Source organism: Talpa europaea (assembly GCF_964194135.1).
Source record: "Talpa europaea genome assembly, chromosome: 16".
NCBI lineage: Eukaryota > Metazoa > Chordata > Mammalia > Eulipotyphla > Talpidae > Talpa > Talpa europaea.
In genome coordinates this window covers 41,490,496-41,559,839 of record NC_140084.1, presented here as the reverse complement: position 1 = coordinate 41,559,839, position 69,344 = coordinate 41,490,496, and the positions used below count along the sequence as shown (strand labels likewise).

At 56.7% G+C, this 69,344-nt stretch overlaps 3 protein-coding genes across 4 annotated transcripts; 1 reads left to right on the top strand and 2 right to left on the bottom strand.

The window, feature by feature from the left end:
- Positions 1-25,673: 25,673 nt before the first annotated feature.
- Positions 25,674-27,581, top strand: SYCN (syncollin; the record flags this gene model as incomplete). The annotated part of the gene is made up of 2 exons (XM_084256911.1): positions 25,674-26,068; positions 27,524-27,581. 2 exons carry the CDS (start codon positions 25,674-25,676, stop codon positions 27,579-27,581), a joined length of 453 nt encoding a protein of 150 aa, XP_084113037.1.
- Positions 27,582-28,253: 672 nt separating this feature from the next.
- NCCRP1 (NCCRP1, F-box associated domain containing) lies at positions 28,254-30,774 on the bottom strand (the record flags this gene model as incomplete). The annotated part of the gene is made up of 6 exons (XM_084256910.1): positions 28,254-28,394; positions 28,521-28,659; positions 29,173-29,268; positions 29,828-29,879; positions 29,959-30,021; positions 30,477-30,774. 6 exons carry the CDS (start codon positions 30,772-30,774, stop codon positions 28,254-28,256), a joined length of 789 nt encoding a protein of 262 aa, XP_084113036.1.
- A 14,016-nt stretch (positions 30,775-44,790) lies between these two features.
- PAK4 (p21 (RAC1) activated kinase 4) lies at positions 44,791-53,262 on the bottom strand (the record flags this gene model as incomplete). Of its 2 annotated transcripts, XM_084257674.1 has the most annotated exons (8): positions 44,791-44,946; positions 45,413-45,547; positions 46,091-46,216; positions 47,766-47,892; positions 48,125-48,258; positions 49,393-49,830; positions 50,040-50,495; positions 53,044-53,262. In XM_084257674.1, the coding sequence occupies 8 exons, from the start codon at positions 53,245-53,247 to the stop codon at positions 44,791-44,793; spliced, it is 1,776 nt and encodes a 591-aa protein (XP_084113800.1). The 2 variants fall into 2 exon arrangements, with proteins under 2 accessions (XP_084113800.1, XP_084113801.1); XM_084257675.1 differs by lacking the exon at positions 50,040-50,495 and having other exon boundaries at positions 53,044-53,247.
- Positions 53,263-69,344: the final 16,082 nt, after the last annotated feature.

Below are 69,344 nucleotides of genomic sequence, written 5' to 3'. Positions count from 1 at the left end.
TTATCTCAATACCTGTGATCATAAAGAAGATCCCGACTTGCCTTTGTTCCTTTCTCAGTGATCAGTTGACTCTCTTTGTGTGGTTCCATTGCCCTGCTTCTTTTATTTGTCTGTCTCTTTACCAGTACCACACTGCTTTGATTACCGTAGCTCTATAGTTTAGTTTCAAAGTCAGATAGTGTTGACTTTGTTCTACTTTAGTATTGCGTTAACTACTCATATTCTTTTGAATCTCTGTATAAACTTCCAACTTGTCAGTATCCACAAAAAAATAACTTGCTGGAATTTTAACTGGCTTGCATTGGGTCTATGCATTAAGTTAGGAATAACTGGTGTCTTGATAACATTGAGTCTTCTTATCCGTGTCCCTGGAATATCTCCATTTTTAGATCTTTGATTTCTCTCATCAAAGTCACATCATTTTCCTCATATAAATCTTGTTTCTATTTTGTTAGATTTGTACCTAGGTATTTCTCTTGGGAAGGGGACTCTAATAAAAATGGTATTTTAAAATTAATTTCAAATTGCTTGCTGCTGCTGTACAAGAATGCAAATGACTGTTGTATACTAACCAGGTATCCTGCAATCTATCTTGCTGCAATCACTTATGTGTTCACAAATGTGTTCTTGAATGCATAACATAGAATACATAGTCCCATGAAGAAAACTGATTGTATTGAAACACAGTTACTGAAACATAAAAATAGTTTCACACAAAGTAATATATATGTCTCTTTATTAATGCTTTAAGTTATAAGATATAGCATTTGGTTTATTTTTTTAAAGATTAATTTATTTATGCATATAAGAACTAGGGTGCAAGCCAGAGGTGTGGGGGGTGAGAGGAATCACCAGAGACAGAGTGGGGAGCAGAACAGGTGGATCTACTGAAATACACTGCTGAGGGGAGCAGTGAGCAAGGCTGGAGAGGTCTGCTGCACCATGTGGGTTGCTCCCTGGCCAGGGGGTTTGAATTTGTGCTGCAGTGGCTGGCAATAGCTTGATAGCACTGTCTTTAACCCCTGCGCCACCAGGGAGGCCCAGCAATCAGCTTAATAATTACTCTTCTTTGGAGGTAACAATGCTAATCAATGGTATTGCCAGATGCATACCACATCTGTAAATGCTATGAAAATCTGTGCCTTTTTTTAGTGACAGGTTCTGTAGACTGTCATGGCTGTTGCTGACATTCACAATGGAAGGAAATGTTAAATTTCAGTTAGAGGTGGATGAGGATAAAAATGTATCTTTTTCCCATGCAAGTCCACTTGCCCCTTTATCTTTTTTTTTTTTTTAAGATTTATTTATTTATTTATACAAGAACCAGGGTACAGATAAGATTCGCGGGAGGGTGAGAGGATTCACCAGAGACAGAGCGGGGAACAGAACAGGCAGACTGACGAAATAGCAGCGGGCGAGAAAGGAGAGGTCTGCTGTGCCATGTGGAACCCTCTCCGGCCAGCCGGGAATTGAACCCGCGCTGCAGAGGCTGTGAACAGCTTCACAGTGCGGCGCTCAACTGCCTGCGCCACCAGGGAGGCCCCTGCCCCTGAATCTTATTGTGACACTAGCTGATGAACCCCCGATTAAGGTCGACCTGCAACAGTTACATGAATTGTATTGACACGGGAAAATATGTAGAATGAGCAATACACATGGTGGAGTGCATTCGCATTTAGAAGTACTTACATCAACAGCAATTCAATGGAGAAAAATTGCCTTTTCAACAAACGGTGCAGGGGTAATTGGACATCCATCAACCTTCTTTTAAGTCTCACACCCAAAATAAAAAGTAATTCAAAATGAATCACAGATTCAAATGATGAGTAGAAAACCATAAACCTTTTAGAAAAAAATATGAGGGGCCTCCCTGGTGGCACAGGGATTAAGTCTTAGCACTATCAAGCTGTAGCCTGCCACTGTGGCATGAGTTTGATCCCTGGCTAGGGAGCTACCCACATGGTGCAGCAGACCTCTCCTATCTCATGTACTGCTCCCCTCAGCAGTGTACTTCGGTCAGTCTGCCTGTTCTGCTCCCCACTCTGTCTCTGGTGAATCCTCTCACCCCGCCCCCACCTCTGGCCTATACCCCAGCTCTTGTATGCATAAATGAATAAAATACATGTGAGAACATTTTCAGGACCTAGGGGTAGGGAGAGTTCTTAGGCTTGACACCAGTGTTCAGTTCATAAAAGGAAAGGTTGATCAGCTGGACTTAATAAAAAAACATATGCTCTGTGAAGGCCCACACATTCAAATGGAAAGATGAACTAAAGAATGTGCGAGATTATTTGCAAACCACCTATCTGATAAAGTATTAGTATCTTGAAAAAAAGAGCTCTCAAAACTCAACAGTAAAATATGAAACAATCCAATTGGAAAACGGATAAAAGACACGAAGAGACATTTCAGAAGAGAGACGCATAGATGGGAAGTAAGCACATGAAAATATGTTCAACACCGTAAACCATGATAGGCAGGTTGGTTTACAACCACAATGAGCTATCACTCCACGATGATCAGAAGGGCTAAAATTTGAAAAATTAATTTTTTAATTCAATGGGGGTAAAATGCAGAGAAATTTTGGATATGGCTGACATGAACGGTATGGATGTCGAAAGGTACAGAGACTCTGGGAAATAGTTTTCAGTTTCTTAAAAAATTGAACGCACAACTATGCTAGTCCCTAGTCATTGCACTCCTAGGTATTTATTCCACAGAAATGAAGACTTCCATTCGCACAAAGATTTATTTTTATTTATTTATGCATTCAAGAGCTGGAGTATAGGCCAGAGGTGTGGGAGGTGAGAGGATTCACCAGAGACAGAGTAGGGAGCAGAACAGGCAGACTGACTGAAATACACTGCTGCAGGAAGCAGCGGGTGAGACAGGAGAAGTCTGCTGTGCCATGTGGGTAGCTCCCTGGCCAGGGATGGAACTCCTGCTGCAGTAGCTGCGGACAGCTTCACAGTGCTGAGACTTAACTCACTGCGCCACCAGGGAGGCACCCAAAAAAGAATAAATTCTTGATACACCCAATCATCTGGGTAAATCACCAAAGAATTATGCTAAGTGGAAAAAGCCTAGTCCAAAGGTTATGTACCATGTGATCCCATTTATATAATACCTGAGATGATGAAAATATAGAAAGGGAAAGAGAGAGCAGATTAGTGGCTGGCAAGGGTTAAGGAGGGAGTGGGCTTGGCCATCGACAACGTCATGGGGAACTTTGTAGTTTGTAGTGATGGGGTTTTCTGTATCTTGACTGTATCCTGTTAATATCCGAACAAAATGATGTCAAATGAAAGTTTAGTCGACACAACTATGCACCTTGGGAGCTATAGATCTATCAACATATTTTATAAGGCAGACAAAAACACATCCCTAATTGATTTATAATGGGGTATCTCTGGCGAGAGCATGGGAAGCAAAAGAATAATCATTGCGAGAAGTAATTTTATCCCTAATATTTTCATTTCTTACAAGGAGAAGGAATTAGACCCAAGTGATTAAAAATTAAAACAACGAACTAATTAGATAAGGGGAAATACTAACAGTCTTTTTTTTTAATTGAAATCAGTGGTAAATTTATTTTTTTAATATTTTATTTTATATAATTCTTACATCATTTTTCATTTTTGCACAATGTATATATTATCCTTTTGGTTATATTCCCCATACAGTTGCACCTCCCCTTATTTTGACCCTAGTCCTTCCTCTCCCCTTCCCTCCCCCTCCCCCCCGTGGTGTGTCTCTGGTTTATAGTTGCTTGTTGATTTTGATTTTTACTTTGCATTAATTAGTCTTTTTCCTGGTCCCTTATTTAAGTTTTCTAGATTCCTGCTATGAGTGAGACCATCCGGTATTTTTCTTTTTCTTTCTGGCTTATTTCGCTGAGCATGATCCCTTCCAGCTCCATCCATGTTGCTGCAAATTGCATGTGTTTATCTTTTTTGAATGCTGAGTAATGTTCCATGGTGTATATGTCCCACATCTTCTTGATCCAGTCATCTATTTTTGGGCATTTGGGCTGTTTCCAAAGCTTAGCTATTGTAAATAGTGCTGCTATAAACATAGGGGTGCAGGTGCTCTTTGGAATTGATGTTTCTGTGTCCTTTGGGTAAATACCTAGGAGTGGCATTGCTGGATCATATGGAAGCTCTATCTTTAGTAGGTCCAGAAATCTCCACACAGCTCTCCACAGTGGTTGGACCAGTTTGCACTCCCACCAGCAGTGCAGGAGAGTTCCTCTTTCTCCACACCCTCGCCAACATTTGTTGTTGCTGAAATACTAACAGTCTTATAACTGGTATGGTAAAATACATATATATATATTATATATACACACACACACATATATAGATTTAATAATAGACGAAGGTAGTCAGAGAGCTTGACAAAGACCCAGATGATGAAACACAGAAGGAAGAAGGGGGGAGGGGAGAAAATCAAGCCGAGAAGGAAAGCTAATGACAGTCAGATAAATATGAACAGACTGACATGTGATAACAAGAAAGTGCTGAGAGAGAGGGTCGGAACAGGCTTTATGAACCCACAGGGCACGCACTTGTGTGGCACCTCTGCCAGTTTTATTGCAAGAAAAGGAGAAAAAAAAAAAGTGTGTTTCTCATTCATTCCTGGAGAGTAAAAGGAGGCAAACAGAAAGACAAACATGTGTCAACAGATGCAAGGCTTGGCTCGGAGCGAGGCCTGGAGCGGAGCCCTGACTGGCCGGTGCCAGGTAAAGTCCTCTGGCCGGGCCAGTGGTGACGTTTGGAAAGGAAGACCAAGGCAGGGTAGTCCCGCCACTCCCTATTTCTTACCAGGCACAAAATAAAAGCCACCATGGAGGGTGTTGGACCCCACTCCGGACACCACAGGGACAGTGGAAGCAGGTGTTGCCGCAGCACGGGACATCAGGGAACAGCACAGGTGAGGAGGACAGAGGGGTGAGGGGGAGCGGCTGGGGCCCAGGCTGGGGCCCCTGCGGGTGCTCAGCACTGTGAGCCACGCTCCCTGTGGAGTATAAACTGAGGCTGGGGTTGAAATGGGGTGTCTTCCCCTTGGCCCCCTTGAGATCCGTGCCTCCCGCAGGTGCAAAAATGGGGCACAGTGGTGGAGCAGTGCTGACCTTGGGTGTGTGCGTGTTGGTGATGGTGGGCCTGGAGGCAGACCCCAACTTGCAGGCGCCCAGGCACTGCCTCCTGTCCCACTACCGCTGGCTGGACCCCTCGGCAGTGGCAGCCGTCAAGGCGCTGAAGGACCACTATGTAAGTGGTGACCATGCCCTCGGCACCCACCCACCCCATCCGCCGCCCACGCCCTGCCCCTGGGCCCTCCTGGTGCAGACACTGGGCCGGGTCCTGAGCGACCCTTGCTTCCAGGCATCCGGCAGGCCCCCGCTCAGTCTCAGGGCTCATAACTGATTGGAGGAGAATTTCCTTCCCGGCAGCTACCTCCCAAGGCCGCCCACACCCGGCCTTTGTGCCATCTAAGGAAGCCAGTCTCGGGTTCCACTGCCTGCGGGCGTGGGGCATAGCAAGGAGGGCTAGGGGTGCATTGCATCCCCCTTTCGGGCGGCGCCCCGGGAGCCCCCTGGGGCAGTGCACCACAAGCACAACTGCCCCGGCTGGTTCTGCACGTCGTGCCCGTGCCCCAGCGCCCGGCCCAGCGCCCCAGCCTCACAGCCCTGTCCCGCAGGAGGCGGAGATGCTGAGCAACGCGCCCCGCAACTGCTCCTTGCGCTCCAGGAGGACTTCTCCCCCGCCCTCGGTGAGCCTGCGACCTGGCGGGGGGTGGGGGGTGAAGGGTGGGGGACAAGGGAAGCGGGGTGCCCTCTAACTCCCGCCGGTCCCTGCAGTCGTGTGCGCGGCTCCGCCTGGTGGCCCGGGGCATCGCCGACGCCCAGGCAGTGCTGAGCAGCTTGCGGAGCTCGAGCTGGGAGCCGTTCCCGGGCACCGGCCCCACGCTGCAGCTGCTGGCCGCGGTCCGGAGGGATGTGTCTGCCTGCGTGAGTGCCCGCTGCACCCCGCAGGGCCCCCGAATCCGCCGGCTGGGTCTGTGCCCTGGGGGTCCTGCCTGCCGGGGACTCGGCCTTCTGTGACCCCGGGGAAAGCAGATCCCATGGCAGCTGGCGTCCCTCGTGCCCACCACCTGGACTGTGGTCTGCGGCTGGGGGGACCAGCGCATGGGGGAGACCAGGTTCGTTCTTCCTCACTGACCTCGAGTTTCCCCACCAGCTCGAGCTGGGCCGTCCCGGCTCCTCCAGGAAGTTCCTGAGGACGTCGAGGAGGAAAAGGAGAAGGGGCAGAGCTGTGAGTGGCCGAGCGGGAAAGCCCTTCACAGCAGGGGGCGCTGAGTGGGAGGGACAGGTCCGCGGAGCTCAGCCTGACTCACCCTGCGCCCCATCCTTTTCGGTTTCCAGGAGTCACGGGGATGTCAGGAAGCCACAGTCATCTTCAGCCTCCTGCGCCTGCTCACGTGGGACCTGAAGCTGGTGGCCCATTCCGGGCCCTGCCTCTGACACCCCTCCCGGCCAACTCCCTCAGCAAACCCCCCCGCACTGAAGCCCTGCAGGCAGGAGGGAGAGGCCGGCCCTCAGCTGCCTCGTGCCCAGGCAGGTGTTTCCACCTCCTCTGAGGAGCCCACAGGACTGCAGCCCTGCGGCACTTCCATTGGCCCCTGGGGCGTGGAGGACTCCCTGCGGAAGGAGGTCTCTGTGGGGAGCACTGGCAGCAGGAGGCTCTCTGAAGCCCTCCCCTGACAGGTGCCCTGGGTTTGACCCTCCCCTGCCTCTTGGCTATTCCGTGAATCTGTGTGATTTGGGAGCTTCCCTCTGGGGCAGCCTCCTTCCATGGAAACAGTCAAATGTGACTTGACTTCTTTGGATTCTGTTACTTATATGGTATTATTGTTGTTATCATCATCGTCATCATCACCATTATTATTATTATTGTATTTGTGAAATTCCTGTGTATAATTGCATTTGTGTTCTGGTGTTAATTTATTTTATTATTAAATATTATTGCATTTTCTTGGGTTGTTTCCTGTGTGATGTTTTGGGGTAGCTCTCATCCAAAACTGCTGACAGGGACATCAGGGGGGCTGATGTCACTTCTGAACCTGCTGCCACTTCATGGAAGCCTCCATGCGCACTGACTTCGGAGCTTGGGGTCCTCTGCAGTGATAGCACCTGGCTCCCCCGGCCCAGGGATGGCAGGTGGGGTGTTCCTCCAGCCAGTCGAGGCCGGAGCGCTCCTCAACCTGGTGTCCAGGCAATGACCACACCACAGTCGCACCAGCACTGTCTCATTTCCACGCAGATCTGTGAGCCCCTCACCTGCCCGCCTCTCTCCACCATGACAGGCCTAGGAGGGGCGGAGCCACATGGGACCCCAAAGGTTTGGGCTCCAGAGCCCCTGCTCTTATTTTTTTAATTTTTTTTTTTTATGAATACAAGAACTGGGGTATAGGCCAGAGGTGGGAAGGGGTGAGAGGACTCACCAGAGACAGAGTGGGGAACAGAACAGGTGGATCCACTGATACACTGCTGAGGGGAGCAGCAGCCGAGAGAGGAGAGGTCTGTTGCGCCATGTGGGTAGCTCCCTGGCCAGGGATTGAATTCATGCTGCAGAGGCTGCGGACAGCCTCAGTGCTGAGACTCAACCCCTTGCACCACCAGAGCCCCTGCTCTTAACCACCCCACTAAACTGTAAGGAAACCCAACATGAGGCTTCGGAATTCCGAGGTGATTGTCAATGGCCCCAGGGCACCGCTGATGCCATGTGACCAGCCCCCAGGTCAGGCCCTGCGCGGGCACAGAGCGATCTGGGCTGCCGGGTGCCCGGGCATCTCAGGCCCCTGGCGCGGCAACGCTTCTGTGTGTGAGAGGCCGAGGGTGCTCGCAGCGCAGGACCTTTGTCTTCCCTCTCTGTGGAGAGTGATGGAGGAAGAAGGGGTTGGGTTGGGGTCGAGGGACAGCAAGGCCCCTGACATTCATCCCCTCTCTGGATGCAGACACACACTCAGGGGGGTCCCGGGCCCCTCCCACCCGCCTCCCGGACCAGCCCCTCAAGACACCGAGAGCCCCCTGGGGCCCGGGCAGCCTCTGGCCTCTCGGGTGCGCCCCACGCAGGTGTGAGTCCTCGCAGTTTCGCTTTCCCTTCCGCGGCTCGGGCCTCTCCCGGCCGGGGCGCCCCAGCAGGTGAGCACGTGTCTGTTTTCCCTTTTCCTACCTCAGCGCGGGCTGTCCCCGGGCCCGAGCTAAAAGCCGCGGCATGGAGCCCGGGCGGCCACCCTCGGGCCGCGGAGTCCAGCGCCCAGACGCGGGCAGAGCCGCCGCCTCGCCAGAGCCGGGACCCGAGCCCGAGGCAGGAGGCGCCCCCGGACCCCGCCGGCGGCCTCGAGGAGCCCCAGCACCCAACCGCTGCGCCCCGGAGCCCGGCCGCCAGCATGAAGCTCGGTGAGCCCCCCATGGTGTCCCCGACACCCCTCCGCCCCCCAGGCGCCCCCTCAGCCCTGACGCTGACCCCCTCGTGTCTCTCCTCCCGCCGCACAGACGTGGCCGTGGCCAGCTTGCTGCTGCTGCTGCTGCTGCTGCTGACGGGCCCCGAGCTGCCCGGGACGGCGGCGGGGCCCGTCCCCAAGGCCTCGGGGGCCGAGCCGGGGGCCAGGGGCTGCCACATGGCCCAGTTCAGGTCGCTGTCCCCAGGAGAGCTGCAGGCCTTCAGGAGGGCCAAGGATGCCCTGGTGAGCGTGCGCGGCCCCTGCTGCGGGCTCGGCACCCCTCCCTGGGGGGGTCCCCAGTGCTGGGCAGGGGGTGCGCCCTGCCCCCCCCACCCTGCCTCCTGGGCTGCCTCGGGTGCCGGCTGCAGGCAGGGCCCTGCCCCCTGGGGGGAGCCCCTCCCTCCTGCTGTGGGCGGCCCCTCCCAGCCCCAGGGGGCCCCCCAAACCCTCCTCCTGGGCTGACCTGGCCCTGGCTCTGCAGGAAGAGAGGCTGCTGCTGAGGGACTGCAGCTGCGGCTCCCGCCCCTTCCCCAGGACCAGGGACCTGAGGCAGCTGCAGGTGAGCTGGGAGAGCCGGGCGCCCCGCCCTCGCCTGGCCCCTACCCTGGCTCCTGGGTGCCCCGAACCCGCCTTCCCTCCGGGCCCTCTGCCTGCCCGCCCTGCACCCCCTGCTCCTCACCCGCCCATGGCCGAGCCCTCCCAGCTGTCCCCCGACTTCCCCCCCACTGCCCCGCGCCCTGTCCTGCAACCTGGGCCCTGCCCTCACCCCCCACCCGCCTGTGTCCCCGGTCAGGTGTGGGAGCGCCCCGTGGCCCTGGAGGCCGAGGTGGCCCTGACCCTGGAGGTCCTGGGCGGCCTGGCCGGCTCCTCCCCGGGGGCCGCCCTGGACCAGCCCCTGGGCACGCTGCGCCACGTCCACTCGGAGCTGCGGGCCTGCGTGAGTGCCGGGGCCGGGCCTGGCTCTGCCTGTGGGGCGGGGGACCCCGTCCTGGCGCGGCCCCGCCTCACGCCCCCTCCTGTGCCCGCAGCTCTCGGCTCAGCCCGCGGCGGGCGCCCGGCCCCGAGGCCGCCTCCACCACTGGCTGCAGCGGCTCCGGGAGGCCCGGAGGAAGGTGACGCGCCCGAGGGTGCTGCTGCCCGGGGCGGGGCCGGGGAGCCCAGGCGGGGCCCCCCTCACCAGCCCTGTCTCCTCAGGAGTCCGCGGGCTGCCTGGAAGCCTCCGTGACCTTCAACCTCTTCCGCCTGCTCAGCCGGGACCTGCCGTGCGTGGCCAGCGGGGACCTGTGCGTCTAGCTGAGACCCCGCCCGCCCCGGGCGCCCCTGGACGGCACTGACGCCCCGTTATCTTCTTATTTATTGCCTCGGATCACTATTTATGTATTTATGATCGCGCTCACCCTCAAAACAGAAAATGTTTATTTTTCTACTTTTTGTAAAAATGTGCCAATAAAGAGTGTGGACAAGATGCTCAGGTTGTTGGGGTCCTGTATGTTGTCTGTGTTCCTTTTCTTTCTCTCTCTTTTTTTTAAAGATTTATGTATGCATACAAGAACTGGGGTACAGGCCAGAGGTACAGGGGGTGAGAGGATTCACCAGAGAGAGTGGGGAGCAGAACAGACAGATGTACTGAAACACACTGCTGAGGGGAGCAGCGGGCGAGGCAGGAGAGGTCTGCTGCGCCATGTGGGTAGCTCCCTGGCTGGGGATCGAACTCGTGCTGCAGTGGCTGGCAGTAGCTTGATAGCACTGTCCTTAACACCTGTGCCACCGGAGAGGCCCAGTCTACTTCTTGAAACATTTTCTTTACTCACCCACCCACAGTGCGAACTGCCACCTCTTCCACGCCGTGACTGTTGTAAATATTGCTGCAATGAACGTGCGGCAGGAGATTCTTTCCCAGCGAGTGTTTTCATTCCTCAGGTACTCAGAAGTGCAATTGCTGGATCAGATGGCAGTTTTGTTTGAAATGATCAGGGAGTCTCTATGCTATTTTCCACAGTGGCTGCACCCTTTCCGTTTCTGGAAAGAAACCCCTAAATTGTATAGGCTCAAGCCCCATTAATCCCGGATCCCCCCTTGTAAGTGGGAACAACTGGAATCCATCATTCCGTGCTAAGCAGAGTTTGAATAAAGTCTGGGCAGTTGTTACAAAGAGAGGCTTAAAGTAACTGGATTAAGAGACTCTTCCGCTGCCTGAGGTGCTGGCCTGTCCGCCTCACACCAGCCTGGCAGGGGGCCCTTAAACTTTCATCCAGGACCCCTCTTTTTGCTCCACATGCCCAAGGGCAGGCATTTTTTTAAAAAAGATTTATTTATGCATACAAGAACTGGGGTACAGGCCAGAGGTGTGGGGTGTGAGAGGATTCACCAGAGATAGAGTGGGGAGCAGAACAGGCAGACTGACTGAAATACACTGCTGAGGGGAGCAGCAGGTGAGACAGGAGAGGTCTGCTGCACCATGTGGGTAATTCCCTGGCTGGGGATTGAACTAGCGCTACAGTGGCTGTGGACAGCTTCATACTGCTGAGACTTAACCCCTTGTGCCACCTGGGAGACCTCAAGAGCGGGCATTCTTAACAATTTTCATGGCACCTTGCAAAGCTTCTCTGAATAAAAGAAAATACCTAGAACAAAGGAATCCAATTTTTATTGTAATAGTTATCAAAATATTTTTAAAACTCTGATAGAGTAATTTATGGGCTTCTTCATTAATGCATTAAATAAAAAGTCAGTCGTGGCAGCTTTAATAGCTATGAAAACTTAAGAGTAGAGAGGAGCATAAATGATATTTCAAGATGTCTGTGAGAAAATAACATGATATGAAAATACTTGTGCTATATTTCAGGACAAAGTCACAAGGGTTGCTAATACTCCTGCGCTCTGCTGCCTGCGTTTGTAACACATGTGTGGTAGACGGCATAATGTCCCCCAAAGGTGTTCCTGTCCCCTTCCAGGAGACTTTGTGGGTGTGATTAAGTGAAGGATCTTGAGATAGGGAGATTTTTTTAAAAAAAGATTTATTTATTTATGCATCCAAGAACTGGGGTACAGGCCAGAGGTGTGTGGGGGAGTGAGAGGATTCACCAGAGACAGAGTGGGGAACAGAACAGGCAGATTCACCGAAGTACACGGCTGAGGGGAGCAGCGGGTGAGCCAGGAGAGGTCTGCTGCACCATGTGGGTCACCTCCCTGGCTGGGGATCGAACTTGTGCTGCAGAGGATAGCTTCACAGTGCTGTGCTTAGCCCCTTAGCCATCAGGGAGGCCCTGACACTGGGAGATTATCCTGAGTCTTCCAAACACATTCTGTGTAATGACGTCGGTCTTAAAAGGATGGTGGTCTGTGGGGGAGGTGGCAGCACCAGGAGCAGAAGCTGGAACAGCAGCTGAGGAATGCAGGTGGCCTCCAGAAGACAACACAATGTATTCTCTGAGTGTGAGTGCTCCAGAAGGAAGCAGACCTGCAGACACCTCGATTTTAGATTCCTGATCTCCAGAAGGTCAGAGTACAAATTTGTGGAACATTTTTATTTTGTAATTTAAAATTTGTAATTGTGAAAAATCAACATAAAGTGTACCACCTTAGCCACTTTTGCTGTACAGTTCCGGTATATTCACGTTGCTGTTTAAGTCACCTCCTCCAACATTTTCTCATCTTGCAAAACCGAAACTCAGTGCCCATTGCACAATTCCCCATCTCCTCTCTCCCCCCAGCCTCCAGCAACCACCGTTCACTTTCTGTGTCCAAGAATCTGCCTTCTCTAGCTCATCTGGTATTTGTCTATTTTGCAAGTGAATTATTGCCCTCCACATACTGTCCTAAGGCTCATTTATACTGCAGCATGGGTCAGAATTTCCTTTCTTTTTAAGGCTGCATAATATTCCACGGCATGGGCATACCACAGCTTAAGCATCCATCACAGGAAATGGAAAATGTGGGTTGTTTTAAGCTACTAAATTTGTGCTACTTTGTTCCAGTAGTCATAAGAAAATAATCTATTGGGGGGGGGAATGTCCAATTTCAGGTAAAGTTTAGTAAAAGTGAAGATGATTTTTTTTTTTTTTTTGGTCCTGACAAGTTCATTTCCTGCCCTGAAATCTTATGCTGGCACCCTCATCTGCACAGGGGAGCCTACAGCTCACACACCTAGGATCCTGTTTTTGGGGAAGGCAAGAGGCCAGTGTTATCCACCCAGTATTGAAGGCCTGGATCTCAGTGAGGCTGTTGTCATCTGACCACAGGTGCACAGAGGATGCAGGAAATGTAGCCCAAAGCAGTCTCCACCTTGGGTTCTGAGGAAGGAGGAGCAAAAATGATTTTGGTGGCTAAGGCAAGCCAGCCGCCAGATTCCCTCAGGGGACTCCTGAGGTGGGCGGGTGAGACCACAGAGAACTCAGCAAGTTTCCTGGAGAAGCTTAAGACCCCTGAGGCAGGTGGTGGGGGGGTTCAGTCGTGGGTGTCAGGCAATGCAGTCTGGCCTCGGCATGATTTTGCTGTGTAAACTTGGCAAGTGTCTTAACCTCTCTGAGCAATGGCTTCTTGGTTTTCAGGGTGAGAAAGAGCATGGTGACACACTGGCTCCCGTGTGGGGAGCCTCCAGGACAGGGAGGTGCTGGGGGGGCATCGTCCCTGTGCTCACTTTGCAGTGGCTGTTGCCACCCCTTGGAATGCTGTTCCCGGAGGTCCTCAGGGTTCCCTCTCTCCCTCCTTCAGATCTTCGATCAGATGTCAGCTTCTCTTCTGGCCTCAGAGCGTACAACCCCTCCTGCCCTCCCTCCAACTCTGTCTTCTCCAAAAATCTTAATTGCTGACGTCATATCTAATGACACACATTTAATGCTCCAGCGGGTGGACTGGCAGTGCCACAAGGGGCAGGGAGGTGGGTGGGCTCTTTTCCACAGCAGGACGGCAACTGCTCAGCAAATATTAATACATTCTCGAGCCAATGATTGACTGACTGAATAAATAAATACGGGAATTCATTGGTCACACTTAGTGGGTTCCTTTGAGAACCTCACCTGTCCCCAGAATCCTAAGCAGGCACGTGCCTTCTCGTCCCAAACTGGTGTGTGTTGGGGTGCAGGGGTCACCTGCTCTTTCTTTACATTCTGCTGTCTCAGCCTCACTGACCACCTCTCCCCAGCCCACAGCGGCCTCTCCCCGGCTGGTTCCCTCCCCTAAAGCAGTCTCTTCCTGGAAATGCTTCCTGGGTATCTCCTCACTACTTGGGTAGCCTGCAGAAAGGTGAGCCCCCATCTTCAAGTCCACCCCATCCTGGCACTTGTGACACTCCCCCTTGTGGGGCTGAAGCGGCTCCAGCCCTGAGAATTGCCCTAATTGGAGGGAGGCATCAGTTTCCCTCCTCCAGGCTCACCTGGCCCGGCCCGCACAGCTCCCCCGAGCTGGCACTTCCCCTTGCATTGCTGTCAGTCAGCCATGCCCGCCTGCCTTGCCCAGCCGCCTGCCTGTCCAGCGGCACGCGGAGCAGAGGCAAGAATATATCCAAGATGGAGCAGGAAATTCAGACATAGTCGCCAACAGAGCGGCGGACCCGGGCCGGGGGTGGGGGGTGGTGGAGACGGATACCAGAGGGTCAGACAGACAAGACTGAGCAAGAGCCTTCGCACCAGGCCCAGCAGGTGCCACATCCTCCTCTCAGTGAAAGAGGCTCCAGCCAGGAGCCTGAGGAGGGTGAAGGCCACCTATGTGCGCCCCCACAGTGGCTGCTGGAAGCCTCCGTGACCTTCAACCTCTTCTGCCTCCTCAGCCGGGACCTGACATGCGTGGCCAGCAGAGACCTGTGTGTCTGAGCTGAGACCGTCGCCCCTGTGCCGCCTCTGAGACATTATTTACGTCCCAACTGACTTTCCTGGATTATTGCATACCAATAAGCCCCCCAAAGATGCTTCATCTTGTGCTTTTTGTACAATGTGTGAAAATAAGCAACTGGGGACACTGACCCTGCTGGTGTGTGGCTGCCTAAGGGACTGGCCCCTGAGGGTGTGGATGTGCGAGGAGGGGAGAGACAGGTGGAGGGAGAGGCTAGGAGGGGAAGGGGGTGGTGTGATAGAAGGGGTGAGTAAGGGTGGAAGGGCCACTCGGTGCGCTTTCAGCTGCAAGTCCCAGAACTTTCATTGCAAGGCTTTGAACAGCACAGTCATCATGCCAAGTCACAAGATGTCCAGAGGGAGGCCAGGTCAGGTCAGCGGGAAGACGGCTTTATATGCATCTAGGGTCTGTGTCTGCAAGTATTTTTAAGAATATGTATCAGGGGCCTCCCTGGTGGCACAGGGGTTAAAGTCAGTGCTATCAAATTCTCGGGGCAGCCACTGCAGCAGGAGTTTGATCCCCGGCCAGGGAGCTACCCACATGGTGCAGCAGACCTCTCCCGTCTCGCCCGCAGTGTGTTTCAGTCAGTCTGCCTGTTCTGCTCCCCGCTCTGTCTCTGGTGAATCCTCTCACCACCCTCCCATACCTCTGGCCTGCACCCCAGCTCTTTTGTGCATAAATAAGTAAATCCTTAAAAAAAAGAATATGTCTCAGACTAGTGTCTGCGCTTTATCCACTTAACTTCCTGTTGTCTACACCTGGGATGACTATTGTCCAGACACGGAAGAGGGGGAGAAGAATTAGAACAGAGCACCAAAAAGGCTTGCCCAAGGAAGTAGAAGGAAAATCGGGCAAGCTGGGGCCAGTGAAGAAAGTTCTATGGAAGAGGAGAGACAGTTGTCTGGGTCAACTACTGCTGGTAGACCAGACAGCATCAGGCTGAGAGCTGACCAAGAGGATGTGCTGTCCGGAACTGTGGTAGCCACTTTGTGACCATAAGGAAGAAACTAGTGTGAGGATAGCAGGTCTGAAAGATGAGATGAACCTGGATCACTGATATCATTAGTGTGATTTTCTGAATCTGCCAATTCCTGATCAATCTTCCCTGATTGTAATATGAGATTAAAATTCCTGACTGTTTAAGCAAGTTGAGTTGGGGTTTTCCTAATGTTTAAGCAAAGAAAATGCCGATTAATGTATTTACATCTCATACACAATAAGAGGATACTATATGTGCTCAACTCTACACGAGGTGACAATATTTTACATCACACAAGTACTACAAGTACTGAGAAAGTTAGCAAGCATCCACCAAAGTCCCAGGGATGGAAAAGAAACCACTTTTCTAGCAGGTTCTCAGAACCATGGAGAGCAGCCCAGGGGCCCTGCCTGCTCAGCATTGTAATCTGGGTCTTATGGGGGTTCCATCTGGCAAGCCCTTTCTGTGAGTGGTGTGATGTGTGTCATTTTGGGACCATCACCTGAAGGACTCATGCATGCCTCACCTGCCCTTTCTTGTCATCAGAGACTGGCAAAAATCCAGCACTGGCTGCTTTGTCGACCTGGGTGAGGACAGTGACATGCAGAGCCCCAAACTGACCTGTGATGAGCGTGTGGAATGAGAAATAAACCTCTCTGGGTATAAACCCCTGAGATTTTGGATTATCTGTTACCACAGCAAAATACAGCCTGGCTTGATTGATAGGTTCCTTGTCACCACCCTTTTGAGAGTCTATGAAAGGTTCAAAAAGGGGTAGTAGCTGTGATAGGTATTATTTTTATTATTGCTACTGTTACTATTTTATGACTATAGTTGCTGGGCAAAGTCACTGGGGGCCTACCTGGTGGCGCAGGGGTTAAAGTCTCAGTGCTATCAAGCTATCGCCAACCATTATATCACAAGTTCGATCCCCAGCCAGGGAGCTACTCACATGGTGCAGCAGATATGTGCTCCTGCCTCACCCGCTGCTCCCCTCAGCAGTGTATTTCAGTCAGTCTGCCTGTTCTGCTCCCCACTCTGTCTCTGGTGAACCCTCTCACCCCCTGCACCTCTGGCCTACAGCCCAGCTCTTGAATGCATAAATAAACACATGTTTTAACAAAAAGTTATTAAAAACGGTCACTGGGTCAGAACCTCTCTTACTGCTTTGGGATGGGGCCATTGCTACAGCAGAAGAGGGGAAATAAACAATCCTAAACAACAGAGTAGAAGGAGAGGAAGAACTAGCCATGGAGAGGGAGGAGGAGAAGGCCAGCTACTGAAGGATGGAATGAGGTGGAGCTGCAGTCACTGGAGCTGGCAGGTGCAGCAGCCACTACTGAAGTCGGGGGCCCCAATACTACTTTGTGGGCAGAATAATGGTCCTCCACCCATGGCGGGGGGCAAAGCCTGCTGCCAGCTGGCCAAAGAGCTACCTGCCACAGCAGCTTCAGTGGCAGAAGAGAGAAAAAACCCACATGCATTGCTCCTCTTTAAAGGCTCACAGCTGAGTCCCACCCCCTCCCCGGTGGCCCCCTGGCTACCAGGGCAGAGTTCAGAGGCACAGCCCAGGCATATTCCCCTCTAGCGCAGGTGGTTCTGAAAGTCAGAGGGCAGTTAAAAATTGGCTTTTTGGGGTCTCCCTGGTGGTGCAGTGGTTGAGTGCTGGGCTGCAAAGCTGCCCGCAGCCTCTGCAGCACAGGTTCGATCCCCGGCTGCCTGCGAGGGTCCCACATGGCACGCAGACCTCTCCTGCCGCCCGCTGCTCCCCTCGGCAGTGTACTTCGGTCCTTCTGCCTGCTCTGCTCCCCACTCTGGCTCTGGTGAATTCTCTCACCCTCCTGCACTTCTGACTGTACCCAGTGCTTGTATAAATAAGTAAATAAATCTTAAAAAAAAAAAATTGGGCTTTTACCTCCCCAGTGGCGCAGCGGGTTGAGCGCCGCCCTGTGAAGCTGTCTACAGCCTCCGTAGCGCTGGTTCGATTCCCAGCTGGCCAGGCAGATTCCCACATGGCGCAGCAGACCTCTCCAAACTCGCCCGCTGCTCCCCTCAGCAGTGTATTTCAGTCGATCCACCTGTTCTGCTCCCCAATCTGTCTCTGGTGAATCCTCTCACCCTCCTGCGACTCTGGCCTGGACCCCAGCTCTTGTGTAAATAAAAATAAATCTTTAAAAAAAAATTGGCCTTTTATTGCTCTGGCCATCTGGAGGGCCTGGGGGTGCAAAGCCCAGTTGCCCCGGGCTGCTCCACACCCTGATTTTAGAGTATATCGACACTAGTCAATCTAATTCATCCCTTACCTTCTGGAAGTTCTTACCCCATCTTCTCCATAATCACCTTGGTTCCCTGGAAGCCTCCAGGCAATGCCTAGTCGCAGGGATCTGTTCCCATAGTTCCATCTCCTAGGGAATATTGGAGACATTAGGGTAAGTCATTATTTTCATTTCTTATTTTACTGTAACAAATTACTACAAGCCCTGATTGGTAAAATAACATGCCATAAAATTTACTACCTTACTTACTAAGTGTGCAGTTCAGTGCTGATGCATTCACTTTGTTGTGCAACCATCACTAACATCCACCCCATAACTCCTTTTTTTTAAGATTTATTTATTTATGCATATAAGAACTGGGGTACAGGCCAGAGATGCAGGGGGGTGAGAGGATTCACCAGAGACAGAGTGGGGAACAGAACAGGCAGACTGATGAAATATACTGCTGAGGGGAGCAGCAGGTGATACAGGAGAGGTCTGCTTGCCATGTGGGTAGCTCTCTGGCTGGTCGGGGATCGAACTCATGCTGCTGAGGCTGCAGATTACTTCACAGTGCGGTGCCTTAACCCCTTGCGCCACCAGGGAGGCCCACACCCTACAATTCTTTCCATCTTGTCCAGATGAAACTCTATACCCATTAAATAATAACTCTTGTTCTCCCCTCCCTATGCCCAGCCCCTGGCAACCACCATTCTACATTCTGTCTTTATAATTTTGATGACTGTGAACACCTCATACAAGTGAAACCAGATAGTATTTGTCTTTTTGTGATTGACTTCATTCACTTAGCATGCTGTCCTCTAGATTCATCTGTGTTGTAGCTTGTTGCAGAACTGCCTTCCTTTTAATGGCTGTATAATATTCCACTGCATGCATGAACCACATTCTACTTTTCTATTCATCTGCTGATAGACACTAGGTGGTTTCCATGTTTTAGCTATCATGAATAATGCTGCTATGGCTGTATAATATAGATGGTATCTGGACCCTCACACCATGGAGCCTGACGGCTTGGGAAGCCACCACTTCACATAAGAGAGAACACTCTTCATTTGTAGTAAAACCCAATACTACTGTGTGGGCAGAATACTGGTCCTCCAAAAATGTTCATGACTAGTTCCTCGTCCCTGTGAATGTGTTATGCAATAAGGTGAGGGGCGGGTAAGACTGCAGGTGGACTAAAAGCCCCCAATCAGCTAGTATTAAAATTTGGACATGATTCTGAGTATCTGGATGCTCCTTTAAAGTGGGTGAAGGGGCCTCCCTGGTAGCACAAGGGGTTAAGACATAACCTATGAAGCTATCCACAGCCACTGCAGCACGAGTTCGATCCCTGGCCAGGGAGCTACCCACATGGCGCAGCAGGCCTCTCCTGACTCACCCGCTGCTCCCCTTAGTAGTGTATTTCGGTCAGTCTGCCTGTTCCGTTCCCCGCTCTGTCTCTGGTGAATCCTCTCGCCCCCCACACCTCTGCCCTGTACCCCAGTTCTGGTATGTATAAATAAATAAATCTTTAAAAAAATATAAAATGGGTGAAGGGGTAGGAGTGGAGTCCTACCCAGAGTCAGAGGGGGTGATTTGAAGATGCTGTCGTGCTGATTTTGAAGAAGGAAAGGACCAGGAGCCAAGAAAGCAAATAGGGTCTTGAAACTAGACAGTGTAAGGACATAGCTTCTCCCCAGAGCCCCCAGAGAGAAGGCAACCTTGCCAACATCAAGTTTTAGCTCCATGAGACCCACTTCAGGCTTCTGACCTCAGATCTGTCAAATAATAAATCTGTGTTGTTGGTTGCTAGAAACTACTAAGTTTTTAATCATCTGTTATGACAGCAATAGAAAATGAATACCCAGTAGATCCAGGCTTCTCCTCAATCATTCTGTCTTTAAGGTCCCTGATTAATAACAATAATCAAAACCAATACCAACAGTAATAGTCCACAACGAGAGCAGTTTCCACATGTCGGACACAGTCTCGAGCACAAGACACTTATTACCTGATTAATATAGGTGTTAATTATGAAATAAGTAAGCCACACAAAGAAGGTGAAAAACAACTACAAACGTGGGAAAAGAAAAAAAAAAAAGGCTGAAAATTAGCAAGCCAAACATCTATGTCAAGTGTTAGGACAAAGACAGGACCATAAGCTCAAAGAAAGCAGAATGAAGGAATAAAAGCTAAAGGCACAATAGAAACGAATACTACTAATCATCACAAGTATAATAAGATCAAGTTAAAAAAAAGAAATATACAATAGAGAGGTTCTGAATGTCAGTAATTTGAAAAGATGAATAAAACGGTTGCAATTATTACTCAAAGCTAGCATAGCAAAGTATCAAACCATCCAAAGGAGGAAATCCTGCCATTTGTGACAGCAGGGATGGAACTTGGGGAGCACTGTGCTAAGTGGAATGAGCCAGACAGAGAAAGACAAATACTATATATTCTCACTTAGATGTGGAATCTGGGCCTCCCTGGTGGCTCAAGGGGTTAAGCATAGCACTGTGAAGCTATCTGCAGCCGATCCCCGGGCAGGGAGCTACCCACATGGCACCTCAGACCTCTCCTGTCTTGCCCGCTGCTCCCCTCAGCAGTGTATTTCGTCAGTCTGCCTGTTCTGTTCCCCACTCTGTCTCTGGTGAATCCTCTCACCTGCCACACCTCTGGCCTGTACCCCAGCTCTTGCATGCATAAATAAATAATCTTAAAAAAAAAAAGATGTGGAATCTGAAAACAACAACCCAACTCATAGAAACAGCAGACTGATGGGGGGAGGGATGAATAACTGGGTGAAGGGGGTGTCCAAAGGTAAAACTATCCAGCTATAAGAGAAGCCACTTACAGCATGGTGCCTCTGTACAGTTAATAACACCCAACTGTGTGTATATATATATATATATATATATATATATATATATATTTAAGATTTATCTATTTATGCATACAAGAACTGGGTGAGAGGATTCACCAGAGACAGAGTGGGGAGCAGAACAGGCAGAATGACTGAAACACACTGCTGAGGGGAGCAGCGGGCAATAGGAGAGGTCTGCTGCACCACGTGGATCGCCTCCCTGGCCCCAGATCGAACTCGTGCCGCAGTGGCTGTCGACAGCCTCATAGGTTGCGTCTTAACCCCTTGCACCACCAGGGAGGCCCATTACAAGAAAATTTCAATTTTCTTACAATTTCCCATTACAAGAAAAAAAGTAACCTGTGAGGTGACGGATGTTGATGAGACGTGTGGTAATCACTTGCCATACATGCAACTACCAAATTATGATGTGAGACTTAGCACCTGAAATGAAACAAGGCTGGAAAGCTGTATAAACGTAAGCAAAAGTTTGCATAAACTTTCTAAAACTTGAGGGAAAAAGGAAGAAAAAGTGAATTTAGCATTGACCAAACCAGGCATTAAAAGGAAACGTCCCCCAGACAAGCGTCCAAACCAGAAAGCAAAACTCGGTCTGCAGGTACCAGCCCCTCCTGACGAGGAAGGTGACGTTAGCAGCAGTTGCGTCACTTGCCAAAGTCCGCACGTCACCGGCGGGGGATTTGAACCCTCAACTCGAGCACCTGCTCAGTGACTGCGCTGTGGCGCCACCTTGTGAGCCCCTGCAGGCTCCGGGCACCTCAGCTGCCAACAAATCCTGGCCCCACGCCCGGCTCGGTTTCAGGTTTCCTCAGAGACCCTGCTTCCACCCTGGCCTCCCTCTGACATTTTGCTCGAGTTTCTCTTTCAGTCCCCCCATTCCCCTGCGCCTCCCTGGCCGGCTACCTCCAAAGTCCCGCCACCAGCTCCAGGTGGCAGCCAGTTTGGAGTTTCTCGCTTTCTGCCCATGGGAGGATTGGGTGGGTGGGGAAGGGCCTCCCGCTGGCCTCCAGCTGTGGGACTTCCCCCTGGAGCTCCAGGGAGGCGGAGGCTAAGTCTCCCCTGGAAATGCAGGCGAGGGATCTGCCGTTTAACGGGACCCTTCCTCCCCGCTGCTCCCTGCCCGAGGTAGGGGTGTTTGTGGCTGGTGAAGGCCCAGTAGCTGGAACCTAGAATCTTCCAGAGGAGGCACTTCACCTGGGGCAGGTGTGTCTGGGAACATGATCTTCAGTCCTGTCCTTGGCTCCATGCTGACTGACTTGTCTGTGTTGGAGAAGGTTCCAGTTCCTGCCAGGCATCTGGGTTTCACACATTGTCTTGGGAAGCTCCATTTGGCATCCCAGAGATGTTCCTTTTTATTGCACTTGCATTTTTTTAAAAGATTTATTTATTTATGCAGGCAAGAACTGGGGTATAAGCCAGAGGTGCGGGGGGTGAGAGGATTCACTAGAGACAGAGAGGGCAGCAGAACAGGCAGATCTACTGACATACACTGCTGAGGGGAGCAGCAGGCAAGGCAGGAGAGGTCTGCTGCACCATGTGGGTAGCTCCCTAGCTGGTGGCAGGGATTGAACTTGTGCTGCAGTAGCTGGCGCTAGCTTGATTGCACTGTCTTTAACCCCTGTGCCACTAGGGAGGCCACAGATTTTTTTTTTTTTAATTAGAAGTTATAGGAAATACACTTGACAGCCACTGAGCAAACTGGAATATCAATACAGAAAATTCTAGATGTAAAGAAACACCAGCGACACAGGCAGTCTTAAAGACCAAAGTCCTTAGTGGTGGTTCCCAAATCTCAGGGGGCACCAGAATCACAGGCTGGTGTTCAACGTTCTGGTGGGTTCTACCCTTAATGGAACTGCGGGGGCTGGGGTGGAGCCGAGAAGGTACATTTCTAATAAGCTCCCAGGGGGTGTTGATGCTGTTGTTCTGGGGACCATCCTTTGAGAACCACTGTTCCCAAGCCTCCTGGTTTGGGCTGTTTTGGAGGGTCAGGTTAGCTCTTAAGAATTATGGACGAGGGCCTCCCTGGTGGCCCAGGGAGTCTCAGTGCTATCAAGCTATCACCAGCCACTGTGACATGGGTTCGATCCCCAGCCAGGGAGCTACCCACATGGCGCAGCAGACCTCTCTGTCTCCCCGCTGCTCCCCTCAGCAGTGTATTTTAGTAGATCCTCCTGTTCTGCTCCCCACTGTCTCTGGTGAATCCTCTCACCCCCTCCCTGCACCTCTGGCCTACACCCCAGTTCTTGTATGCATAAATAAATAAAAATAAATCTCAAAAAAAAAGAATTATGCGCTAATGATCCCATTCCGTGACAGTATTCCACACGGTTAAGGAACTCTGCTGCAGGGTGCAGTTCGTGCTGATCTGAATTTTCCAGGTTTTATGCAACAGACAGCGTTTCGTTTAAATTATGTGCCGCCGGTAATGTCTTTATGTTCAGGGACCTACCCTGATTGAGAAAAACACCCCCTTTTTTCTTCTAGTGGCAATTCCATGAGTTGACCGACCTCTTTCTGGCCTAGTGAAAAAAATGTGGAATCAAGGTGGTGCGCTTTAAGGAGAGGACATTTTTCTTGTTATACAAATCAGAATCTATCAGCGTATATATTTAAAAAAATCCCTGCCCTTTCTTCCTCTTCCTTCCCAGCGTCCTTTGCACTGCCCCTGTTAGCACTCCTTCGGGTTCTGTTTGAATTATTGATTTGCTGTCTGCCTTTCTCCAGGGCTCACGCGTTCCTCAAGGGCAGGACATGGAAGAAAGGGCAGCTATTTGAAGGAAAAAATATGTGTAATAAGATGTTTATTTTTCTACTATTTGTTGAGTTTGTGTTAATAGCTGTTTCTGGATGAGGATGCCGGGGTGTGTGTGTGTGCGTGTGTGTGTGTGTGTGTGTGAGACAAACATGTCATATGGGGCCTAGGGTTTGCATGTGTGAAGTTTCGTGGGGTGTGATTGCAGTGGTTGAGGACTTGGGGCTGGTGGGTGCTGAGGTGTGTGTGATTGATTATCTTGGGGGGCATGTCTGAGGCTGCATGTCACACTGTCTCCACTCTGTACAGTTCTTTGGGGTTCGCCAGTGGGCATCAGTGCCCGGAGGTAACTGACTTGGAGGGGTGTCCGCAGCCCCTTCCCAGTGTGTACCTGGGATTGTGGACACTGTGCTGCCACCCTGGGCCCTGCTGGGTTCTCTCTGATGCCAGCAGTGCCCTGAGGTCCCATGGGCTCCCCTTCCTGTCCCTGGCTCTGCCTCCCCATTCCATGTCACTGTCTGTGTCTGCAGCTCATCACCCTCCTGGGGGGTGGGGCCCTAGGTGACTGCCCCTGATCAGCTGACCTGTCTTTGTCTGGGGGCCCTTGTAGAGCTGGAAGGGAGAGGCTGGTGTCCCTGAGGTCAAGGAGGCCCTCTGGGAAGTCAGCGGCTGGAGATTAGATATCACAGGGTCAAGAGAGGAAAGGAGAGAGATCTAGGTGTGCTCTGGAGCAGAGCCTGGCTTAGAATCCTTACAGGAGTCAGAACAGCACCTGTTTGTGCAGCACCTGCCGTGTGCTGGTTCTGAATGTCATGCTCTGTGTGTTTACATCGTGGGTACTCAGTAGTGTATATAAAGTACTTACATTTGTAAACTAGCAACCATGTGTAGATTGTATTATGAAAGCCATTGTATGATGTTAGTTACCCTTTATAGAATAAAGCCATTTTCTATTATCCTCTTGAAGGCTGGAGGAAACTGAAGCTCAGAAAGGTGAGTTCACTTGCCCATCGTCACTCAGCAAGCAAGTGAACCTCCTCTCAAGTGTTTCCAGCCTTGAGTCTTACCCACTGCCGGGTGCCTGGCCACAGAGAAGGGTGGCATCTGGGGGGAGAGCGGGGACCGGGAGGGAGTAGGGTTAGCTGAGTGCAGCCTTGTGAAGGGGCTTCCATAATGACAACGCTGCAAACGCTGGCATGCACTTAGCAAGGGGCCTCGCTCCGAGCTGCTACTGGATTATCTCATTTGCTTTTTATACCAGCATCCAGCGCTGAGTACCTCCGTTGTGGCCACGTGGCTGAGAGGTGAAATCCTTTACAAAAGCTCACGGAGGAGCTAGGATTTGGCCCCAGGCAGTCCGGCTCCTTCTGCTGTTTCTTGATCCAATATCCTTTGTAATCTTCACAACAATCCTGGAGTGTAGGAAGACTTGAACCCTTGTCAATCTGAGCAGCTCATCCACTCTTGGCCTCGATCTTGTCTGGCAGGAGGCCAGAAGCTCCCCGCGGGGTGCCCACCAGCCTGGGGCTGCACCCTCTGCCCTTCCTCTGGCTTGTTTAATTTCTCTTTGCTGATTAGTAAGTGCTGGTTGCATGTCACAGGAATTGTCTGTTGTTACCCAGATGAGTTTTGGAGTTGTTTTGGGTTGTTTCGTTTTGTTGTTGACGATACAAAAGTTTTAAGTCTCTTGCAGTTCAACAGGTCTTCTGTTTATTTCACGGACGGAAGATTTACAGCCCTGATTTAAGAAAAATCTCCTGGACCCTAGTGAGTGCGAAGTGGGGGCTGGAAACCTCCTTTCTCTTGGGCTCCCACTCTTAGGCTGCTCCTCTGAGAGGGGGAGGGTTGCCTGAACTCTTGTCCATTTGCAAGCACTCTTTATATATTACAGTTGTGAACTCTGTTCTCCCAAGTGTTGCAAAATCTACCTGTCCCCGCCCCCCCCCTCCTTTTGTACATCGCCTTGCACAGGTGTTATGCAAAGAAGTCTTGTATTTAACAGATTGGGGGGGCACAGCGTCCCTCCCCATTTCTGCCCCCCCCCCTTTCCTTATCTCCAGCTTCTTCATTCCCAAGGTCCTGCATCCGGCAGGCAAGGGAACCAGCCCAACCTCCCTCCCCCTTCGCGCCCCGCAGCCTCCCCTCATTTGCAAGGCGAGTGGTTCCCGTCCTAGTCAAATGCCTGCCTGCACCTGTTGCCCCCACGCGCGCTCCAGAACGCGCGGCACCTGGCGCCAGGCCCATCCCGCTGAGTTGCCCTGAAAGCTGACTCAGTTGCATGCAAACCCGGCCAGGGCGCTGGGCTCCCCAGCTCGGCCAGGAAGGTCTCCCCGCTCGCTCGTGGGGCGGGCGGCCCGCTCCCCCGCCCCCTCCCCGTCCGCCCGTCCTTATCTCGCAGCTTCTCGCTTCCCACGGACGGGCGCATAAAGGCGCGCGGGGGCAGGGCCCGGCAGTGCCGCCATGTCCCCGCTGTGCCCACTGCTGCTGGCCCTGGCCCTGGCCGCCGCGCCCGGCGTCCGAGGCGGCTGCCCCGCGGCCGCCGACCTCAAGCACGCGGACGGGACGCGGACGTGCGCGCTGCTCTTCGACAAGAGCGACCCCTACTACGAGAACTGCTGCGGGGGCGCGCAGCTGGCGGTGGAGCCCGGCGCCGACCTGCCCTTCCTGCCCTCCGACTGGGCCAACACGGCCTCCTCGCTCGTGGTGGGGCCGCGCTGCGAGCTCACCGTGTGGTCCCGGCGCGGCAAGGGCGGCAAGACGCGCAAGTTCTCGGCGGGCGCCTACCCGCGCCTGGAGGAGTACCGCCGCGGCGTCCTCGGGGACTGGGCCGACTCCATCTCCTCGCTCTACTGCAGGTGCCTGCGCGCCCCCGCCCCGCCCCGCCCCGCCCCGCCCCGGCCCCCGCCCCCGCCCCCGCCCCGGCGCACCCACCCTGGGCTCACGCTGGCCCAGACTCCCCAGCCCCCGACCCAAGCTGGGAGTTCTGGCCGTCCCCTTCCTCTCACCGGCACCCCCTCTCGCAAGCACCCCCGCCCCCAGGCTCCTTGGATCCCACAGACCCACCTCTGCCTTTGCCCAACCCCAACTCCAGCGCCTCCTCTGAGATGGCTCCTCTCCAGCCACCCTGAGCCCCCGGCTGCTTGCCCACCCACTGGTGCACTTCCCAGCCGGGCCAGACTAACTCTGGGTGGCCCAGCCTGCCTTGGAGATGGGGAGTCATCCACCCCCTCACCTTTGGGCCCCCAGAAGCAAAGCCAGCCCTATCCTACATCTGAAATCATCAGATTCCAGCACTTCAGGCCTCAAGATCCCAGACCCAGTTCTAGGAACCCCCTATCTAGCCCTCTGCGCCCCCCACCCCCACCCCCCAGTCCCTCTAGATCAATCTCCATCTCAGCCCCAGAAACCACCTTCAGAGCCCTTGTTAAAGTTCTGGAGCCCCCAGGCCCCAACCTTGGTGGGCCTGAGCCTACTCTGTGCACACATATCTACGCTCACACACCCCGGGATCCTAGATCTTGCCAAAGCACCCCTCAAAACCACCCCACTTACCCCATTTCTCCCAAGAGCTCTAAAAGCCCCAGCCCAAGCTCCCAGGCAGGATGCCTACCTAGCTCCTGACCTTGGAGCCCAGCCCCAGCCCCCCACCCCATCTCAGACTTCTAGAACCTCCCACACTCTGGATCTCTGAGCCCCTGGCACTCCCTGATACTTTTTATTTTGTTGCAGATGCTACTGATGCCTTAGAGCGCCCTCATCTGTCCCCCCCAGAGTGCTGAGCCCCTGGGGGCTGCTGGAGTCCCCGAGGCCCAGGAGCGCCTTTCTGTCTGTTTTCCCCACTGCCTCCCCTGCAATACAGCCTTTGTAAAGTTGTCCCTGTCTGCCATCTGCTTGTGATTGGGACCAAGTCCACACAGAACCGGGCCAGAAGGGATGAGGACACGGTGGCCGGTCCCGGGATTCTGCGTGGGGTTAGGTGTGCCCCAAGACACCCCCACAGTCACGTGGGACTTGCAGTGGTGTCCTGGGTGACTGTGAAGCACTGAAATGCTTCCCACCCCTTTTGGTAGCCCTTCCCTGCCTGCCCTCCAGCTGCTCTGGCCTGCCAGGGACAGACCACCTCTGCCTTCATGCAGGGGAGAGCAGGAGGCCTTCAAACACCAGACCAGATTAGGGCCTGAGCCTGCGGTGTGATCTGCCCAGAGCCCAGGGCTCACGGGCTGTTAAATACTTTCAATCTCCCCAATTGGCACGTTTCTGAAACTTTGAATTTGCAATCTGCCCACTGCCCCCCCCCCCCCCACTTCCAGGCTGATGTCTCCTGATGGACGCCTCGGGCTGGGGCCTCTGGAGGAGTTAGAGAAATGAGGAGACTAGCTCAGGAGGATGACAGCTTGGGGATAGAGGGGGGAGAGGAATTCAGGGCGATTCTGAGAGTTAAGAGACGTGGGAGAAGAGGTCAGCAGAGATGCCAAGAGGCCGTATATTAGGTTATGTGAAGAGATCAGCGGTCAAGGAAGTGCAAAGGCCCCGGGGTTGCGAGGCGCTGGAGGATCAAGGATTGGAAAATGTGCCCAATGGAAATGCACAGAGTGAAGTTCTAAAGACTGGAGACCAGGGAAATACTCAGCATCCTCGGGCACTTGTATTCAGTCAGTTCTTAAAGATTTATTGAACACCTACTTAGCACTGGCTTAGGAAGAAGAGGCTACTGCCCTCCCAGAGCTTGGAGATGGCAGGGCAAGTGGCAGAGTCATTCAGTGATATGTGAAGATGTCAAAGTCACCAAGGGCCAGGCAGGGTTATACGGGGCCTCAAAGGTGGTGAGGGATGTAGGAACAGCAGGAACGGGGAGGCACTGAGGAAGCACAGCAGAGGCAAAGGCTCAAGGAGGTGCTATGGGCTCAGGGGTGCTTAGGGAACAGGGAGGTGCTAAGGGTTCAGGGAGGTGCTAAAAGTCACGGAGTTCTCAGGAAAGGGGGGTGCTAAGGACTCAGGGGGCCGTCAAGGGGTGGGTAGAGGGGACGAGCGGCCAGCCAGTCACTCCCTGAGCTGCACAGACACCGAGGAGTTTGTCGCCCTTGTCCGCAGCAGCCCAGCAGGCTCCATCCGGTTCTTGGTCTTGTGCAGGAAGTGGACGAAGCGCACGCCGGAGCCATACTGGCGGAACACGTGGGACACCTAGGGCAGCACCCGGGGTTCGAAAGAAGCCCTTATCAGGGGTCCTGGGCCCCACTGGCCTCCAGCCTCCCGCTGTGAGCTCCTGGGACGTGGACACAAGTCTGGGCCCTGGGCTGGGAGTCTCACCTGGAGCCAGCAGCCCTGGGGGTCTCGCCCAGAGGTCCGAGGGGCCACGTGGTGCTGGGCGATGATGGAGCGGCGGTCAGCGGCCAGCAGCCACACGTGCAGCTCGTAGACGCAGACGTCCAGGTGGCTGTTCTCATACCTGGGTGGGTCCAGGCCTTCAGCTGCCAATATCCCGGGCCCGACCCCGGGCCCCCATCACCTGACTGGCATCTACTCTGTGCCCCTGGGCTGGGGAGTGCTGGCAACACAGCAGTGACTGGGACAGCCCCACGCCTGCCCTCCCGGGGTTCAGAAACCAGTGTGTATGGGGGAGACAGGTCACTGGGCTGTGGGAATGGTCAGGATGGGGAGGGGAGTCCGCAGCCTGGAGCGTATGGAATCTGACCTAGCAGGTAGTCAGGGAAGGCTTCCAGGTGGAGGCCGCGTGTAACTGGCTCTTAGAGGACAAGGAGGGAGTCCTCCCTACAGCACAGAGGGGCAAGCGCGCCTGAGGAAAAAGAATGGCTTAAGCCCGGCACACCTCAAAGCCGAAAGGCTCAGAGATTCAGAGAGAAGGGGCCAGAGCGAGTGGGGGGCCTGGTTCCCAGGGAGCAGGTGCCCCTGGGGAGGAGCTCAGTCTAAGACAAGCTTTGCACGCTGGGGAGGCACCTACCAGTCCATGACCGTGATGTCCGGCTGCTCATCGTCCAGCAGCTCCTCCCACAGGCCCTCGGCCAGGAGGTTGATGCACTGCTGCTTCACCGTCCAGCTGTGAGAGGGGCGTGGGGAGGCGGGTCTGGGGCCTGCTGGGATTGCAGGGCTTCTCCCAGGTCCTCCCGGCCGCGGGGAGCAGGGGATCTGGCTCACTGTCCCCTGGCAGCTCCATCAAGGGCTGCCGTGTAGGACTCAGCTGCCGCCCGCCCCTCTGAAGAGCTGCACTCTGAACCCCGTGTTGCAGGGGAAACCAGGTTCAAGAAGGAAAGCGACTTGCCTGACCAGGTCAAGCAGCTAAGAGGTGGCAGAGCCTCCATCCCAATGGGGCACGGGTGGCTCTGAGCCCGAGGGACACCGCCTCCCCGCCGAGCAGCAGCAGGGCTGTTAATGCTGGTGGCGGGGTGACCCCTCCGGAGGAAGAGTCGAGAAATGGGAACAGCAGCTGCTGTTGCCTGGACACCTACTATGTGCAAGCCAGGACCTACACTGTGAGTTTCCTGAACATTCTGGCTCACGACCAACCATTCACAGAGCAGAATACCGAGGCCCAGCGGGGCAAAGTCAGATTCCCAGGCCCCCCAGCGAGGCAAGCCACAGGGGTCCCCGCCACTCACCTGAGGTTCTGCTGGAGGTCCTCCGTGCCAATATACCAGCCCTGGAAATTGCCTGCGGGCGCGGGAGCAAGGGGTGAGGACAGGCCGGGTCTCCACCCCCCTCCCCTCGGGGGCCTGCGCCCAGGGCTTACCCAGGCTCTCCAGAGGCTGCTGGGTGGGGCCGGTAGGGGGCGCCGGCTCATAAATGTTGATGCCTGAAGTGATGGGGGGCGGAGGGGGGGGGTAGCATCAGCTCCACAGGTGGGTGCCCCCTGCACCTCCCCAGCCCCGCCCCAGGGCGCGCGCTGGAAAGGCAGGAGCCCGCGCTCTACCGACCGGGCCGGACCAGCCGGGCAGGGCTGCATGAGTCAGGCGGGGAGGGAGCCCGGGGGCGCAGAGGGACGGCGCGCACGGGGGGAGGCACCGCGGTGAGACAGGCCGGGAGAGGCGCCGGCAGAGACGAGACTACGTGGGCAGCAGGAGGGGCAGCAGGAGGGGCAGCCGGGCTGACAGGGGGAGACAGGGCCGCGGCGGAGACAGGGAGCGGCAGGGGTGAGGCGGGCTGGGGGGCGGGCTGGGGGGCGGGCAGCGAGAGCCACAGGGGGCGCGAGCCTGGGGAGGGGCCCGGAGCCGGCGTCTGGCGTCTGGGGCCGGCCGGGCCGGGCCGCACCTTCGGGGTTGGGCGAGCGCAGCAGGTTGCGGTACAGCGGCCGCCGCAGGTAGAGCAGCTTCCAGGTGAGGCGCGGGGGCAGCTCCAGGCCCTCGCTCGGCGGCCCCCACTCCTCCAGCAGCAGCTGCCGCGCGTAGGCCTCCGACGGCGGCTCGGGCTGGGGGAGCGCGGGGGGCTCCGGGGTCATGGGCGACGGCGGGGGCGGCGGCGTGGGCGGCCGGGGGGGCTCCTGGAGCCCCGCCAGCTCGCCGGCCTGCTCCCCGCCGCCGCGCGCCGGTCCCTCCTGCGCCGCCGCCATCCCTCGGGTCTGGGTGAGGATCCGGCTCCTCCGCGGGGCTCCGGGTTCACCGGGGCGGGGCGCGCGGCCCGGCCTTTAAGAGAGGGGTGTGCTGGGGGCAGGATCGGCTCCCAGGCCCGCCTCCCTCGAGCCCAGGAGGCCAGGTCCTCTCCTTCCCCCAGGAATCTGGGGCCCCCAGCTCCCGCCTCCCTCAGTCCCCTCCTCTCCCCAGAAGGCAGGAATCCAGGCCCCAGCCCCTCCTGGTTCCCAAGCCGCCTGCCCCAATTTCCCCAGGGCCACCTGAGGAACCGGCGCTGGCCCTGGAGCGGGTGTGACAGATGAGCTAATGCCAGGGCTCCCGCTGGTAATGAGGCCCGTCCACCTCATTAAGACTCGGCATGGCAGGATTAAAAGGTTAACTAATGAAGGCCTCTCCTGCCAGCCCCCCCACCTTCCCCCCAACTCTGGCCGTGACTGTGAGCAGTAGAGGGGAGAGGTCCCGCCTGGCCACTTCCTCCTCCTCCCCACATCAAGGAGACACACCCTCAGGACCCTGGCATTTCCTGTCCTGGAAACCAGGCTGCCAGGACAGACCCAAGCCAGAGATGGGGAGCCCCAGAGAAACACTGAGACAGCAGCAGGGAGGGGAGTGGCAACGCCCTCTTGCTTTCCAGGGGGCCCTGCACCCCTTCCTGGAGCTGGGGCCGGTGACACCGATGTCGGGACTCCTCCTAGGTCATAGGGAGTTAGGAGTGAGGGGTGAAGCAATGTGGAGGCAGGAACTAGGGGTGCAGAGGAAGTGGGGTGGCGGAGGAACCTGTAGGGTTAGATGCCCATGGCCACATCCCGCTGTGCCTCACACCGGCCAGGTGAGCACAGGTGACAGCGCCCCGGCAGCGCTTCCTGCCTGCGCGGTGTGGCTGAGGGCACCCACAGGTTCACTTGTCCCCTAATGACTGCATGGAGGCAGCTGCTATTACTGGCATTTTATAGGTAAAGAAGAAAATGACAGTACAAGGCCGTGGAGCGTGCGCCGGCCGGTGCACTCCGGGACCCATCTGGCCTCGCTCACCCACCCCGAGTGCTGCTGCCGTTACCCGGCTCCCAGGGGCCCAGCCACAGGCTTGCACGGTGCGTCCTGCCCCGGATTCCTGCAAGACACACACTCAGAGCCCGGCTCACACCTGGACGGGGTGCCCGTGCCGCGGAGGGCTGCCTGCGTGCCAGGCGTTGCTCTGCCCTCTTAAGTGGAGTCGCTCACTCCCTTCACAAAGCCTCTGCACGCTCCCTGGAGAGCAGACATTCCTGTTATACCCATTTAGCAGATAAGGAAACTGAGGCACAGAGCGGTCTAGTTACTCACCTGAGGTTGCACAGCTGGTAAGTTCGATGAGATGCACAGACAGGGGTGCAGATGCAGATGGCCCGGAGAGAAACACGGACGCACAGAAGTGGACAGAGGACGAGACTCTTTTTTGATCCGTGTTAGCTTGTTGAAACGCACGGTCACCCTAGGAAGTGGCACACAGAGCAGAAGCTGGCTCCCCGAGTCCCTGAGGCCCTGGAGGCTCCAAACTAGCGCTCACAGAGCCCAGGACACCCCCAGGGCTAGAGCCCTTCCCTGGCTACCCCAGCTCGCAGCCCCGGGCCGGGCCCATGAGGGGTCACCTGAGCCCCTAGCCCCACAGGAGAAGGAGGGGGAAGGGCAGAGCCAAAGGAGGGGACCCAGAGCAGCCCGGGCCAGAATCCAGGGCAGGGAGTGGCCTGAACCACGCTGTGGATGAGGAGCAGCGCCCCTACCTACCCCTGCCTGCCAAGATGCACGCATCCTCTTCCTGGCCGCCCCCTTTCTCTCTCTCTCTCCCCCCCCCCAATCTCTCTCTCCCCACCCCACGCCCCCCCCCCTTGCCGCGAGCGCGCGCACACACACACGCAGCCAAAGGCGTCTCATGAGAACCCAAACCCAGCCCGTCACTCCCCCACTTGAACCTCCATAGCTCCCCTGTGCCCCAGGAGGGCAACCCCAGCTCTAGCCAGCATGGAGACCCTGGATTTCTTGGCCCGGCCTCCAGGACTGCCCCCCCCCACCCTGCCCCTTGCCGGGATTTTGCTCGTGAACCTCTTACTGCCTGGAACACCCCCCCCACCCCGCCCCATCTCCACACCCAGATTCCCATGTCGGTGTCCCCAGGGGCTTTTTTTTTTTTTAAGATTCTAAGTCACTTCATTTTAATCGCTTTTTTTTTTTTTTAAGATTTATTTATACATGCAAGAGCTGGGGTACAGGCCAGAGATGCAGGGGAGTGAGAGGACTCACCAGAGACAGAGTGGGGTGCAGAACAGGCAGACTGATTGAAATACCCTCCTGAGGGGAGCAACGGGCCAGACAGGAGAGGTCTGCTGCGCCATGTGGGTAGCTCCCTGGCGGGGGATCGAACTCGCGCTGCAGAAGCTGCGGACAGCTTCATAGTGCTGTCTTAACCCCTTGCGCCACCAGGGAGGACCCCCCAGGGGCTTTTTTTTAAATGTGCATCTTCAAGTCCCTCTCCCAGGAGTCTGATTCAGTCCCTCTGAGATGGGCTTTGGGAGCTAGAGTTTGGGGCACACCTGTGCCCGCACCCCACTCTGTGAGAAATACTTCTGTGCGAATCTGAGTCATCAGGGTCACAGCCTGGGCTCTGCAAAGCCAAGTGGCTTCAACCTTGGAGCTCAAATTTCTTCTCTCTTCCTTCCAAGAAGCAAAGGCCCTAGAGAGGGACAGTCTCTGACAGGCAGCTCTCCACACAGGCCACGACCTGGGTGACAACACAGCGCCCCGCCCCCGCCCCCATGAGCCAGCTCTCTGCTGTCACCAGCGGTGGTGACTGCACTTTGGGAACAGGGTAGCAAGTTCTTATAAAACCAAGCACACGCCCACCTCCCGGTCAGCGACCCCACCCCATTAGCCATGAGGAATGACAGCGGCCTCTGTCAGCACCTGAGCTGCGCACAGCAGGTTGCTCCGCACCCAGGGCAGCCGCATGCCTACAGCAGGCGGTGGAAAAACCGGGATGCGCACACGCAGCCAGCAGAAGGTGAGGACTGTGGAAATAAGCCACTACCTGGAAGAACCAAGAATCCCACCGTCAAAAACCAGGCCAAAAAGAGTGCGGATGAGGGCTTCGTGTCCACAAATTCCTGGAAAAGGCAGGAGGAATCTGGACTCAGAGAGCAGGCCGCTGGAGGCTGGCACTGGGGCGCACGGCGGAGCAGCCTCTGGGGTGACAGAGGGGCCTTCGGCACTGCGTGATCTCTGTCAAAGCACAGGAAAGGGTACATTTCACATGGGTGTATTTTACTGTATTGTAGAAAAAAGAAAAAGTGCAGGGCGACGCTACATTCTAATAAGGAACTCACTACAAGCTTATTAAGCAAAAAGAGCAGGAGGTAGGACAGTGCAAAAACAAGGATCCAGGGCCTCCCCGGTGGCGCAGCGGTTGAGCGCTGCATAGCGAAGCTGCTCGCAGCCTCTGCAGCGCCAGTTCGATCCCAGCCGCCGGCGAGGGTCCCACATGGCATGACAGGCCTCTCCTGTTGCCCGCTGCTCCCCTCAGCAGTGTATTTCGTCAGTCTGTCTGTTCTGCTCCCCGCTCTGGCTCTGGTGAATTCTCTCACCCTCCCGCGCTTCTGACTGTACCCAGTGCTTGTATAAATAAATAAATAAATCTTTAAAAAAAATAAAACAAGGATCCGTAGCTCCCCGATGCCCTTTCACCTCTTTCTCTTTAACAAATACTTATTAAGCATCTACAGCGGCCAAACCCTGTGCACTGAGGACCTAATGGTGAAAGGTTAGAGTCCCCCCTGTGGCTTCTGGCCTTGTGTGTGTGTGGGGAGAGGGGTTGGCCTCAGTGAGGCAACAACTAACTAGTTAATTGGCAAACAGCTCTAAGTGCTTTGTAGGTGAAGAACAGGCTGTGATGACAGAGAAGGGCAGTGGGTGGGAAGTCTCTTTTAGCTGGGGTGGTCAAGGAGGGCTTCTTGGAGGAGGTGACCTGAAGGAGGAGAGACCTGAAGGAGGTGAAAGCGCTGGCTATGTAAAGGGCTGGAGGCACAAGCCCTGAGGTGGGATTAGTGGAGTGTGTTTGGGGACCAGCAGGCAAGCCAGTGTGACTGGAGAGAAGGGAATGAGAGATCAGAATGAGGATGGAAGGATTTATGCATGTACGTGTAATAAAGTCTAAGTGAAACAACATAACTGATCTCTCACTGAATGAGGAGGGGAGGGGCAGGGAAACAGTAAGGATGGAGATGAAGAAGGATGGGACTGGGCAGGAGGGATGGGGTGGTTAGTGCAAGACAGAATCAGAGAGGAAAGACTTGACTGACTTTAAAGATTTAAGCGATGGGCAGAGGTGACACTATTTGCAGAAAGGGGAAGAAGAGGCCAGAACAGATGGGGGTGGGGGAGGAGGCAGGAAATCAAATACTCTATCACATATGTGTTAAGTCCTGGGCATCCAAAGGGCCGATGCCAGCGGACATCTGGATGTGTGAGGCATCTGGGTGCTGAGGGGTCAGGGCTGAGACACAAATCTGAGCGGCCTCGCCACATTGACAGCTGAGGACTGAGATGATACAAACCAATACTAGCAAGCATGGAGTGTGAATGTGTATTAGCCAAATGCACCCTCTAAAGTAGGTGTTATCGTTAAAGCCACCTTACAGAAGAAAGAAATAAGGCACAGAGAGGTGAAGTGACTTGCCCAAGGTCACACAGCCAGGATGAAGCAGAGCTGGGATTTGAACCCAGGCCAAGTGGCTTCAGAGATTATGTCTCCAGGAAGGATGGTCCAGGTTAGGGTCTAAGCGCCTCATGCTTGTATCTGGTTCCTGGGTGAGGCGTCTCGCCAGCTGACTCTCACCAGCCACCTGACCACAGCCCTAAGATCCTTCCCACTACCAGAGGCCTCGGATCAGGTTCTAGTTTGTAGTCATATTTTCAAGTCATTGGGTTGGTCCTGATCTACCTCAACATAGTTCTGCCCCCTTTACATCCCAGCGGCTCCAAAATCCATTCATGATTACAGGTTGCCAGGAAGAGAAGAGCCAAAGCTGGTGCCAGGTACCTGCCAGCTGAGACTTCACACTCGTCCATTGGGCCATCTGCCCTACTACACTGGGCATTGGTGTCCCAGGGCTGCCACAATAATTTGGCCAAACTGGGTGGCTTACAACAACAGAACGGGGTTCTCTTATAGCTCTGGAGGCCAAAGGTCCCAAATCCAGATGTCGTCACTCCCTGTGGAGGCTTGAAGGGAGAATCTTCCTGACCTCTCCCACTGTAGGTGGCTGCCGGCATGCTGTGGCTGGGGGCCGCAGCACTCCCATATCTGCTTCCAATGACACTTGCCCTTGATTTTGGGGTCCACCTGGATTATCTCAAATCCCCAACCTAATTGTACCTACCAAGACCCTTTTTCCACACAAAGTCACATTCACAGGTTCAGGGAATTGGATGTGGACATAGCCTTTTGGGGACCACTGTTCAAACCACTCCCTCTTAGTGAGCAGGAGTAAGCTTGGGGGGGAGGGCAGGAGGCCCTTTGGTGGTTCTCAACTTTGAGTGAATCAGATTGTCATGGAGGGTTTGCTGGATACGCAGACCGTGAGCTCTGAGTTTCTGGAAGTTCTGGGATATGAGCCAAGAAGTGATACTGATGCTGCCACAGACTTGGGGCCCACACTAAGAACCACTGCCCGGCGGTTAGGAGCATAAGGCCACCGAGTTCTATAGTCACCACCCTGACTTCCCTTCTTCAGGCCTGTTTCTCATCTATAAACTGGGGCTAGAGCTTCCCACAAGGCCACCTGAGGTGGCTCACACCCTCCACCTCACTCATGGTGCCCCATATTTTTGCTGGTCTTTGAGCCTCCAATTTCCTTCCCACCGCAGGGCCTTTGCACGTGCTGTCCCTTGTGCCCACAAGGCCCTCCACTCCATGCTTCCATGGCTGCCTTCATCTCCATTCCTTCACAACACACTCCCTCTTCTGGCTTTGTTCTACCTCAAAATAGATGTTGGTGATTGTCCCTTATGGGTACCTAAACAGCCCCACAGCCCCATCCCCACCCCTCACCCCTCATCATGGTGAATTTCCCACCCCCTGCTGGTCTCTCACACCGCACCCTATTCTTTCTGCTGTGCCTCAGGATGGTTTGCAAATACCTGTGAGTGCGTGGATGCGCTCACTTGTCATGGGTGGTGTCACCCCGTGGGAATGTCGGCCTCAGCAGGGCAGGGCTGGGGTGGGTCTGTTTACTGTTTGTGCCCAGTTCGGGTTGATAGACTGACAGCTCTGTTTGCTGAGGGAAGGCGGGTTCCCAGCCCGACCAGGCTCTGTGTGGCCAAGGACTCACATCCCTTTTGTACCTGCCGCCCCACCAGGGTCACAGCCAGGAGGGTCCAGTCCTGCTGGTGGGGCGGGCCCCGGAGCTCTCCCCATGAGGGCCGTGGGGTTTGGGAACCCAGCCAGGTCAGGAGGGGCTGGTGGCTGGGTAAATGCGAGCTGAGGGGTGCTGCCTAAACCACAAGGATCCTGAGGAGGTGTCTTACCCTACAGGGGGTGACTGCAGCAGCAGCCATGAGTTGGGGTAGAATGAGGAAAATAAGGGGCAGAGAGAGCTATAAAAGAGAAAGGGGAAGATGGGGGGCAAAGAGAAGCAGAGAATGGAGAGGCTGAGGCATTGAGATAGAGACTCAGAGACTGGGGTGGGGTTGACCTGAGCCAGGGGAGGTCCAGAGGGTCAGAGGTGTCCAGACACCCAGAGGTGTTCACCTGGGAGGAGGGCAGGTGGTGTCCACAGGTAGGTGGGGAAGAGGCACAGCAGACGACCGGCACATGCATTAGCTCCTGTGCCCGTGTAAAGTGTGTGGGTAAAAGCTGTGTTAAGTAGAAAAAGCCAGGCGTGGAAGGGTGTGTGCATGATGCTAATGTGTGCGAAGCAGGACACACATCTGTAGGTGCGTGAGGTATTTCCTGGTGCATGTGGAAATTTCTGGAAGGTGCTAACAAGAAACTTACACTGGTGGCTGCCTCTGCGGAGGGGAACAGAGAGGTTGGGAATGTGGACGGTGGGAGACTGACTTTGTATTTACCCCTTGGGTATCTTGCAATTCCCCTTGGGAATCTTTTAGATTTTGTATCATGCTCTGGGGCTACCTGTTTCAATAATTAGTAAGATTAAAAGGTAGGATGAAAGAGAGACAGGATAAAGGTGCAGGAAGGAGGCGGGGGAGGAAGGGAGAGAGAGCGACTCTAACCCAGCAGTCGCCAAACATCTGTAGATGCTTTTGGTTTCTGGGAAAGATCCAAACCCCGGGTGGGACCCTATTAGCAGCACCATCTTCTCCTTGAACAGCCATCTCCCCTTTAGAGGGGGAGGCCGCCTGGCCTGGTGACCCCCAGCAGTGACGAACAGGCAACCCCCCCACCTCCGGTCTTCCGGCATGGAACAGGCTAGCCAGCACCTGCCAACTCCCCTCAGCTGACGAGAAGGGCCTGGTCACAGCTGCCTTCACCTCACAGAATCAGAGATGAGTTCACGGAAGGAGAGGCCTGCGTGGGTCACCCGGCCAGGGAGGGCCAGGCCTCAGTCCCCGGTGGCTCACCGGCTGTGGGGAGTTGACAGGTGTTGGCAGGTGCTGGAGAGGTAGTTGCTTCCTCAGAGGTCTGCTGGGAGGGTTGATTTTTTTCTTTTCTCCACAGCCGTGGAAGCCGAAGTCCAAACATGTGGGTCTCAGCAGGGCCGTGCTCCCTCTGAGAGCTTTGGGGGAGTCCTTGGCCTCGTCCAGCCCCAGGTACTGCAGGCCTTTCCTGGCTCGTGGGCACATCCCCCCACTCTGCCTCTCCTCCACAGGCCGCCTTCTTTCTGGGGGTCTCGAGCCTCGCTCGCCTTTCCTCACAAGATGACCTGCCACTGTGCTTACGGCCTTCTCGGGTACACCAGGCGCTCTCGCCTCAGGGCCTTCACCAAGTCACACCTGCGAAGACCCTTGCCCCAAATAAAGTCACCTTCACAGATTTCTTAGGACGTATCTCTTTTTTCTTTTGGTGGGCTCTGGGGGCATCCAACCTACTACTGGTCCAATGAGGTAAAAGTAGGAGTTTTTGTAGTAAAACCCCCGGCACAGTAAGATTTTTATGTTAATCAAGACCTTGATTTTGCTTGGACCACAAGATACTGAATGAGTTGCCCATCTTTAAGCCTCAAGAGCTTTCCCATGAAAGTGAGTAATTCTCCAGGAAAAAGCCCAGAACACTGGCATCACAGGAGCTATCTCCTGCAAGGCCTGAGTGGCAGCTGCCCTTCCGAGAGGCCGGCGCCCACACTGCCCCGCCCGCACCAAGCCAGAAGCCTGCCAGCCGGCCAGTGAGCCACCGGGGACTGAGGCCTGGCCCTCCCAGGCTGGATGACCCGGGCAGGCCCCTCCTTCCGTGAACTCATCTCTGACTCTGTGAGGTGAAGGCAGCTGTGAGCGGGCCCTTCTCTTCAGCTGTGGGGAGTTGGCAGGCGTTGAAGCTTGAGGTCACCAAGACTCAGCGTGGACATCTCTGCCATTCTCTCTCCGCCTGCCTGGCTGCTCGTTAGAATGACCTGAGTGAATTTTTGAAAACACCTGCGGCCAGGCCCCAATCTACAGCCTTTGCTTTTTGAACAGGTCTCAACCCTCCCTCCCCAGGCCCCTGTCCCTTCATTCATTCCCATTCCCTGTCTCCTCCCTCCCCTATACGGTCTGCTATGAAAACAGTCTCTCGGTCCTGCACCCAGGGGCTCCTGACCACCATCTGTCATGCACACACCTGGGTTGGCGTCACAGTGCTTCAGTCTCCTTTTTCCAGGTGTCACGGGTTGGCTCCCCCTCCACAGGCACATGAAGCTGCACTGGCCGTGGCTGCACCACCCCTCACCACCCCCCCCCCGCCCCCGCCTCCCAACCCCTCCGCTCTGCTTACTGCTGGCTCCTGGCTGGAGGCCCTGGCTGCCTCCTAGGCTGTGGGGCCCTGGCAGCCACTCCAAGGACCACATCTCCGAGTCTGTGAAGGAAAGGAGGGCGTGGGAGCCGTGGCTCCCGGGGCCTCCCGCACAGACACCCCAGCACAGCAGCCGAGCCGGCCGCCTGTGTGTTTCTCACAAAACTTTTCCCTCTGCAAAGCAGCAGCGGCAGCTCCTACCCACCTGTGACCACGCAGATGCTTGTCTTTTTCTTTCTCCATTTCCTAACAAGGCTGTCCTAAAATATACAAAAAATGAACACCTCAGCTGTGAGCACCCCATGCAGGCGCCCTCGTGGTCCCGAGTGAGCACTTCTTGGGAAGTCGCCCTGGTGCGAAATTATTGGGAGGAACACGTGCACAGGAAGTCACCTCACTGAGTCAGGCTTAGGATTTGGACCAGACTCAGTGCCGAGATGACAGCGCCGCGGAATTTCCGAGCTGGCAGGCCGTGCTCACCCGTTGCCTCCGGGGCTTTTCCTTCTGTACGTCACCTATTTAAAACCATTTTCCTGTTAGAGTTGCTCTTTTTCTGCTTTAAAAAAAAACAAACCAGGGCCTCCCCCGTGACGCAGCGGTTGAGCGCTGGGTTGCGAAGCTGCCCGCGGCCTCTGCGGCGCCGGTTCCATCCCCAGCTGCTCCCCGGCCACCGGAGGAGGGTCCCACATGGCGCGCAGACCTCCCCTGCCGCGCTGCTCCCCTCAGCAGTGTACTTCGGTCCTTCTGCCTGCTCTGCTCCCCACTTTGGCTCTGATGAATTCTCTCACCCTCCCGCGCTTCTGACTGTACCCCTAGTGCTTGCATAAATAAATAATTAAAAAAAAAAAAACCAACCAACTCATTGGTGCTTCACTTTCCGAATATGTTCTCCCATTCTGAAATCTATGACATTTGCCCATGATGGCCTTATTCAAAAACAAGTTTTCATATAATTTTCTTTCTTTATAGTTTTGGGGTTTTGAGAAGTCCTTCTCTGGGGCCTCCCTCATGGTGCAGTGGGTTGAGCACTGCGCTGTGAAGTTGTCCGCAGCCTCTGCAGCACAGGTTCAATTCCCAGCCAGCCAGGGCGATACCCACATGGCACGGCAGACCTCTCCTGCCTCGCCTGCTGCTCCCCTCAGCAGTGTCCTCGGTCCATCTGCCTGTTCTGTTCCCTACTCTGTCTCTGGTGAATTCTTTCACCCTCCTGCGCCTCTGACTGTACCCCTGTTCTTGCATAAATAAAATCTTTAAAAAAAAAAAAAAGCCCTTCTCTGCCCTCTAGGTCATCAAGCACTTTCTTCTATCAAGCTAGCAGCTTATCTTTCTTTTCAGTCATTTTTATTTTTTTAAATATTTATTTTTGTTTATTTATTTATTTATTTATTTTAGAGGCATGTATTTTTATTTATTTTTTATTTTTATTTATTTGTTTATACATGCACTGGGTACAGTCAGAAGCGCGGGAGGGTGAGAGAATTCACCAGAGCCAGAGCGGGGAGCAGAGCAGGCAGAAGGACCGAAGTACACTGCTGAGGGGAGCAGCGGTCGGCAGGAGAGGTCTGCGTGCCATGTGGGACCCTCCTCCGGTGGCCGGGGAGCAGCCGGATCGAACCCGCGCCTCAGAGGCCGCGGGCAGCCTTGCAACCCAGCGCTCAACTGCTGCGCCACTGGGGAGGCCCTATTTTTGTTTATTTATGCATACAAGAACTGGGGGTGTGGGCCAGAGGTGCAGAGGGTGAGAGGATCCACCAGAGAGTGGGGAGCAGAACAGGCAGATCTACTGAAATACACTGCTGAGGGGAGCAGCGGGCGCGACAGGAGAGGTCTGCTGTGCCATGTGGGTAGCTCCCTGGCCAGGGGTCAAACTCAGCACTGAGACTTTAAGCCCCACGCTGTCAGGGAGGCCCCCACAGTCATTTTTAATCCATTGAGAGAAACGCTGCCTGGCAGAGCTGGAAGAAAGGGAAGGTTTCACATCTTTCTGGTAGCCAAGGGCCCAGGGTGGCAGCTGACTGCAGGAGATGCAGCCAGTGCAACCGCAGGACCTTTACTTTTGATTTTAATTTAAATAACCGTACGTACCTACTGGCAACTGCCCTGGCCAGCACAGATCGAGGGCTCCCTTTTGTTGAGGTCACACGTGGGATTCAGTTTCATTTTCTCAGTAAAAGGAACCAATTTCCCCAGCGCCATTATTAAACAACCTATTTCACGCCGCTGCTCTGTGGCGCCGTCCTCGCCATCTATTAAGCTTCTGCATGTGCTTGGGCCGGCCTCTGGGTCTCTGCTCGTTGCCTTTCAGTCAGAATATCCTGGGAAAAGCCGGTGACTCCAGTGAACAGCAGGGGTGGAGAACCATGATTCTATAGGAGCAGAATTTTTAGCTAGACTTTTCAGTCACCCATAATAAAGATATTTCCCAACCTCCCTTGCTGCTGGGTGTGGCCACATCACTGAGCTCTGGCCAATGAGGCAATGGCGCAACCTCTGGGTCAGGCCCTTACAAGGAAGGGCGGTGCCTCGAGTCCCATCCTTGTCTAGTGGAGGCGGCAAATCCCTTGGGCCACGTGGTGGGGGCCAGAGTCCTCAAAGCAAGATGGAAGGAGGCTGGGTCCCTGCTGACGGGGAAGGGCAGCCTCCCACATTCCTCGGCCTTCTACACGAGGGCGACCATGGAGATAAAGGCAGCATTAGACTCACCTGGAAGCTTGCTAAACTCCAGCTCACAGGGACTTCCCCAGGGTTTGAACCTGCCTGGGCTGGGGCCTGGGGATTTGCATTTCCGGCCAGTCACCAGGGCTGCTGCAATCCTGGCTCCGCATGGGGAGAAGCCCCGCCGGACCTGTGCAGTGCGGTCTCTGGAAGCACTTGCTGTGGCTCTGCAGCTCAGGCCCCCCGCCCCAACACCTCCTGCTGCCGGGGAGCCGGCAGTCACCGCGGAGCACCCAGCTGGTGCACGAGCTCCGGGTGGAGCGCATCCTCTGGTGCCACCTCCCTGGGTGCAGCTGCCCTGCCACACTCACCCTAGAGCTGCCACGGAGGCTGGGAGCCTGAAGCACCTCCAGGCCCGGGCTCCCTGGCCAGCTGCGACCCTCAAGTCCTGCCAGCGTTGGCCATCAAGGGGGCGTCCTGGGTGAGGCTGGAGGAAGCCCCTCTGCCGGCCCGCAGCAGAGCTGGTGGACTTGGGCACTCAGGCAGCAGTGCCACTGCCACTGACCAGCCCCTGGGGAGAGGCTGCCTCCTGTCATCACTTCTGTCCGCGTCCCCAGCCTCTGGCTCCTACGACCTTGCCGCCTCAGAAACCAACCCAGGGATCAAGTCTCTTGTTTGAAACAACCTGAGGGTTTGGTCCCCGGGGAAGCCCTTCTGTGAGGGCAGCAGCTGCGGGAGGGGCACTCCCAAAGGGGTGTGACGGTGACTGAAGGCAACACCAACAGCCCAGTCGCTGTGGAGCGCTGGCTGTCACTGCGCATCCGGCCTGGAGGCGTGGGCTCCGAAAAGCGAGTCGGTGGCTCCATTTTCCTATCACCTTGAGCAATCTGTACAAGGGAGGAATCCCGCGATCCTTCGGTCTGTGGAAGTCAAGCTCAGAGCTTTTTGTTGGGGGGTCATTTGGGTCTCCCTGGTTTTCCGTTTCTCTTTAAGCCGACGTTAGCATGTATTATCTGAGATGTGGCCCCTTCACCCAGGCCTCGAATGCGCTCAGAGGTTCAGGTACAGGCGGATGCTCGACCCGGCAGGCTCAAGTCTGAATCTCCATCCAGATCCCTGTGCCTCCCACGCACCTCCTGCTGCACACCAGGCCAGGGGGCGCGGACCACCTCCCCAGCTGGGCCCTGAAGAGCCCCCCGGCTAGTGTGCCACATGGCCAATTCATCAATATCCACTCCCCAGGGCAGCTTCTCCCCACGGACTGCACCCAAGATAAGCCACTGCCGCTGGAGCCCACTGTGGTCAACTGGTGGTCGGGCCGCGTGGGCGCTGCTGGGCTGGCTCTCTCCAAGCCGAGGCGGCCTCTTCCTGCCCACAGGTGAGGTGTGACTGGCTGGATCTGAACTCCCCCAGGGACCCCCCACATCGGCACCAGTCCTAAGCAGGCTGGAGTCCCGCAGTAAGTCAGGACTCACTTGCCCAACCCTAGGCCTCTTGCCCCTAATTCTCACCCCCAGATGGCTGGGACAGGGGCCTCTACACACAGCACACACACAAAACAAGAAAATGTTTTAATTGTAAAACTAACTTGAGGGAGGGGAGGGCGGGGCCACACCGAGGGGGCAGGAACCTGATTCTTCAACCAGTGGCTCTGTCCCTGGTGCCACCCTGCCCGGCAGGGACCATCTGTCCCCCAGTGAGGACAGAGGCTCGAGTGTTACAAAATGACAATATAAATAGACTTCTAGAAAAGAGGAGGCTGTCCAGGTGCAGTAGTCATTTTCTGTAGAGGCTGGGGGGTGGGTGGGGAGCCCCAACACCTGTGTCCCCATCCAGCCACAGAAAGGGGGTACAGGCTAAGGGAAAAGGCCACTCTTCAGACATTCATGATTGACCCCCACAATGGCTCAGGGGGGAGGGGGGCTGTCATTAGGTAAGGTCGCAGAGACACCCACTTGCAAACGGGAGGATAAGGGAGCTGGATCTTCCGCGCGGGCTCACGCACAGGCTCACGCACACACACACACAGGCGGGGACACACGCACACAATCTCTTTCGTAGTGTTCTCTTGGCCCCGGGTGGCCCCACGCGGATTTCCAGTGACGGGAGGACCTCCTGCCCTTTCTGGAGACAGAAAACACAGGAGCTGGCCTCTCCGGAGGGTGGGGGTCCCGGGAGCCTCACTTGCTCCCATGAGTCCTTGTGTTTCAGTCACAAGGTCAAGCCCGGAGTTCAGTAGTAGGGTCCACAGGCCCCCAGCAGGGAGGGTGGTGCCACACGGAGTGTGGTGGGGGTGGGGGCCTCCTACTGGCCTCCGGCAGGGCGAGGGTGACCCCAGGGGCTCTTTGGTTCAGGATGGGCGCTGGGCTCATCTGGTGCGGTTCTGGCGCATGAGGGGCACGATGCTGGCGGGCGGGCCTGCTTTGGCCAGGAACGGGTGCTTCAGCAGCTCGGCCGCCGTGGCCCGTTGCGCCGGGTCGCGCACCAGCAGGCGGTCCAGGAAGCCCTTCAGGGATGGCGACACCTGTGGGGGTGGTGGGGTCAGGACCGAGTGCCGGCTCTGGGCTGAGTGCCAGCCCGTTTGCTCCTCTGTCAGAAGGCGCATCCGCTGCCCAGGCTGGGACGGCGGGTCTGCCTGGAGCCCGGCTGCGGGTCTGGCTGCCCGCGCATGTTCAGGTCTGCGAGGAGCTGGCGGCACCGTGGCCTTGAGCAGCCCTTTCTCACCGGGAAACCCTTCCTCCAGGAAGGCCCTTTCCTGGACCTGCGATGTGCGTGTGGATGGCCTGGCAGCATAAGCACCACCTCTGGGGGAGGCTGCGGGCACAAGGCCCTGTTTACAGACACTTGAGGCTGGGTGGTAGGGGGAAGAGCCATCAACACCCCATTCCTGCCTATGCCTTGTGCTCTGCCGGGGTGCCAGGCCGGATGGCACCCAGCACCCTGCCTAATGTGTGTTGTTTCCCTCACACCAGCTGCCCGCAGGGGCGCACCTTGTGCAGGTTCTTCAGTCGGGGTGGCAGGTTGTCCCGAATCATCTTCATGGCTTTGAGAGGGGGCTCATTGAAGTAGGGGGGCTCCCCATCCACCATCTCGATCACCATCACCCCCAGAGACCAGATGTCCACCTGTGGTGGGAGAGGGGCAGTGAGGCTGAGCTGCTTAGGGCCCAGGGCGGGCAAGCCTGGGGAGGCCGGCTCTCAGCTCTGGAGGCCCTGGGGCCGGAACACCCCGGCGCCCACGCTGCCACAGACCCCACCCTCCTCGCCCTTTCCTGAAGCACAGGCTCCGACACCGCCCAATGTGCGGTAGGAATTTGGCCTCCAGGTGGTCAGATCTCCTGGTTTTCCAACAGAGTACAGAAGTGGGGGTTTTGTGCCTGTCCCCATTTTCAAAACGCTTCTGTGGGAACACCATCAGCTGCACGGGCCGGGAGCCTGCCAGTCTGTGACATCCACACCAGGTCCAGGGCATCTGTGCTGGGCCTGCTCTCTGTTCCTCTCGCGGAGCGCTGGCCCGGCTCAGAACTACCACCAGAACGGAGCAGTGACTGCGTGCACACTGTTCCTCTTCCTCGCCCACAGAGTGGTCCCTGGTACCCCATTCCCCTTGCTGAGCCCCCCAGTACTCGAGTTGCCCCTGCCCTCAGGGCAGGGCTGCCCCTGGCTCACCTCTGGCCCATACGGGAGGCGGGAGATGAGCTCTGGGGCCATCCAGTAGGGCGTGCCGACCAGTGACTTCCTCCGGGGCACCTCCTTGCTCACCTGGGCGCAGAACCCAAAGTCTGACAGCTTCACCTGGGGGAGGGTGCAGGCAGCAGGGTCAGAGGTGCCTGTGGGCAGGGGGAGGGAGCAGGCAGCAGAGGCGTCCACCCATTTAAGTCCTTGGCTTTGGACATGCTGGGTTGCCACTGTGCAGCCCAGAGGTCACACTCAAACTACCTGGAGCTCCATCACCTCCTGGCAGGGGCCCTCGGGCATGTCACCCCCCAAGACCACACCAAACGCCTTCTTGACAGGACTGCTCCAGAGATCCTGGGGGAAGGGGCCGCGTTCTGGAGGGACCACAGGCTGGGCAGGGTTAGGCTAGGGCTGGCTCCCTGGGCCATGGAGGATGCGCGTCAGGTGACAGATGTCAGGGGACACAACGCCACCCTGAGTGTCTGAAGGGGACAAAGCCATCCTGAGTCTCTGGAGGGCACAAGGCCCCTCTGGCCAGAACCAAGGAGTTATACCTTTTTGGAACCGTGGGCCCCTTTTGGATTCTAGCTCTGGATCTCCCTGCCCCTCCACCCTGAGGTAGCTCAGCTGCAGGAGCGCACATGATCCCACGTGCTCACGGGTGCCCCCCAAACATAGTTGAGTCACCTTGAAGAGCTCACGAGCCCCCAGTGAAACAGAGCCCCTCTCTGTACCTGCTGACTTAACTTTCCTGAGGAGGAGCGGGTGAACCCCAACAAGAATTTGGTGAGATGAGGCTTCTAAGGTAAAAGGGAGGGAGGGAGAGGGTGAAAGGGGCACAAGGGGTAGTGGTGGGGAAGAATAAACTTCTACCCTAGATCTAGATATCAGGGAAATAAAGGCATTTGATTCATTAAAAAACAGAGAGATGGTGGTGACATGGACTTGGGCGACGGCGGTGGAGGCAAAGGAGAAACGGGCTGACTGCAAAGATACGTAGGGTCCCAGACCGCTGGGACTCAGAGCTGAGGAGCTGTGAGAACCAGGCAAAGTGGGGGCGTCACAGACCCAACGATTACTGGGGAGACCGTGCTCATGCACTGCGGTCGAGGACTCTGGGGGGACAGGGGCTGGGCGCGGAGGACGCCTCCTGCCCAGTGACTGAGGACTCGCCATGCGCCGGGCCCCGGGGAGCTGGCCACAGAACCCTGCTCATGGAGCTGGCATTCGGAGGGGGCAGAATTTGGTGAGAGTCAAGGGACCCCCCCACACTAAAAATCCTGTCGACTTCTGGAACACAAATGCAGGTTCTGGGCACGTGAGGCTTCAGTCGAGAAGACAGAGACAGGAGCGGAGCCCACGGCCCACTCGGGCGGTCACCAGAAGCAGGCGTCACGGAGGGAAGCGTGTGGCCAGAGCTGCGGCCGGTGCCCAGGTGCCCTCGCCCGATGCTGGGCCCAGGGCTCCCAGTGTGCTGTGCCGGGAGCAGCGCCCCCACAGCTGGGCTACCCAGTGACTGGGTGAGTGGCCCCCACTGACCTGGACCTGACTCTGGACTGTGGTGTGGGAAACAAAAACCTACAGCTCCCCAAGCCACTGAATTGGGGGTCAGAGTCTAGCAGCAGAGGGGAGGCTGGAGCGGCACCCAAGTTACCCCACATCTCACCCTGCCATCGTGGGTAAGCAGGATGGAGTCGCTCTTGATGTCCCGGTGGATGACGCCCTGGGCGTGCAGCACGGACAGGGCCTGCAGCACCGCCAGGCACACGGCGGCAATCTGCTCCTCGTTCATCCTGCGGGGTACCAGGTAGAGGCGTCGCCCTGGGCCCTGGGGGACAGCCCCGCCCTGGGGAACACAGTCCCGCCCCTGAGTGTTTGAGGGGGACAAACCCACTCTGGGTATCTGAAGGGCACAAGGCCTTGCCCCTGGGGCTTGAGGGGGACACAGTCCCCTTCTGGGGGGCTGGAGGGGGCTTTATCCTGTCAGTTGGTTGGAGGAGCCTGGGGGTCCGGCTGCTGAAGTACCTGGTGTGGGTAACGATGTCAGTGAGGGCACCTCCCTCCAGGAACTCCATCACCACCCAGAGCTCGTCGCCCACCAGGTAGCTGTTGTACATCTCCACCACATTCTCGTGCTGGTAGTCCCTCATGATCACCACCTGCGCACAGGCCGGTCAGTGTGGACGAGGACGGGGAGCGCCAGCCGCCCTCCTCCGGGCCTGGGCCCCGCCACACGGCTTACCAGGGGCACCTCCACTCCCCCCACTCCTGCTGACTGCCGTCCTGGATGGCCTCCCCCACTGCACTGCCAAAGCCAACAGACCTCAAAGATGGCGCAAGGCCTGACACCTCCCATCTGGGAGTGCTCCCCACCCCAGGCACACACATCTTCTGATCCTGAACTCTGGCCAGCCCTGAGCTGGTCTCTGAGTGGTCCTGGGGCTGGACGGGTGTTGGGAAGGCGTGTCTAAGCACAGGGCGGGGATCAGGCCAGCAGTAGCCAGGCCTAGAGCAGGTGTGGGAAGGAGGGTTCCCTGGGCAGGAAGGTCTAGCAAGGCCCTCAGGCCCATGTTAGAAGTTCATGGGGCAGCTGGAGAACTATAATATTGGGGGACAGGGTGTGAGCTCTGGGGTGCAATTGAGTGCTGAGACTGGGAGGCACGAGCCAGAGTCTGGCCCTCAGGAGTGACATCCTCCCAGGATTCCTGTGTCTGGAGGGGGCTCTCTACAGGTATTCCCCTCCGGACAGTGAGGGAGTTGGCCTCTATGGCCTGCATCCAGCAGAGAAGCTGCTGAGAGCCAAAATCAGGGTGGACAGAACCCAGGGGCCTGGCCTTTATCCGAAGGCACCAGGGGGCGCTGTAGGGACGAGTCAAGGGGGGTGTGGGAGGCCAGCAAGGCACTCTCCTGGCTGCCACTGGGGATCTCAGAGGGGCGGCCAGGGCTGCCCAGGCAAGAAGAATTGACAGGCTGGCGTGAGGCTCAGGGAGGGTCCGCGGCTCTGGGCTGGGCTGGTGGGGCATCTGTGAGACAGGAACCCAGAGGGGAGGTGGGTTTGGGATACGTGATGGGGTGACAGGCACAGGGCGGGGATGAAGGGAATGAGGGCCGATTTGCTGGACAGAGATGTGGCCCTGGGTCACTCGGGGACAGAGAGACCGCCTGGTGTGAGGACCAGCCTTGGGAACCCCAGCCCTGAAGTGCTCTTTCCTGTCCCCGGCCCAACGGGCCAGAATCTGGTGGAGGGACAGCGGAGGCCGAGGCGGGGGTGAGGGGAGGTGTATGGGGCGCACCTCGTTGAAGAGCAGCTCGCGCCTCTGCTGCTTGCGCAGGTCCATCTTCTTGACGGCCACCAGCCTGCCCGAGCTGCGCACGGTGGCGATGCACACGATGCCGGTGGAGCCCTCGCCGATCTTGATGAAGTTGTCCAGGTAGGAGCGGGGGTCACCGGGGTCCACCACCAGCTGCAGGGCCGCCCGGAACTGCTCGTGCGACACTCGCTGGGGTTCCCGCTGTGGTGAGCGGGGGCCGGGAGGGCCAGGGGCAGGGGGGCCGGCGGGGGCGGTGAGGATGCGGGCTGGAGGGGCCAACTGGGGCTCAGAGGCGTGGGGACCCAGCACTCCAGGGCTGGGGGGGCCGCGGGCTCGGGTGGGGGGCCGGGAGGAGGAAGACTGGGGGACAGCCAGGCTCCCTGCGGATGGCCCATTGGGGGTCATGTTGTGAGGCTCCCCCTGCAACAGAAAACAGAGGTGACTGTCAGTGGCGGGGCGGGGGGCCAGCTCGGCTGCTTGAGCAGGAGGGGCCCCGGCTGTGGGACAGACACACGGTGGGTAGGATGGAGATGGACAGTGGGCGGGGAACAGGGTGGAGGTGGTGGGTGGAGCTGAGGAAAGTCTTGGGCGAGCGGGCAGTGCGGGTCCTGGTCAGGGAGATCGGTTACCTGCGTGCCCCGGGACGGGTGGTCCGTGTCAGCCCGCGGGTACGTGTTAAAGGGCCGGCCAGCCACCACTTTGGCCCCACTGGCCAGACCGGCAGGCTGGGCGGTGCCGACGTCAGGCCCTGAGACTGGGCGTTTGTCCCGGGAGGACTCCTGGGGCCCTCCTGCGCCCTCCCTGGAGGACTTGGGCCTCTTCTCCGGCCCGACTCGCCGCCGGTCACCACCGCCACCGCCCCCCTCGCTGCGGCCAGGGGCCCGGTTGTGGCCGCCGGCCTTCTCTGGGCCTCCTCTGACCACGGCAGCCTGCTCCGCGGACATCCCGTTTTCCTGGCGGGCGCGGGCGGGCGGCGGGCTTTCTCTCCGCAGGGAGTTGGAGCGCGTCACCGACATGTTCTCAAACTCGCCGAGCAACAGCGTGAGGGCCCCGTCCTTGGCACCTTTGCTGCCCCGCACGATGGTCTGGGGTCCAGGACAGTGGCCAGGTGGGGGTGGGGCAAGGAGGGGGGGACACAGGACGTGCGGCCGACACAGACGGACGAAACAACATAACACACACACAGAGACAAGACAGAGACGAATGAAGAAATGCCATGGGGTGATGCTGGGGCTGGATGGCCCCTGGAAAAGCGTGTCCCCCCCCACCCCTGTCTTTCTTCTGCTCTTTGGGGTGGGAGGGAAGGAGAAGAGAGATCACACCACCCATCATCAGCCCTGGAGAGATGCAAATTAAAGGCTGCTGGGGCCAGGGCTTGGCTTGGCACTTCCTTTCCTGCAGCCTGCCAGGGTTAACCCCCAAACCACGCTCTCTGTTCCCCTGGAGGCCAAGGGTGGGGTACAGGGAGAGTCAGAAAGGACTGGGCCCAAAGTAGAGGGTACCAGGAATGGGGCCAGGTAGTGGGTCAAGTGTCACATCAGCCAGGTCTCACCCTCCGCAGCCATCACCCTGAACCAGGTCACGCTGCGACTTCCCTCCCTGACGCCCTGAGCACTGAGGCGCAGCCGCCAGGTTGCCCTGCTTCCCGCTCAGCGCCTGGCCCCCTCACTGCTGTTCAAACGCACAGGGCCTGCTCCCACCACAGGGCCTCTGCACTGGCTGGCTGTGGGGCTGGAACATGGCCCCTTCTGGCTTGCTCCTGCCCGTCCTCCCTCCTTCCGATATTTGCTCTAAACTCAGTTTCTCAGAACGAAGCTTTAGCTTCACTTTGACCCCCTGAAGTCTAAAACACAGACCCTAACACCTTCAATTCCCCTCCCCCTTCTTAATCTCTAGAGCATTTAAAACCAGCTGCAGAGAGCACACAGCTGTCTGCTCCCTGCAGCAATGTTCCTGCTACATCTCAGCACCCAGAACAGCAGCGTCTGGTGCGCAGCAGGTGCTCAGTACACATTTCTGAGCCAGTGAGTGAGTGAGGTGGGCTGGGGAGGGCTGTGCGAGCAGGAACCATGTCCCACCTTCTGTTGTCAATCCTGGGCATGAAGGGACACCGAGCCCGGGCTGTCTCTGATGTGCAGAAAACAGGGATCCCATGAAATCCACCCACAGGTCATGGTGGCCACGGGGGCCTGGCCCCTGCTTCTCCTGGGCCTTTGCTGTCGGCCCAGGGCCCAGTGAAACAAGCCACACACCTGGTGGGACTGGGAGCTGCAGAGAGGCCCCGTGGGCTAGGGGAGCCCTTGGAAAGACTGGAGAGAGTCCCAGCCAAGGGCTGTGAACATGAGTGCCCACAGGAGGCCCAGGACAGTGCCAGCCACATGGCAGCTCTCTGAGAACTAGGACCAGAGGCGCCCTCCTTCTGGTGGACACAGACAACCAGGGTTCAAGCTGGCAGCCAAGCAGGGTCATGGCAGCAGTCGCGCCAGGGAGGCCTACCCAGCAAGCCAGCAGGGGTGGAGCCGTGTGGGCTGGGTGGGGCTCGAGGGCCCAGGAGAGCCAGCGTCTTGTCTGGGGAGGCTGCTGCCCCTCAGTTTCAGCTGATTAGTCAGGACAAGCCAAAAATACAGGTTTGGATGCAAAGTCTCTGCTCTTTCAGGCTGTATGCAAAAGCGCCTTGCATGGGACACACGGCAGCTCAGGGGGCAGCCAGATGGAGACCCTGGTGGGAGGGCATGCACACTTCTGTCTGTGCCCACCTCCTGACCAGAAGAGGATGAGTCAGCCAAGGCCCGGCCTCAGGCGCTGAGCACGCTGCCTGCCACGCCCCTCTCCACCCCTGGGAACCACCCAGGCTCCACTCCCTGGCCAGTGACCCTCCCGGGTTCCCAGTGCCTGTGGGATAAAGTCCACACTCCCAGGCTGGCCACATAGGCTGGGTGTGGCCTCACCCCACAGGCCACGCCTGGGCGCCGGGACCACAGACACAGGAAAGGAGTTAAGAGCATGGGCCTTGCAAAGAGACCTTGTTTAAATCCCAACTCTGCCATTTTGCTCAAATTGGCAGGAAAAACACCCTTTCCCAGCCCCAAATTCTTCATGTGGGCCGACTCCTTCACTTCCTGTGGGCACTCATGGTCACAGCCCCTCCCTACCCTGCCTCAATGACTCCTACTTGGCCCTCAGAGCTCAGCTCAGGTATCACCAGCTCTAAAAAGCCAGTCGTGGTCTGGGCTGGGTCAGCTCCCCCTCTGGCCTCCCCCAGCCCAGCATGCACCATCTGGGTAAGGACGGCGCCCCCACTGCAGCGGGGGCACTGTAGAGGCCCCAGGACAAGGGCATGGTGCTGGGGACAGGAGGCACGAGGCCCCGGGAGAGGGGACCACCAGAGGGCTGGGCTAAGTGTGGGCCTCTCACGACCAGCACTACTGTGGAGAGGCCAGGGAGGGGTCACTGGTTGCAGAGATGAGTGAAAGGCCAGCATCAGGGTGAGGAATATGGTGGAGAGTTGGGGTGTCTGGAGATCAGTAAGAGGAGAGGTCGGTGAGGAGGTGCTGGCTGCAGGGTCAGGTGAGGTTAAGGGCTGGGTCACTCTGGTCAGTCTGGTCCAGAGCAAGCAACAGGGTGCGGACATACCTTGGGGACCCCTGGCTGGATGGAGGTGATACAGGCAGGGTCAACGAGGGGCTTGGGCCGGCGAGCTGACTCCTCGATGAGGCTCTGCCACTGGCGGGGTAGCCCCGTGAACTTCTGCTCATGCTGGTCAAAGCCCGTATGCACGCGGTGCTCGAAGTTGGATGGCGCTGAGATTTCTACCCGCTTCTTCTTCTTCCCAAACATGGCGCTGAGGCTCCGAGCACCGTGAGGGCGCAGACTTGGGTTCTCACCAGCGGGCCTACAGGAGGGGAACACTCACTAGAACCTGCCTATTCCTCCCTACTCCTTTGGTACTGTCCCTGTCTCCACCACGCTTCCTTTCTCCCTGGATCCCCTGCTCCCCGTCGGGCACACTCCTAACACCTGGGTTGGTAGCTCCCTCCCCTGCTCAGAGTCCTCCTGTGGCTCCTTGCAGAGGAGAGCTGACTACTCCCCGTGGCCACTCCCTCCAGTGACCCACCCCAGGCCCCACTACGTCTCTGCTCTCATGACCCCTTCCCTCGCACTGGCTTTCATGCCCCAGGGCCTTTGCACTGGCCGTTCCCTCTGCCTCGAACAACCTTGCCCAGTTTCCACACATGGCTGCCTCCCCTCCTCCAAGTCCCACAGCCACTGGTAAGTCCCTTCCTGACTATCCCGAGAAAAAGGGCCCCCACACCCGACTGTCCTCCCACAACACCAGCGCCACAGCATGTCTAGCTTCTGGGCCTTATGCAGCTCACCCTCGCGTCTGTGAGGGCAGCAGCTCCACCCCCTCACTAGGTGTCATTGCCACAGGTCCGGTTTTCCCATCCCCCCACGCCCAGCATGGAGCCTGACAGTTGGTGACTGGTTCCTGAAGGCCTGGCATAGCCTGCCTGATCTCCCAGCCTGGCAGCTGGGCGGGGAACACCGCACACCTTCAGGGCAGCCTTCAACGCTGGCTGCTGAGCCCCTGTCCCATGTGTGACCCCCCGGGGAAGCCCCAATGCTAAGGCTGCTTTACAGATGCGGAGGGAGCCCAGGCTCTGAGGAGGGCAGCTCCTCCTGGAGGCCACTTCGGGAAAAGCCACTCCTAGCAGGCCCTAGTGGACACACTCCATCTGGAGGGCTGTGGTCTTAGCTGGGTACTCAGGACAGATGAGTGTGACACTCAGTGAGTGTCAGTCACAGAGCAAAGGGGCTGAAGGGGGGCCACGCTGCCGGCGGTGTCCCTGGGGAGGGCCGGAACGGGGTGGGCAGGGAGCCAGACAGCCAGAGAGCAAATCTCTGCTGCTCACTCCCTGGGAAAGCGCCTTCACCTCTCTGTGCCTTGGTCAGCCCCCACGGGGTGGCTGGAGGGCTGAGCTGGCCGGGCACAGCGGGAGGGCGGTGGAAGTCTGCCATTCTAATGAGTAGGATTCCTCCAGCAGTGTCTGGTAGGGCCCAGGCCCCCCATCCCTGCCCCCCCCCCCCCAGGCCTTGAGTCCCACAGACCTGGTCTGATGCTGGCTATGCTAGAAATGCCCTTGGGCAGGTGACGTCTCCTCGAGGGGCTTCGGGTCACTCATCTGTAAAACAGAGAAAACCCGCCGTCAGTACTCACGCACTCCTAGGTGCCTAGTCTGTGCGGGTGGCGGGGACAGAGAAGTAGCCCAGGCAGCCTCTGGCCCCTGGGGCGGCCAGTCCAGAGGGGCAGACAGCCCTGGCCCTAGGCCGTGAGGGAGCGCCAGGCCCAGCCTGGAGGGACGGGTGAGGGAGGGACGAGACTGAAGGGCGGTCGGGCAAACGCAGGGTGGAGGTTTCTGTCTGGTTCACGGCTGGCTCCCAGCGCCTGGCACCGTACCCAGCGGCACAGGGCGAGCCCCACCTAGCAAGGATGCTCACAGGCGCGTCTGGGATGTGGCCCCTCCAGCCCCCGCTTCTCCATCCAGACTCCTTTCCGGTGGGAGCAGCTCAGAAGGGAGGCCGAGGAGCAGGGGGCTGGCCCAGAGGCAGGACCGTAGTGGGCAGCCGTCCAGGAGAACCGGTCTGGCAACAGGAGCCCAGTGGGAGGCGGGCGGGGACTTAGAGCCAACCTGTCTCAACTGGTCCAGGCCTCTCGGCCAGCAGGTGGCCAGAGCCAGGTCCGGCTCAAGCTGGCGAGGGCTCCCCCAGAGGACGTCCTGGACCCTGGCTACTGGAAGGCCCTGTTGTCTCTGCCTCTTTTCTGACCCCAACCAAGCCAGAGGCCCCCTCGGTGTCTGTGCCCCATTTCAGTCCCCTGAATGTTCCCTTCCCCCCTCCCTCCCTCCCAGACTCCCGCAGCTGGCTGGCTGCACTGTCAGTTCTGCCCTACCCTGTTCCTGTTTTCTCCATGCCCTCGCATCTGTCTCACCCTACGCCCCCAAACCCCATCTTCCCTGATCTGTCACCCTAGATCTGAGCCCGTGTCCTCCCAGATGAACCCCTTGGCCAGGGCTCAGCCTCATTCCTCCCACTCAGTTCTACCCAAACTCCTTCCCAAGGGGGGGGGGGCACCAAGGGAGCCTCCAGACCCCAGGAGAGAGGCAGGCCGGGGTAGGGGGGAGCTCCAGGTTAAGATGGTGCGGGCGGGAGGCAGCCTAAAGATGGGGCAGCGGACCCAGAACTCCCACCCATAAGCCCCCTAGATACCTCTGCAGAGTTGCCAGCACCGGGTCCCTGCAGGGGAGGGGGTGGAGGGGCACACCTCCGGATATCTGCGGGGGCCGCCCCTTCCCTCTGGGCACTGCATGGCGGGCAGGACAAACAGAGGAACTGACCATGTTTATAAATGATCAGGCGGGCGCCCCGCCCTGGGGCAGCTCCCAAGCCCCAGCCGGCGCCCTTTCCCACCAAGGCCCTAGGCTCCTCCTGGGGGCCGCAGAGGGGAAGGGAGAGGAGCTGCTCCAAAAGGAAGGCGCCTGGGCAGGCAGGGGGCAGGGCGGAGAGGAGCCGAGGTTCCCAGGCAGGCCCAGAACTTGGGAGCCAGAGAGCCCAGGGCCGGAAGGCAACCCTGCCGCCCCTCCCAGTGCCACCTCACTTTCTGCATCCCGGAGGGGGAGAAAGACAGCCCCGCCGGGAAGCTCAGGGCACCACTCTGCCACTCTGGGCCTCGGTTTCCTTCTCTGGTGCGAGGGCGGGCGCGGCACTTGCTCCCTGGAGTCCTCGGCAGCAGTGAGAGGAGCCAGGGCGTCCAGAGCCGGCCCGTGGCCTCCACACAGCAAGGCGACGCGCAGGATGGCCGGGTGCCCAGTCACAGGCCACACTTCCTGCGCCCTAATGCGCGGCGACCCTCTTCCGAGTACGCCACCCAGAGCCCCTCACTGGATCCGCACACCTGACCCAGGAGGAAAGGGCAGTGACAGGACGTGTGTGGACAAGGAAAAGGAGGCAGAGAGGGTACCCTACCTGCCCAGCTCACACAGCCTGGTAGCAGGGTGGCTGGGAGACGCCGGGCCTGTGGCAGAGCCAGGGAGGCTGAGAGCCGCGTCCTTGGAGAGTCGTGTGTACCGGGCCCTGACGGTGCCCGCGTCTGAGCCCAGCTTTCCCTCACCATCACTTGTGAAACAGGTGCTCTCATTACCCCAATTCACACACGGGGAGACTGAGGCCCAGAGGGGGGAACCCCTTATCCAGGGCACTCAGGATTCGAACCAGGGAGTTGTGGCCCAAAGTCCTTCATGCAGCAGCGGGGCGACTGTGTTGTCATCCTTGTCACCCCAAGGCCAGTCCTGGCCTCCTGCTTTCTACCCTGTCTTACCATCTCTTTGTCCACACCCAGACCTTGCCCTTCCTCCTGCCCTGCCTCCTCCTGGGGTCCTCACCTTCTGTCCAATCTGTCCCAGCCTCAGGGAGGCAGGAGGCAGCACGGAGTGGGCCCCCGCCCTCCGCAGTGGCTCCTTATCCACCTCCACAGCCTTTGACGTGACTGTCTGCAGTGGAAAAGATACACAAACACCACTCCGCTCCACAAATGCGGCTCACCCCCAGTACTGACCGCCGCCACCAATGCCGCCACCTCCTTGAGGGGACCCCAGGGTTCCAATGCTGAGTCACTCCCTATGGCTTCAGTGGAATGGGCCTTCTCACGCCTGTTTTGCAGATGTGGAAACTGAGGTTCACCAAAGTGCGCCAAAGGCTCACCAAAGGACACCAAATAGAGCTGGGCCAGGAAGAGTATCCAATCCACTCCAGGGTTTATATCCTAAGGCCTTTGCTGCTGCCCAAGATTGCCCCAGTGGCCCACCAGGCCCGTCACCGCCTGCCTGTTGCCTGCCTGTTGCATCTCTGTCCTCCGCCCCTCTCTCACACGGGCCTCGCGCTTGGCTTTCAAACCCTAGATATGGCCCCACTTCAGGGCCTCTGCACTGGCTGTAGCCCCACCTGCTGGAACTCTCCTCTCACCGATGTCCATGGGGCTTCCTCCTGCCTCCATCCTCTCTGCTCCTGTCCAGCCCCTCCCTACGCCCCTTCTGCACCATGGCACCATAGACATGCCTTGCTTCCCCGCACCTCACAGACTCTGCAGGCTTGTTTCTGTGCCTTAACAAGTACAGATCTGTGGCAGCCCAGCAGTGCAGGTCGTTGGCACCTTTCCCCCGTAGCACGCGCTCACCTCCTGTCTGCCGTGTTTAATCCAAGTATATACAGTGCCTTTTGGACACAACGCCCCTGCGCTCCCAGCTGACTGCCATGTGCACTCAGTGTAGCTTCACATGCACGGGAAAGCAGTGAGGGTGTCGCATGGCACGCTGTGCTGCCGTGTGGACTTTATCGGGGTGGCCTGGACTTGAACCCGTAGGATCACGGAGGTGAGCCTGTCTAGGTGTGTTAGCTCCTCAGTGTCTACCTCTCCCACGAGAATGGCAGCAGAGCCAGGGCGGGGCCGGGCACACATTAGCAGGTCCCTCCCTCCCCCCAGACCCTAATGTCCATGGCATGGCCCACGGCAGGCACTCAGGGATATTGGCGCAGAGCCAGGACACCTGCAGCTGCTACGCTCAGCCACTGCCCAGCACCTGGGAGCCCGGGGGGGTTCTTATGGAAACTGGGGGGAAACACTGGAAGGGGGTGAACAGTGACCCCAGAGAGACAGCACACAGCCGGCAGCCACCAGTTGGGATACAGACACCTCCGAGTTACATCCCCAAAGCAGGCCATCTGCATCCGACTCGAAAGCATTTGTTTCCATTTAAAAAAAAAAAAAAAAAGGACACCTTTTGAATTATTTAATATATGGGACAGGCAGTTTCCAACCTGTCCCGGCTAAAGCTTCAGATTTTCCAGTCAGTCCTGCGCTCACTTGTCTAGCCTCTGCCGATCCACGAGAGAAAACAGTGGCCTGCCAAGGGAACAGTCCAGGCGGATGGCAGAGGTGCCTGCGACACAGCTGGAGCCAGGGACCCGAAGACGGGGCCAGAGGCCTTTCATACTCGCCACCATGGAACTCTCGGCCAGCAAGGGTTACGGCGGGCATGTGTCCCCGGCCACACGCCAGGCTCCTGCCGCTGGCTCTGCTGGCGCTTATGCCATCAACCTCACCTCCCAGCTATTGAAGTCCCCTCCCTGCCTCAGTTTACCTCCACCTCCTTGGACTGTGCCTGATGATGGAGGGGGAGTCTGGCTAACCTTCTTGCCCTATAGGAGGCGTCTGGCTGACCCAACACCCCTCGCCACTCCCCCCACACCTTCTCAGCTCCTGCTGTCCACCCACATGACCTCACTCTCCTATTCAAATCTCTCTTCAGGCCTCCACACCTAGTTCCTCCAAGGCACCCCAAGGGGCCCGGTTTCAACTTCTGACGGATACATGCTCAAGCCCCCTCCCTAGCAAACATCTGCTCTACCCACAAATGACCCATCACCCCTATGTCTACCCACGAACGCTGCTGAGGGCTGGTCTCTGCCAAACCCAGGGCTAGGGCCACAGTAGCGACCAGAACAGCCAGGAATGTCCCTGCCTGCGGAGCTCCCATCCTAGGGGAGGGCGACAGCCCATAAATGAGACACAACAGAAACAGATCTAGTGAGTCAGGGCAGTGCTGAGGAGAAAAGCAAAGCAGAGATCATAACAGTCTTGAGGCTAAGGGGAGCCCAGAACTGTGCATGAGGTGGGCAGGGAAGGCCTGCTGAGAAGGGAACTCAGGCAGGGATCTGAGGGGCCGGGGAAGGGTAGCCCACGATGCCTGGGGAAGAACGCTGGGTGTCGGGAAAGGCCAGCGCAAATGTCTTGAGGAACAAGCTTGATGGGGGGTTAAAGAGAGACAACAGGCCCCAAATGGAGTTCCCTGTGCTAAGCCCCATGTAAACAGCGCCTTAATAGCTAACTTCAGTCCCCCCCAAAATGGAACCCCTAACTGAGCAAACTGGAATGATCTGGTCAGCACCTGCTGCCTGACTCAGGAGCAGCACGAAGACAATTTGACCTTTAACGTACTGTTGCATCTCCGTTGTTTCACACGGTCAGAGAGCAGAGAGGCGCAGAGCGGCTGGGACAGCATGGGGCGGCGTGTGACAGGAGAGCAGAAAGGTGACAGGCAGATCATTTGGGGACATGGGGCCACTTGCGGGAACCCTGTTTAACCCCGGTGAGAGGGAAGCACAGGCGGTGGCCTCAGCTGTATGTGCCCCCACCGTGAGAGGGGGTGGGAGGGAGTAGGGAGGTGGTGGAGGTGACCCCAGCAGGTGACCCCGCAGGCTCTGGGCTGGCTACAAAGGCTGAGGACCAGCACTTCTTTTTTAAGAGCTGTAGCCTGAGCTCCCCAGGAGCCGGGCTTGGTCTGGACTTGCCCTTGACCACATCCGCAGCGTCTGGCACATTCTGGTACTCGGTCCATTCTCTCCCGGCCCTGAGCCATCACCTACCATGCTACACAGTTAGGGGTGTGTCCCCCGCTGCCCCCCACGGAGTTGGCGGCTGGGCACAGGCAGGAACCACAGTTTGGCTGGGCACGCTGGATCCCAGCAGGTCACCCCTGGGCAGCAGCCAAGTGGATGGAGGGGGCCGCACGTTTCCACTGACTCTGGCCCAAGCCTTTACCAGGCACGCAAACCAGGCCACGCTGACCCTGCAAACAGTCCTCGGGTGGGTGGGTGGGTGGGTGGAGAATCCTCTTCCTTCCTGTTTCCCAAACCAGGAAACTGAGGCGCAGAGAGGGGAAGTCACTGCCTAGGGCCTCCCAGCGTTGGGCTACATAAGTGCCCACCCTGACCCACAGCGGCCTTGTCGACGCTCCCTCAGCCTCCTGCTTCCTGGCACCTTTGCCTCCAGCCAACACTTCTGTGTGGAAAGAGGACCCCAAAGGTCTGTGAGATAAGAACAAGGACAGAGCCAGCTCACCGCGATGGTCAGAAGCAAGCTCGGAAAGACCGCCTTGGTTCAAAGGGAACTGGACGAAATGTTAAGCACAGAAAGCCTCCAAGGGTTTCCCAGTCCATGCAACTCCCCAATGGGGCTTCACAGGTGCTGCCCGGTGGGCCGAGCCCTCTGCAGAGCCTCGGCTCCTCCCTCCCTCCACTCCACTCCAGCTACGGCCGCCTTCTTTATAGTCCTGGACACATCCAGACTGTTGCAGCCTCAGGGCCTTTGCACCAACCATTCCTTCTGCCCAGAGCTGCCTGGTTCACTTTTTCTTGATACTCAGTTCTTTTTTTTTTTTTTTTTTTTTTTAAATAGAGGCATGTTTTTTTATTTATTTTTCTTTGTTTGTTTGTTTTTTTTTTTTGTTTATACATGCACTGGGTACAGTCAGAAACGCGGGAGGGTGAGAGAATTCACCAGAGCCAGAGCGGGGAGCAGAGCAGGCAGAAGGACCGAAGCACACTGCTGAGGGGAGCAGCGGGCGGCAGGAGAGGTCTGCGCGCCATGTGGGACCCTCCTCCTGTGGCCGGGAAGCAGCCAGGGATCGAACCGGTGCCGCGGAGGCGGGCAGCTTCGCAACCCAGCGCTCAACCGCTGCGCCACCGGGGAGGCCCGATACTCAGTTCTTAATGCAAATAAAGCCTCAGAGATGTCTTCTCTGAGCTCCTCACAAAATTTGCAGCTCTGCTCTTTATTTCTCTGGCATTTCCTACCTCCGGGCATCAGAGACCAGTGACTGTCAGGTCCCTGCTGCCCGTCCTCCACGAGCTTCTCCGCTCCCGGAGAGGAGGGGCCTCTGTCTGTTTTGTCCTTGCTGCACCGCTGTCAGGCACACAGTAGGCATTCCATAAGTATCTGTGGTACATGCCATTACAAAATGATGAATCTGGACCCTGAGGGGACAAGAGGGCAGAGGGGAGGGCAGACAGAGCCCCCAGGCCCAGCCCGCTCAGTCTCAGAAGCCTGACCATGAAACCTGGGCCCAAGTCTTGAGGCTAAACTGATGAGTTAGTGACCAGTCTGGTGTGTCCCTTACACAGTGGCATCCCACTATGAGCCTGTCCTCAGGCTCCCCACCACGGGGAGACCACCCCTGGGAATCTGAGCAAGTGGGAGCATATCCGGTCTTACAGGCATGGGGCAAGGCAGAGGGGGTGGTGGTGGTCGTCGTAGTGGGGGACTCCCACAAGGAGACACGGACCTCCAATCCCCTGGCCTTGGGAAGCAGGGCTGGCCATTGGGGGTGAGGACCTGTCCTGCTGTCCAGGTTCCAGCCAGAGGCGGCTCTTCCCTCCCCCCGCCAGGACTCTGCACACACCACGTCTGTGCCAGGACCTGGCAGGCAGGTGGTGGTGAAGGGCAGGCTGCCTGGCCTCAAGGACCGGCTCCCCCATGCCTAAGTTGGGTGCCCTTGAACCGGTGACTCTGCCTCTCTGGCCCCTTGTCCCCAACTGCAACCTGGGGGTAGTGATAAGGGCACTGCTGGGCTCCTCGCCTCCTAGAGACGCACAAGGTGGGGGCGGCCACCACGGGGTCCCGGGAAATGAGTCTGAACTTCATTCATTCCTCCTGAGGCAGGGTGGGAAGCAAAGAGGGGAGGCGGGGCAAAGAGGCTCCGGAGCCCCCTCAGGTCCCTAGAACCCAAGCCCAGGGATGGACGCACACGAGCACCAGCCGCAGAAGCACCCAAAGGTGCACAGGCTCCAAGGCACACGCACACGGCCACGCAGAAACTCCACGCAGCAGCCCCCCAAACCCGGCAGCACCCGGGAACACGGCAAGGCGGGCAGGAGGAGAACATCCTGTTCTGAGCCTCAGTTTTCGCCTCTAGAATGTGGGTCCAGCAGCATGTGCCCAGCAGCAGGTGCCAGGGGAAGCAGTGGGAGGGAGTCCTCAGAATGAAGGGCCGGACACTCAGGCAGTCCACAGATGGCTCCCAGAAGAAGCCAGGTCCCGAACCCCTGTCCACACACTGCAAAGACCCAACCCACGCACCCGAGAAAGGGGACTCCGACGGAGACCCCCAGTCCAAAGACACACGACACAGACCTCAGCCCCCACCTAGAAACGCAGGCACACGAGTGCACATGCGCGGACCCACACAGACTCACCTGGAAAGGTGCGCCCCAGCAGCCCCTACGCACGCGAGGAACACTCCCTGACAGGGTTAGCCACAAGGTTCCAGAGCCACACTCTGGAACAGTGAGGGCCCACGGCACACCCAGGCCCACCACGGCAACTTCAGGGTCACTCAGAGTGCCCCAGGGAGGCACCTCAGCACCAGCCCACGCAGACTGGCCCCCGGGGAATGCGCGCCCACTGATGCTCAGGGGCCTGCGCCAACACCGGCAAGCCCAGCAGACACCTGCCACGGGACACACAGAAACAGAGCCACCGCCTCTGGCCCCAAGAGGGTGTGGCCCCTCGCACACGTGCTCCTACTGGCTCCAGTGACCAGGAGCCCTGCGGCAGGACAGCCCTCCCCCACGCCAAGCACAGCCCCACCCCCTGCCGCCTGTGGGCCGCCAGCTTGCCAGCTCACCGCCACCATTCTCTTCCCTCAGTCCTGGGCCCTTCCCTCGGTGGGGAGGGCGGGTGGAGGCTTCAGCTGGGAGAGCAGGGAGTGGGGATCAAGACGCTCGATGTGGGTGATGTGGGCACCCACTGAGGAGAGCTGGCTGGGCTCTGTGCCCCGGCCTCTGGCAGCAGAGTGGTGACGCGGCCCTGCCCTGGCAGGAGTTGAGCTTGGAGTTGGCTCTAGTCCCCGGAGGGAGGAGGGCGGGCGGAGGGCAGGGCAGGCAGGAGGGACAGAAGAGGCGGGGCTGGGCAGGGAACTCCAACCGCAGCCCTTGCCTAGGCTTGGTCAGCCCCCACCAGCGCTGGCCATGCCTGCGCACCTCACCCTGGAGTCAGGCTGGGGCCCAGGGGCCAGGCAAGCAGTGGAGACTGGGGCGAGCGGAGCAGATGCTAAGAGTGGCTGGCAGGCAGGATTGAGACAACAGGTGGGCTGGGTGGTGGCGGAGGTGGGTAGGGAGGATGGGTGGACAGGTGACAGGCTGACAGGTGGCTAGAGATCTGGAGCTGGCTGTGCTCCCTTCTCTACAGCTCCCTCCCCCAGGCTGTGATTCCAGCAAGGGCTTGGAGAGGGTGCCCACGCACCCACTGGAACCAATCTGAGACTTGCACCCTAGCCGGGGAGGGGGGCAGGATGGTGACGATGTCAGTGAAAGCATCAACTCTAGGTGTGTGAATGGGGCTGGGAGATGTGGAAGGAGCGTGGGGAGTGAAAGGTGGGGTGCACAGGCTCTGTCTTGCCAGGATGCAACAAACCTTCAGAAAATAAGTGGCTCAACTCTAGCCTGGGCCACGTCCTTCTCTGAGCAATGACACCCATGAAGTCACTGACCTCACCAGTGCCCTGACTGGACAGGCACTTTATCAGGCCCATTTTTTTTTTTTTAAGATTTCTTTGCAGTTTATTTGTACTAGAATATTTCTCACTCGGGTGAGGAGCTGAGGTACTGTGTTCCAAGATTAATTTCTTCTTTTTTAATTTTATATATTTTTTACATCATTTTTCATTTTTGCACAATGTATGCATTTTCTTTTCTTTTCTTTTTTAGATTTTTTTTTAAAGACTTATTTATTTATTTATACATATAAACACTGGGTACAGTCAGAAGCACGGGAGGGTGAGAGAATTCACCAGAGCCAGAGCGGGGAGCAGAACAGGCAGAAGGACCAAAGCACACTGCTGAGGGGAGCAGCGGGCGGCAGGAGAGGTCTGCGCGCCATGTGGGACCCTCGCCTGGCGGCCGGGTATCGAACTGGCGCTGCAGAGGTTGCGGGCAGCTTTGCAACCCAGCGCTCAACCGCTGCGCCACCGGGGAGGCCCACAATGTATGCATTTTCATCCTGGTTCTAGTCCCCATACGATTCCCATCCCCCCTTATCAGGCCCATTTTTAAGGGAAGAAAGTGAGGCCCAGAGAGGTTGAGTGATCCACCCTAAGTGCCCAGCAGGGAGGTCAGGGGCCCGGCTTTCAAAAAGATAATCTGAACCAATGCCTATGCCCTTAACCAGTAGTTCTGAACTGGAGGCTAGCTTGCTCAGGACCCCCATTCCAGAACAGAAGCAGCAGCTCAGAGAGAGAGAATCTATAAGGGGTGTGCTGGCCCCACCCCACCTTCACGTCACACCTCCCTTCCCTTCAGACCTCACTTCCTCTGAGAAGCCTTCACTGGCCCAGTTCCCTGGGTGAAATCTGTTTCTTTCTTTCTTTCTGTCTTCCCCACAGCTGGGAGTCTTGGGGGGTGGGGGGCAGGAAAGAGGGGCTGCCTGGTTCATCCCTGTTCACCCTACAGGACCTACCCCAGACACCATCTCCTGTAGGAAGCCCTCCCTGACACCCCTCTGGCTTCACCCCAATGCTTACCCCCTCACCTCCAACCCAGGGCTCTCCACAGGGACCAGGGGGACTGCAGGGTCTAAGGGCCTGGAAATCCCAGCTACCTCCATCCTGTCACCACCTGCCCCCACAAGCTGGGCTCCCATTGGGGCAGGTCTAGGTGACCCCAGAAATCCTTAATCCCAAGCACCCCTCCCCCACCGGGTGGAGCACCTGTTGGGCTACAGCCCACAGCAAGCCAAGTAGGGCGGGCTCCCCAAACCGGACAGGCTGGTTTGGGCTCCAGTGGGGAAGACCAGCAGGATTGGGCAGTTCTGGCCAGTTGTGGAGAAACTAGGTCCCAAAGGGAGGGACAGGGAGAAGAAGGGAGAGGGAGAAGGGAGGGTCCACCCCTTCTCCAGAAGTCTCCTTGGGGTCCTCCGGGCGACAGGCCTCAGGGACAGGAAGAGGTCAGCCCAGGATCCTGTCATGTGGGAACCAATCTTTATTTTAAGACTTAAATCTAAACGCTCCCCAGAGACGAAAGCAGCGCGCTCCTGTGAGATGCAGCACTCAAACCTCAACCACACACCGCACCGACGCGCCAGCTCCCCTTCCCTCCCAGCCTCTGTCTCCGTCCCTGTCTCCAGAATAGAGCCAACGGCGCCAGAGGGTAAGCAGTGACAGGCTGACCTCCTGCCCTGCCCCAGCTTAGCCTCAAGTTTTGGGCTTTCCCCTTGTGAGAGTCAGGCACGTGTGTGCGCGCACACGAGCGCACACTTTAGAAAGCAACCACACATGGCAGCACGCCGCACACGCACTACTTTGCACCTTGCTGTTTTCAGGAACATGCCTTGGCACTAGGGCTCGCCTGGCCCAGGGAGGAGCCCGACAGCCTGCAGTGGAGATTTGGATGCCCACTGGGCCTGGCCGGAGCACTCCTGGGGGCACACTGAGCACACAGGGGCCGAGGGCCCAGGGCATGTGCAGAAGGAGCATGTGCAGTTGGAACTGGCCAGATGCGGTCACAGCACAAATGCCGCCCATGGGGGGGGGGGGATGAGGACGCGAGGATCACACAACGCTGAGAACAGTGACCCGCGGGTCCACGTGGATGAGCATCCAAAATGATGTTACACAGAAGGAGTCAAACGTAAAATACAACTCATTTGTTGAGATGAAGTTTAAAAGCAGACAAAAAGAAGTTAATGCTGTTTAGGGGTGCATGTGAGAGAAATGCCAGGCAGCGACTGTCCCCTTTGCTTCGGAGGAGCAGCGTGTGATTTCCCTTATGTGGGGACCTGGGATGGACAGAAAACAGATTCAAGGTTACCAGGGGCCAGGGAAAGAGGATGGGGGCGGGGGCGGGACCTACTGTCAGGAGAGGGGGCTGCCTCTGGGATAGAAAGGGGCTGGGAGGTGTCCTGGGGATGATACCATGGTCTCTTCACTTGGAGGGGCCACATGGCTCCCCAAGAGTGGTGGCTGACTGCTGCATATTCATGCTGGATGCAGTTTTCGGGGTGAAAACTGACCAGCTGACCAGTGAGGCTATGACTCTGAAGACCAAGGGAAAAAGGCAGATCCATGTCTTAGTGACCTCTCCAGGCCTTCTTGATCTTTGCGAAGCACTGCCCCGCCGTTTCAGCGGCTGCCTGCAAGGGCTGTGAGGCCTTAAACCAGCTCCCCGAGGGCCCGATCGCTGGTTTCCAGACTTTTGCTCTGACAAACGGTGCAGCGATGACAGAGGGCGCGGATGTCATTTCACAGGTGTGCCAGCCTGTCTGGGCCAAATGCCTAGAAGAACCGCCAGGTGAAGCTCGGCGGCAAAGGTGCTTGAGAGGGGGCAGCCCCCAAAGTCCGGGGATTGTCAAACTGGGCCATCACAGCCCAACTTGCCCTGGCATTTTTCTACTTAGCCAGCGGGCACCCTCTCCTATTTGTAAAAGCTGTCAGAATTCCTTCTCTGCCAGGGGCCTCTGCAGAGCCTTTGGCTATCTGTAGGGTTGGGGAGACCTCTGTAAACCTCGCCTGACTGTCCCTTTCCTGCTGAAAGCCACCTCTGTGCCAGGCTCTTGTGCCAATCTGGCCTCATTACCCCCAGGCATCCCCCTTCCCAGCTCCAGCAACTTCCTGGCCACATCGACAGACTCTTTAACAGGATGCCAAGGCAGGTCCCCCGTGGGATGCCTGGGCCAGGGCAGGGATGCATGGGTTGTTGGAGCCAGGCCACAGGCCCGCCTGGGGAGCAGAGGCAGGCCCTGTGCACAGGCAGCAACTGGAAGTTGTAACTCTGGCTGCCCTGTTGGAAGATGAGCAGGAGTAGGGACAGGTGACGAGTGACAAGACAGCAGCGCTGCTCCAGGCGATGACGGAGGCAGCCAGGAGGGCTGGGCACCGAGGCAGGGAGCAGACTGGAACTCTAGCTGCCAAGAAACAGCATCACTTGTTGATGAATGAGACACAGGGGTGAGGACGAGGCAATGCCAAGGGGGAGCTCGCAGCTGGGTGAACCACTTTGCACACGAGAGCCCGAGACAAACTCCCTGAATGCCAGATCCCAGGCTCCAGAATAGTTCAATTTTGAAAAAGCAGCAGCCAGTGGGAAGACCCTCTCTGCCCCCAGAGGAAGGTCATCAGTAGTTACAGGATTAGGACGGGGGGTGAACGCAGGTTGGTGAGCTGGGCAGGGCGTCCAGAAAGAGACCCAAGCTGGTTTTTATAACACGGACATTTCCCTCCATCGTGGTAAAATACACACCCTATTTATCATTTTCACTATCTGAAAAGTAGGCAGTAGCATTAGACATATTTACAATGTTGCATAACCATCTTCACTATCTATACCCCGAAGTTTTTCATCCCCCCAACAGAGACTGTACCCATGAACAAGACGTCCCCCTGCCCTCCTTCCCTGGCCCCTGGTAACCTTGACTCTGTTTTCTGTCCATTCCAGGTCCCACAGAGTGAAATCACACAGTCTAGCTTCTTTCACTAAGCTTGACATGCTCGCACTCCAGCCACCCTGTAGCACGTATCCAAGGTTCGTTCTTTTCATGGCTGAGTAATACTCCACCGCTGTATGCACATTTGTTTATCCATTCCTCGTCTGCCGAGGAGGAATCCTGCAGTTGTATCTTTCTTTTAGCTCTTGTGAATGATGCAACTATGAACCTTGGTGTATAAATAACTGTTCAAGTCTCTCCATTCTTTTGGGCATCCATCTAGGAGAAGGCTCGCGGGTCACACGGTAGTGCTATGTCTAACCTTTTGAGAAACTACTGAGCTGTTTTCCACAGCCACTGTACCATTTTACATGCCCACCAGTGAGGCATGAGGGTTCCAATTCCTCTACCACCTCACCAATGCTTATTTTCCATTCCCCCCCCATTTAAATTTTTTTTTAATTTTAAAATTAAAATTTTTTAATTATATATATATATTTTTTACATCGTTCTTCTTTTTTGTGCAATGCATGCTTTCTCCTCTCAGGTGTAGTCCCCACAAAAGTCCCACCACCAAGTCACCCGTGCCCCATCACTACAGTCCCTTGTGTGAGAACACATTCCCTGCCCTGTTTTGATCCTTCTCCCTCCCCCTCCCCACCGTGGGTCTCTGATTAATAGTTGCCTGTTAATTTTGTTTTCTAATTTATTATAATTATTTCTTTTTCCTGGTCCCTTATTTGGTTTCCCTACATTCCTCCTAGAAGTGAAACCATCTGATATTTTTCTTTTTCTTTCTGGCTTATTTCACGGAGCATAATCCCTTCCTTCTCCACCCATGTTGCTGCAAATGGCATGAGTTGATCTTTTTCATTGCTGAGTAGTATTCCTCCCCCCATTTTTATAGTATTCATTCTAGTAGGTGTCGGGTGGCACCTCACCGTGGTAACTTATGAGCTATTGCTCTTATTGAGGTCATACTGGTTGACAACCCTGTACACGATTTAGCGGAATAGGTTCTCATGCTTCAGACATGTCACGTGGTGATTTATTCTTAACAAAGAAGCATAAACAATTCAATGAAGGAGAGAGCCATTTTCAAGAAATGGCGCTGGAACAACCAGACATCCATCGGTGAAAGGAGAACCTTGATCTAAACCTCATGCTTTGCACAAAATATAAACTCATACAGTGCACAGACGAAAATGCATAGTTTTAAAACTTTTAGAAAACAAACACCTTTGGGATTTGGGGGTAGGCACAGCATTTGTAAGACTCAATGCCAAGCATGACCCACAAAAGGGAAACTTAATAAAGCAGACCTCACCAAAATCAAAAAGTTCAGCTCTGCCACACAGGGCTCATGAAGACAGAAAGACAGCTGCCGGCCGGGAGGAGATAGCTGCAGCCCGCATCTGACAAAGGACTAGTATCTAGAAGAGCTACAGAACTCTCAAATCTCAAGAGTAAAAAAAAAAAAATACCACCCCAAACAATCAAATTAGAAAATGGGCAGAAGACGTGAAGAGACATTTCACCAGAGAGGATTCACAGATGGCAGATAAGTACATGAAAGGATGTTCAACATCATTAGCCATTAGAGAAATGCAAATTAGAACCACAGTGT